Here is a 72089-nt window from a genome sequence, read left to right as displayed (position 1 = left end):
TATGTACATTGGATTTGATACTCAACTTGGAGTCAACCCCGGAGACGTTTCCGCCTTGGGTTTTCGGGGTGTGACATAAGCTGTTGTGAATGTAGCTGTTACTATAGCTTCAGCACAATTCGCCTCGACCGGTACTAGTGGCAGTGGAACTTATGTGCCTCCCACTGTTGTCAAAGATCTAGTGCGATCTAGAGAGTACTCGTACAAGGACTTCACCAACTGCAAACCCAGGACCTTCAATGGGAATGGCGGAATCATTTCTATCTCGCAATGGTTCAAGAAGACAAAATTGATCTTTAAGATCGATTCCTGTCTGGAAGGAAGCAAAGTTAAATTTGTTGTCTGTGCCTTCGCGAACCGAGCTCTGATATGGTGGAATTGCGATGTCAAGTCACAATTTCTTATAGTGACAAATGCTATCGGCTAGGAAGCTCTTATGGAGCGCATGATCGAAGAATATTGTCCGAGGGGCGAAGTACAGAAGTTGGAGCAGGAGCTCTGGAGCCTAACCATGAAGGGCTCCAACATAGTATCCTACGCTACCAGATTCATCGATCTAGTAGCGCTATGTCCGGTAATGGTCCCTTATGATGCAAAGAAGGTGGAAAGGTATATTTGGGGGGCTGGCGCCTCCATTTCAAGGGTCCATACCCCATCAACAACAACAGTCCTAGCCATCTCAGAACCCTCCAAAGCCGCTGATAGCAAGCAGAAGTTTTGGGATGACAAGAAGAAGCATAATGCTGCCAAAAAGCAGTAGGTCGTGGCGGTTCATGTTGCGATAGCATCTGCAGCTGCTGCTTCGGTAAAGCAGTATGCTAGAAACTTGTCGAAGTGCAAAAAATGAAACTTTCAACCTGTTGGAAAATACAGTGCTCTAATTGCAACAAGAAGGGCACATTGTCTGTTTATGCAAATATCCGGTATGGGCAATCAACCAAGTCCCCGGTGCTGGTTTCGGCCAGGCTTGCTACGGATGTGGCGAGGTGGGATACTACAAAAGGAACTGCGCTGAGGCAGGAAATGCTGGTGGAGTGGGAAGAGTTTCGGCAATATGCCTCAAGGAAGCAGTTGCCGACCCTACAGTCGCCACTTGTACGTTTCTCCTTGATAACACTTATGCATGCATATTGTTTGATAGTGGAGCGGAGAGGAGTTTCATGAACAAAAACAATTGCACACTTACTTAAGAAAAAATCACAAGCACTTAAAGAACCGTTCATGATAGAAATGGCTAACGGAAAACCTGAGAGCATTAGCAGTATATACATAGGATGTACTCTAACTCTAGATAGCCATTCCTTTCCAATCGACCTCGTTCCGGTCTCAATTAAAAGTTTCGACGTCATTATCGGCATGGATTGGTTGAGTCTTCAATGCGCCGACATCATGTGTTACGAAAAAGTTGTTCGTCTTAACCTTCCGTCTAACAAAACCCTTATTATCTATGACGACAAACCCGTCACGAGCCTTCGTATCATCTCAAGTATTCAAGCCCAGAAGTACTTACGTAAGGGATATCGTGCATTCCTTGCTAGCTGTTGTCGACACGAGCCAAGAAACAAAAGACCTGAAGAACATCCCAGTAGTACGCGACTTTCCTGACATATTTCAAGAAGAACTACCAGTATTACCTCCGCAACAACAAGTCGAGTTCAGAATCGACTTAGGGCCAAAGGCTACTCCCGTATCCAAATCGTGCTATTGTCTAGCACCAGCCGAGATGCAGGAGCTATTAGGTCAACTTAACGAACTGCTCAACAAGGGCTTTATTAGACCAAGCTTCTCACCATGGGGAGCACCGGTCTTATTCATAAAGAAGAAAGATGGGTCGTTTCGTATGTGCATCGACTACAGAGAACTCAACAAGCTTCTAGTCAAGAATCATTACCCTCTACCTCACATAGATGATTTGTTCAACTAATTGCAATAGGAGAACTACTTTTCGAAGATAAATGTAAGATCCGGGTATCCCCAATTACGAGTGCTTGAGGAGGATGTCCCGAAGACAACCTTCCGAACTCGTTACGGACACTACGAGTTTGTAGTGATTCCATTCGGATTGACCAATGCGCCCTCAGTATTCATAGACTTGATGAATAGGGTATGATGTCCTTAGTTGGATCAGTTCGCCATCCTCTTCAACAATGACTTACTTATATACTCTCAAAGTAAGGAGGGGCATAATGATCATCTACGTCAGATCCTAGGAACCCTACAATTAGAGAAACTCTACGCGAAGTTCTCTAATACGAATTTTGGATCCGAATAGTCAAATTATTAGTTCATGTGGTTAGCGAAGAAGGAATCCACATGGATCCTTCCAAAATTAAAGCCATTGAGAACTAGTCGGCACCGAACACACCTACAGAAATTCGTCAAGTTCTAGGCCTCACTGGCTACTATCGCATATTCATATAGAACATCTCGCAAATTGAGAAACCTCTTCCAATATTGACCCAGAAGGGCGTGTCCTTTGCCTGGGAGGAGAAGCAAGAAAAAGCGTTTCAAACACTGAAGTGAGCCTTATGCACCGCACCGATACTATCCCTTCCCGAAGGCATAGAAGTCTTCGTTGTATATTGCGATGCATCCAACCAGGAGCTTGGTTGTGTTCTGATGCAACGAGGTAAGGTTATCGCATATGCCTCTAGACAGCTGAAAGAGCACAAGGTAACCTACACCACACACGATCTTGAGCTTGGAGAAAATGTGTTTGCTCAGAAGATCTGGAGACACTATCTGTATGGTACGAAAAGCATTATCTTTACAGACCACAAAATATTACAACACATTTTCGACTAAAAGGAACTCAACATGACACAAAGATGGTGGGTCGAGCTACTCAATGACTATGAATGTTAAATTTGTTATCATCCAGGTAAAGCCAACGTAGTAGCCGACGCCCTAAGTCAAAAAGAATATTCTAGTCGAAGAGTCAAATCATTGACCATGTGTCACACCCCGAAAACCGAAGGTGGAAAACATTTCCGGGGTTGACTACCACGTTGAGTATCAAATCCAATGTACATAGTAAGTAAAGTAAAACAACCATTACATTACATAATAAAAGTTTTACAGTTGTTTCAAAAGTAAAGTTTGTATAGTTGTGATACATAGTATATATAGACAAAATGAAATAGGTCTTCATGTACACCGTCTTCAAGCAAAAGGATCTTCGGGTACCTGTTCTAACGTTGACCTGAGAACACAAGCGGTTTGAAAATCAGCATAAAGCTGGTGAGTTCATAAGCGGTTTTTGTTAGTGAAAATGTTTCGGTTTCCTTTCGGTTTTTGAAATGTTGTGTATACCAAGAAAATCCCGTATTTTCTTAAAATTTGGTTATTAATTTACAAATGTAAAGTATAGTAAGTTTGTACACTGAAAACATGTTTACTTATTATGTGTTACCAGGAAAGTCCCATACTTTCCTTATTGTATGTTTCACATTGTAAAAGATGTAATGTTATCCAGTTTGTTACTCTTTCTAGTTATGTAAGTGTTACCCAGGAAAGCCCCATGCTTTCCTGCATGTAGGATTCTAATGTAAACGATGTTAAAGATGTAAAAGATGTAAATGTAGTTAGGTTCCATGTTTTCCCCAGGAAAGTCCCGTACTTTCCTGAATGTTAGCTACAGTACGTGAAAGATGTAAAAGATGTAAAAGATGTAAACGATGTATAAAGTAATCCATTATTACTATAAGTAAATCTCTGTTATCCTAATTGCGAGTTCCATAACCATACAATAGACTGAAACCTGTGGCAATAAGTAGTCCACATGTCGCAATAAGTCGTCCACATACTTATGACTTTCGTCACCCTTGAACCATTTCGGTTCGGCTGTAGCTAGCAGCCAGGTGTGGGGTGGTCAGCCCCGTATAGATCTATACACTCAAGTCACGCTCTCTAAATACCAGAGATTCTGGTTATGGGTGTAGTCCTCCACTCGCGTAATCTGGGTGGAGTGTTCTCCGAGGACGTGTCTCCAATCATAAAGGAATAACAATTTACTATTAATAATATGAAAGTCCTCCGCTCGTATATGTGTGGGGAGTGTTACTGAGGACAAAACAGTGTATAGGTATTATGTTCAAATATTTTAATGTCATGCTTTTAACTGATAAAAAAATGGAAAACAATTTGTGAAATACATATAAAACATACTAGTTTAAAGACTTATTTCACAAATATGTGTTACGTGATTTGCATGTTCGATCTGTTATCGGTTGTGGTAATCAGTTATAAAAGCATACGAAATATGAAATACACATTTGAAAACATGTTTTGAGTACAATAATTTCCTTGTACTTTGCTTGTGTTCCCCCCTGAAAACAGTGAAAACAGTGAAAAAGGGTAGGGGTATGAACTCACCGGACTCGAAAACGTGTCGGTTTTGAATGCTAGGCGTCGGTTCGGGGTTTGATTACTCGCGATGACCCTATGTAAAATGATATAATGTCCATATATATACAATTAGAGATACATTCACTAATCATATGGAACATTACACTCCAATGAGGTTAAACACCTCAAAACGAGCGTTCGGAGTGACCCGGGTGACATCTTTGGATTTGTAATGACACTCGGGACTTGGGACTTGAGTTTACTCCCCATAAGTAAACATTTTAAGGAGTTTACAAAAATGGAACACCCACATACATAAGTTTACGACCGTAAACTCATGTGGGTGAGGTTTTGGTGTTTTAAGGGCTCAAATGGACTTAGGGATTGCTAGGAATGATTATCTAGACACCTTGGAACACTTGGAATGGATTTAAAACATTTAAAGCATGAGTTTACGGCCACACTCATAGAGTTTACGGCCGTAAACTCACCAAGGCTAAGAAAAATTGATTTGAGCTATTTAGGACAATCACATGTGATTCAAACTAATTTTCTAAGCATTGTTATGAATTTAGAACATCAATTAAGACATTTATTGGAGTTTACGGCCTAGAGGTATGTTCTAAGGCCGTAAACTCTCCTTTACTATTGAAAAAGGTAGTTTTTGGTGCTTAAAACAATCACATGTGATTCTAGAAATTTATACAAGGCATTTGAGTGTGTTTGATGCCTCTTAAACATTGTTTTATGAGTTTACGGCCAAGGATATGTTCCTAGGCCGTAAACTCCCATAAATCATACTTTTGTTGTGTTTTAATCCTTTAAACCATTTTTAGATGCATCTAGATTTTACCACAAAGCCATAGATTGAGTTTGGAAGCATTTGAACATGTTTAAAGGCCTTAAATCACCCTTTTAGAGGAGTTTACGGCCCAAGAGAGTGTCTTGGCCGTAAACTCTTCTTTGTTACACAAAAATCAAGTTTAAAGTGTTCCAAGTCTAGATTAGCAAGTCCAAGGTCCATGTCTAAGTCTCAACTAGGTTTTGGAAGGGTTAATTGGCTTAAATATCCCTTGTATATGAGTTTACGGCCCAAGAATGTTCCTTGGCCGTAAACTCACTTTTGTCCCTCTAAATCCATGTTCTACATGTTATAAGTTCTTCCCTTTAAGCCCTTAAGTCATATCTAGTGTCCAACTATGCAAAGGAAGGGTTTTAGGGCTTAAAAACCCTTGAAATATGAGTTTACGGCCCATGAATGTTCTATGGCCGTAAACTCATGAATGTTTGGCCTAATTCATGTCTTAAACTCGAAATTGGATGACAAATATGTTATAGATTAAGGCTAGGAAGGTACCTTAGAGATTAGAAGCCTTAATTTTGAGTTTTGATCCGTTAAACTTGGATTAGGAGAGAGGTGGGAAATGTTTAGTGATAATTTGGCCAAAGGCTTCAAATGAAGTCCTAAACACGTTTATATAGTGTTAAAATTTTGGACACTGTGGAATTCTACCCGATACCGGCGTTAGACGGGGTTTTTGGTCGTACCCGATTGAGTTACCGTAACCCGATACGGTAAATTCTAGAATTATTCCGATCACTAAAGTAGGGTGTTAAAATGATTTTCAAATGTATTAAGACACCCATTAAGTCATTTTAAATGCGTACTATATAATGACTCAATTAAACCGAAGATCGGAAATCGGAAATCGGAACGACGATCGGTTACGCGAAAGAGTTACATTAAAATGATGCGGAAATTTCGGGTTGTTACACCATGACTATCTATTCGCACCTTTCCAAGCGTATCAAAGAGGCTCGACTCGAAACCTTGAAACACGAAAACGTGAAGGGTGAATCCCTGAGAGGGATGGATAAGAACTTAGAATTCAATGGTGGTGGAGCCTCATATCTCATGGAACAGATCTAGACGCCGAGACACGGTGGCTTCAAAGACTTGGTCATAACCGAAACGCACAACTCTCAATATTCCGTCCTCCCATGTTCAGATAAGATGCATCTGGATCTTAAAAAGCTATATTGGTGCCGTAACATTATAGCAGAGATTGCTACCTTCGTAAGTAAACGCCTTACTTGCGCTAAGCTCAAGGTCGAATACCAGAAACCATAAGGTTTACTTTAGCAACCAAAAATACCGAAATAGAAGTAGGAATGGATCACAACGGACTTCATAAACAAGTCGACCATGACAACGGGTGGTATCGATACCATATGGATGATCGTTGACAGGTTGAGAAATTCCGTAAACTTCCTGCCCATCAAAGAAACTGACAAGATGGAGAAGCTCACAAGAAAATACATTTGGGGGATCGTATAACTAGATGGTGTTCCTATATCAATTATCTCTGATAGAGAGAGTACATTCACATCAAGGTTCTGGCAGTTGCTACAAGGTTTCTTAGGTATGAGGCTGGACATAGGTACATCCTACCATCCACAGCCCGACGGACAAAGTTTTCCTACGACGTGTCTTATGGACTTTCAGAAGGCACTGGGTACGCATTTACCCATTGTCGAGTTTTCCTACGACAATAGTTATCACAAAAGCATCAAGGCTTCTCCATTCAAAGCACTAATTGGCCGGAACAACAGATCCCCTCTTTGCTGGGTTGAGGTGGGTGACACACAGTTAGCTAAAGGACGAGTTCCTAACATCACTCTCAAAGGTCTGGATATTATTCGGCAAATAACAGAGATGATCATTCAGATTCGTGCACGATTAAAAGCCTCTAGAGGCCGACAGAAAAGCTACGCGGACAAGAGAAGGAAACCGTTGGAATTTCAGGTGGGATATCGCGTTCTATTGAAAGTCTCACCAATTAAGGGCTTGATACGCTTTGGAAAGCATGGGAAGCTCAATCCAAGATACATAGGGCCTTTTGAGATTCTCGCTAGAATCGGCCATGTAGCTTACAAACTCAATCTACCTCGTGAACTTAGTAATGTACATTCTACTTTCCACGTTTTGCTTCTAGATCGTCAAGTTGTAAATGTTTTCTTCCTTCTATTTGATGATTCTTTACACATCTAGTAAGTATCTACCATTTCATCCAAGAAATTACTTATTTTGTTTAGATCTTCAAGTGTTCACCAAGAACACCAAGCACATCTACTAAGTTTTTAGACCTGAAACACCCCTAAAGGCTTCTCTATTGTAAGTACTGTTGGGTTTCGATCATAAGAACATCCTATGTGCTCATACAAACCCTAATGCTTGGATCTAGGTTTCTCTATTGTACATGTAATTTACCCAAGACTATAAACTGTAGATCTAGCATATGATAATCAATACAACACATAATTAGGGTTTACATCATACCTTAATTGTTATGTAGCAATAACAATCTCAAATCCTCCTTGTTATAACTTTAGAAAGCTTAGAGTCACAAATGTCACTCCTCTAATGGTTCACAAACACCAAGAGTAAGAGTATGAAGAATACGACTAATGGAGGCTGCCCAAAATCATCCAAAACCCTAGAGGATCTCATCACCACGTTTTTGGGTCTTAAAGGTGCTATTTATACATGTAGGCTATTAGGGTTTTAAACTAGGAAACCCTAATCTGACTGCTTAAGCCCTAAGCAGCCCATGGATTCCTTTATTAAAGGCCTTGGACGATTGCTAATGGGTTTCTCCATAGAATTCGTCCAACCTTATATAATAAGGTAATCCATAGTCCAATTGTAATTATCATATAATTACAATTCTAGTCCCTTAAGTTTAATTGATCTCTTTTAGCCATAAACTTAATTCTTATTAATGCTTGACTAATACTAATTAAACAATATGATTTCTCCTTTAATATATTATTCTCATAATATATTAATAAATCATATTTAATCCTTTCTCTCCATAATTCATCCTATCAATTTGCTTTGGTGAAGGCAACCCAAAAGGACCATGCACCATCGGGTCAAGTACATACCAAAATAGTTATTGACTTAGACACTAATCCAACAGTCTCCCACTTGGATAAGTCTAATAAGTATTCGGCGTATGACTTCAGATCCTGATCTGCAATCGTAGCTTTCCAAAGCCGCTGTAAACTCTGATCTTATCAGATACGCGTCTCCTTTAAAAAAGGGATCATATATTCCTCCATTCTAGATATCGTACATCTATAAGACATGAATTCTAATCATTCTCTCTATACTATTCCGCGACTTCTGATTTATGAGGACTGACTAATTGAACAAATCAAATTAGCCCTAGCCCGGCCGAGCATTTACGTTTGTCATCACTAAATCATTGAGGGCCCAAAGATATCACTTTTATCCTACTTTGGATAAAAGGAACGGATAAACTTTGATTCAATGCTTACTTGCACTCACTCACCGAATCACACACAACAATATGTTTTATAACACCAAGTTACTGGTGCGTTTACATATTATCAATGTGCACCCGAATCGCAAGATACAACTCACACATCTTGGTTTAAAGAATATAAGATGTTATCATCTCACCAATCACTCGTGATGAAATCCATGATGTGGTCCAAGTGAGCGTGGGTTTAATCCAATGCTCAAATCATATTCATAAGCACTCATGAACGTTGCAGCAACCATTTTCTTATGTCTAATACTCTTTAGACAATCCACACACCAATTCACGACAGTCTTCATTCATACCAACTTCCAACATATGAACGACTGTGGTCCGTTCGAATAATTTGATTGTTCCGAACAAATTAAGTTATTCAGGAAGTCAAAACATGCAAAGTGAAACACAAGAATAATACTAATCCCATATGGCCTGAAACCTTTGAGTATAAATAAAACACCTTTTATTCATCACCATATCGATTACTAATTATTTGTTGTTTCGTGTAATCAACTTCTTACTTGAATTACAACACTTGTCCCATGCTTTCATCATGTACACAATGTTTACCTATGGTTCTTACTTTATGAAATAGATCAAATGAACACATTTCCAATCATACTCATTTCACAACTCCAAATCCTTTTTCATAAGTGAAAGAATATCAAATTCTTGGCATTTATACAATATGTCAGATTCTGACATTTTATGCAATGATCCTTTTCGTAATGTCATAGCACAAAAATCACAAAGACTATTCCCAACGATAGTACAAAGTCCTCTATCAGAGATTGTTACAATACAATTCCTTAGATATGATGTCTCTCACTCAAAGTATATTCCTTTGAACATCCTTTTGCATTAAAGTTTCTAATCTAGACATAGATTTTCGATATTCAATTCCCAATATGGACACGTTTCCATATTTTCCATATGACAACTCATTCTTAATAGAATTTTATCTATTCATAATAATGTCTATATCGTCCATTCAATACTATAGTTCCAACTACTCACAAGCGACCAATCCTCGGCGAACTTTGGATTGTCCTTTGATATTTGTTTAATTATCTTAGTCAAAATCAATTCTTGTCCTTCTTCCCTCTAAATGCGCTAGACATTTGGATAATTTTAGAATGGTCAAATATTATAGCAATTGCAATCGATCCCATACCCAAAACGTATTGGACACGATGCATAATGCCTTACATGAAGATTTAATACTTTATTAATCTTCTGCCATAATATTCTATGTGCTACGTTCTCAACATTCAAACTATGAAGAGGAATGCCGTAATCATAATCGAAATTTGAGAACACACTATGTATCCTTGACTAAGTTATTAACATTACACAAACTAAGCCTTTTGTCACACCCCAAAACCAAAAACGGCGGAAACGTTCTGGGGTGGAGGACGTCATGTATAGTATCACAACAATGTAAAGTAGTAAACAAGCAACAACATCATCCATTGCATTAATAATATAATTATTATAGAAATGTGTTTTGTCAAATTTTGATAAACACGAAACCATAAATCAAAATGAAAGATGGGTCTTCAACGAACTCCATCTTCCCAAATCCTAGCATCTGTACCTGTCTATGATGACCTGAGGATACAAGTAATTTTGAAAGTGAGTATCAGCTTTGAAGCTGGTGAGATCATAAGTATTTTACTGTCTTAATTTGTACGAAAATACTTGTATGTATTTGAAATGTACGTATTTGTACGTATACGAATTATAAATATTAAAAATGTAAATGAACTGTATACATGAAAATGTTTGTAAAACAACTGTAAACATTTGAAAAGCCCTAGAAATCCCTATGATTCCTATTAGTAACAAAAGGAGTCTTCTACAAAGACTTAACTGGTCTCAATGTAGTCTTCTACCAAGATCTAACTTCTCTAAATGTAGCCTTCTACCAAGGCATTTAGTGTCTGTGCGTGTGTCTCTTGTAAGAGTATGTATTTTCCCAGGTATGACTATCATTAACCAAAATATAGTTTCTACATTTTCGTGCATCGTGTGAATGTTCACGAAGTGAATGTAAATGGGAAAGCAAAATTGTACTATGGTGTAGTGTTGAACTACCACTGTACCAATTTCCTTAATTCTAAGGTAATCGTGTAAGTACTATAGTATTTGATATAAATAACTACATCGGTACTCAGCTGCCTTATTTGAGGGATAAGGTATAATGTGATGTCTAGATCCCAGGCTAAACACTCCCCTATAAAAGGGATTTTGGAACCTACCGACGACCCCTGCATATCTGCAAGTCGTGAGCATCCATATTACTATGATCATGTATACTTGATATAACTATCACAATTGCGTTGTGATTCATCGGTATAGTTAGATCCTGAACTGGATCCATGCTATAGCACCTAGTGAGATTTGTTTTATGTATATGTAAGTGTACTCGTGTAAGTGTGATCATGTAATTGTACTCATGTAAGTGTGACCATGTAATTATACTCATGCAAGTGTGACCATGTAATTGTACTCCTGCAAGTGTGACCATGTAATTGTACTCCTACAAGTGTGACCATGTAATTGTATAGTAATGTACTGTAATGTTCTAGCAAGTATTGACTCATGAATGAACTGACTCATAGTATGGTATCGCATTCTAGTAATAGCTCTAGTATCTTCCTAAACTACCCACATGGTAGTTTACTAGTAATCTAACTAGTACGTATGGACATGGATGTATACCCTTGCTACCCAAGGGCATGGGATGAACTGGAAGGACTTTTATGACTATATATGTACATGTGATATGCAACTAATGTTTAAACGACCTTCGGAAAAATACGTGATATCCCACCAGACCACATCTCAAGCGCAGAAAGGAAATAGGGTGAATAGCCTTCCTAGGTCTTTTAGACATTTCTTATATAACTATACATATAGAGGCATGCAATTTATAATTTAAAAGCATAAAATATGATTTGTAAAACCTTTGAACATAAATATTTTCTAAGAACAGATCGACTTGATGTCAATCTATAAAACGGTTTAGTATAAAGAAACATTTGTTTGAAACACAATTTTAAATAAGTTTGAAAAGTAATATACAGAGTAAAATGTACAGAGAAGTAAGGAATTTTAAACACATATGAAAAGCATTTGAAGAAACTATTTAGTAAAACGGCTAATGAGTAGCCAATCATTTGAATGCTGCTTATTAATCACATGTGATTGATATAATAATTAGCATAATTCTACTTGTATCCACCCCCCCCCCCCCATAAAACATTTAAAAACAGTTTGAAAGATTGATATAGAGGTATGAACTCACCTGTAGTGAGTGGTTCTGATGAAAACGTTGGATCAGTTGCTAAGTATCAAGTGGTGACTTGAGTACACACGCGAATCCTATTTAGCATATATTGACACATTTATGAATATAATTATTGTTATGAACAACTAACCAATGAATTTGGGACCACCTTAAAGACTAGTAAACACTTATATTGAAGTGTTACAACCATATATGATTGTATGACAGGATATAAGGCTTTACAAAGGAGTGTATGGCCAAAATACACACTATATGTGTGTGTTCGGCCAAGTGTGCGGCCTACTGTGCTGCCAGTACATGTGTGCGGCCCTGTGTGCAGCCATGTGTGCTGCCAGATGGTGTGTGCTGCCATGTGTGCGGCCAGATGGTGTTTCTTGGTGTTCTTGGTGTTCTTGGTACCTTGTATGAAGATCTTCAAGGAGAATGGATGATACTTGAGAGGATTTTCGAGTTCTATGCTTGAAGAAGTGAAAGAAGCATTCAAAGATGACTAAGTGTGGTTTATATAGGAGGGGTGTGTGGTTGGGAAGGGTGTGAGGCCGCAAACACATGTGTGTGGCAGCACACTCAAGTGTGTGGCCGCACACTCCATGTGTTGGAGTGTTTGGCCTCTTTTTGATTCCTACACTTTGAGTTAACCCATTTCCACACTCCAACCTTGATTAGAACACGTTTAGAATGCTCCAATAGACCCTAAATGGTACTACAAAACAGCAAAACGAGTCTATTATTGATAAGAAATGAAGATTGCAAGCTAGAAATTTTTCGGGTTGTCACTTCATCCCCCCGTTAAAGGGAATTTCATCCCGAAATTAGAATTTAGACAAGGAAGTAGGTACAAATGATCGAGTCATGAGGAAGAAACTTTCTACTCGATTGGTTCTAACGCTCCTAAGTGAAATCGGGTTCACGGTTGGTATCCCAACGAACCGGAACTAATGGGCGGTGTCGATGCTTCGTCCGCTTGACCTCTCGGTCGAGGGTCACTACGGTTCTAATATCAAGGCATGGATCTCGACGAGTGGACTTACAAGAGTCCTAACAGAAAGGTATGGTTTCATGATCGAGACGCTAGGAGTATAATGTACGTTACTGAGTTCGCGGAGTAGGTCTAGTTTGTGCAAGACACAAGACCGATTCTGATAAGAATCTCGGAGGTCCTAACTATACTGGATTTAGCTCTCCACGCGATCCGAAGCGCATTAAGTCATTCCCAGAGTGAGTTCTCCTAAGGAACTTGGTCACTCACTTGGAATTCCAATGGTTTCTTTTTCTTGTTTAACTTCCCAGACAAAGGCCACCCCTTGCTGGGTCAAAGACGTACGGTTTCCTATGATTTGTGAGGGTTTTTGGATGAACTATGACAGTAGGTTTGTACGACCTAGAATTTGGTGAAAGACTATCGGTGTCTCTGGTGTCGTCAAATACTCAACGGTTTTGACAAATTGAAAAAGTACACAAAATTTCCCACATCACTATCAGTGTGTCGTAGAAATTCGACTCTTCAATTTCAAAACTCGTGTCTAGAGAATTTCGCTAAAACTTCCTCTGTAGGAATTGTTTCCATGGGTTTTCTTCTTACTACGAGGGTGGATAAGTAACTCGTTACATGGAGAATGATGAACTGATCCAAGTAACCAAGACGGACCCTACTTGTTTAGCTCCTGAAAGCTATGGGCGTGTTGGTCCTATCCGAAGGGTATCACTACGGACTCGAAGTGTCCGCATCGAATTCGGAAGACAGTCTTCCGGACATCTTTCCCTGACACTCGAACTGGTGATATTCGGATCTCAGATCCATTCCTGGAAGTAATTCTTTCCTTGCGTTTGTTCAACCATTTCATTTATGCGAGATAGAAATAACGATTTTTATGAAAATCTTGACGGAGTCCTCGATATCCGAGGCACATACGATGCAATCCGTCGATCTCGGGGAGAATAATATTGGGGTTTCTCCAGGGTGAGAAGCCTAGTCTTCTTATTCTATCGCTTGTGTAGTTCGTTAACTTGTTTGTTCTGTTCTGGTATCTCCGTAGGTGTTTAGACTATTGGGCGATCTGTTTACAAGAGTCGTACTCGGTTCTAAGTTTGTTCACATGACGATGCGATTACTCGTAGGCTTAGGCAGTTCTCCGTCCTGAAGTTCATATTAGAATTCATACATGTTTTCACAATCAAAATCTCGTGTATACAAGTCGTATATAATTAAGTTTGAAAAGCTAGTCGAATAATTGATTCCTCTTTAAGCTCACATCCCATCGGGGAAAAAGAATTTAAAGTGGAATCATCAATTCTAAACCTGTAGAACCTTAATTATATATCACTCTTATATATACATTCCTCAGTGATAGATCAATCGTATGAATCCTTGGATTGAACTTGACGTACTGCACGAGTGGTACTTTGGGGATTTCTTCGGAGAGAAAATAACTAAGAGGTACTCCTGGCATGAGTACATCGGTGTTCTGATATGACGGCTTCACTGGAAAAGTAATCTAGAAGAAAGAGATGTACGTATGAAGCTGTTTTTGTGAGGATCAAATTGAATCGAGTCGTATGATAATGTCGGAATCATACTGAAACTTAAAGACATTATATTTGAACATAAGATGTTTATAGACAAAACAAAACCGTGCAACCATGAACAGAGTTACGGTACTTCAGATTTACCACTAGACTATTGCTGCGAATAAGATATACTAGAAAATACAAGTATACGCAGCACGAGCATCCCTATAAAGACAAGATCTCACGAAAGGTAAGACTCTAGTTGCACTAGTCCTGGATAGTTTATAAGTCAGTTACAACAACACGTCTAATCTACATTAACGAGGGTTCCGGAGTAGGCTCTCTTGTAGCTGTGATCCTGAGAATCCTCCCATCTGCGCCAAAGTTCTTTGCTATAGGGCAATCCTTCTTGAAGTGCCCTATCTCCCCGCATTGGTGACATAACTGGCTAGTACTAGCTTTGGTGGCAAGATTGCGGTGTTTAGCCAGTGTTATGTGGACACGAGTGCCTTCCTCGTTACTCCACTTTGAAAATTGCTTCCTAAAGCGTTCGGCGTTATAATTACTCTCGGGTGTAGGGTTAATCCCGATGAAAGGGACTCGAGCGATGGGTCGTGCCGGTGCTCCACAGCTACGAGCATGGTGCCCTATTTTTAGGCAATTGCAACATTGCATCTCATGGCAAGCCCCGTGATGATGAAAACTACACATGTCACACTTCGGGAGTTTTCCCTCGTATGGCCTATTCGGTATCGGTACGACAGGGGTTTCCACTTGCTGTTGTTGTATAGCCAGCTTTTGGGATCTCTTACGTTCTTTCCGGACTTGACGCTTTCGTTTCTTGTTCTCTACTTTTCGGTTTTACGAGCCTGTGACTGTTACTGTTCGGCGACTTCCTGGATCAATACCACAATTAGAAACTTCATTCCCATCAGCAGCATCGACGGTGCTGATAACGCTACGGTGCGCAAGGACTGCGGTTACGGCAGCCACCACGGTAGCTGTAACTGCTGTTTGAAAGGTAGCGGCATCCATAGGAAAGGCGGAGGTTTCATCGTTTGACTGATTGCTTCAGGGTGACGACATGATTTTGTAACACTAAAGATAAGGATTTTGTGAGCGATTTTTGTTTGACCCTTGATGTACTTAGATTGTTCATGAAAAGAGTACAACTATGTTCTCGAAAGTTTGACCTACATCCCTATGATGCAGTCCTAGTACGGAATGGAAGTATATTCGCGAAGGTTTGACCTGCATCTCTATGATGCAGTCTTAGTACTGAGTGGAGGTGTGTTTATGAAGGGTTGACCTACATCCCTATGATGCAATCCTAGTGATGAGTGAATGTAAGGTTGGACACTGGTCTCAAGACGTTTGTCGTTCACACCGAGGTATCGATGGTTGGCGAATAACAGGATCCAACCACTAAAAGAGACTTGTAATTGTCTCCGGAGCTAAATTACTATAGTCCAATGACTTGACTAAAGCATGTCTCAGATAGACTCCAATAAAAGTATGATAAGAGTACTTGAATAAAGAATGACACAGAAGTTAGCCGACTGTCAATATTTTTGATATTTATGACGTAAAAGTTTGGGAAAATGACCTTGTAAAGGTCTTACATCATATTCCGGAAAGATAGTTCTTGACAGCATAAGAACCTAACCTAAAGTACTTACAGTACAAGGTATCTTCATAGAAAATGCCACATTGGGCAAAGACAGAAAAATGATTACTTTCTAACGAGGAAGGTAAGGTGAGGAATCTACTACTGACGACGGTCATCCCTCAGGTGAACTCTCAGTTCAGCAAGTTGACGTTCTACATCGAGTAGGTGTCTTTCATACACCCTCTGTCGTACTCGGAGTTCTATGACTTCGGCTTGGGATTCAGCTAGTGCCTGTAGCAGGGTTTCATGGTTTCTCTCAAATCTCTCCCGAGCATCTTCTAGACGAATGGTGCGGAGGGTATGCATTCTCGCACTGGTGATAACTTCAGTGATCTGATGCAGGGCTGTCCTGCCTTGAATCTCATTTCAGGCCACTCTGCGGACCAGGATTGGCAAGCTTCTGTCTGCCGAGCCCCCATTGCTCAGGTCATAAAAGTTTCGATCGCCATCAAATGGCATGGGTTGATCTTGTCCTTGGCTCCATGTTTCCAAGCATTCCACCCATGGAGGCGTCGGGCCACGAAAAGTCGGACGAGGGTTAGGAATTTGAACGGGAGCTGCCTGGGGTAGATCTTCAACCTCCGGTTCGGAATTAGCATCATCTGAAAGGTCTTCATCATGGTGATCATTCACAGGGATAGGATGATCATTTTCTAGCTCTTCTTCAAACCATCCAGCAATAACTTTGTTCGGAAGGAACAGGTTGCCGTGGGGATGGAGTGCAGCCATGTTATCTACGCGAGACTTGGGGTAAGCAAATAATTATTAGACGGACTCTCTAGATAATTAGTTAGAAAATCTTCATCAGTTACATCGCTATTTGTGAAGTGCATACCAGTTATATGTAATCTAAACAGGATAGACCTTCGAATAAGTTACCTTAAATCCAAATTTACACAGAATAGGGGTAAGGCAAAATTTTCACAGATTCTAAGTCTATAACATCCTAATTACATATAGCCTTAGTGTATCCAGTTACCAACTATCAACTTATAGTAACACCAAATACTTCTATAGTATTTTAAATTTTTAATGTTATGTTCTATTGTTCTCATTGTGGTAGGGTTGGTAAGATTTTAGCATTGTTGCAACCACACAATTAAACTTAGGCACATGCTAGTCAACCCTCGGATAATATAGGTGATCAAGCTATATCTTCCCAGTTTTGACCATATGTCTCTAAGCCCACTTGTGTTGCCCAACAACCGTAATTCTTTTGTACTGTCCTAGTGACATTGATTTTAGTATGAATGCAGCACGTATACTTACTTAAATATTTTATTATTTAAAGTATAAACTCTGGGTTAGAGTATTTTTATCCTTTATATATTTATAGTTAGTATATCATTTATGGGTTGATATACTTAACTCACTATAAACAATGCTCTGATACCAATCTGTCACACCCCAAAACCAAAAACGACGGAAACGTTCTGGGGTGGAGGACGTCATGTACAGTATCACAACAATGTAAAGTAGTAAACAAGAAACAACATCATCCATTGCATTAATAATATAATTATTATACAAATGTGTTTTGTCAAATTTTGATAAACACTAAAGCATAAATCAAAATGAAAGATGGGTCTTCAACGAGCTCCATCTTCCCAAATCCTTGCATCTGTACCTGTCTATCATGACCAGAGGATACAAGTAATTTTGAAAGCGAGTATCATCTTTGAAGCTAGTGAGATCATAAGTATTTTAGTGACTTAATTTGTATGAAAATACTTGTATGTATTTGAAATGTACGTATTTGTATGTATACGAATTGTAAATATTAAAAATGTAAGTGAACTGTATAGATGAAAAAGTTTGTAAAACAACTGTAAACGTTTGAAAAGCCCTAGAAATCCCTATGATTCCTATTAGTAACAAAAGGAGTCTTCTACCAAGACTTAACTGTTCTCAATGTAGTCTTCTACCAAGACCTAACTACTCTAAATGTAGCCTTCTACCAAGGCATCTAGTATCTGTGTGTGTGTCTCTTATAAGAGTATGTATTTTCCCAGGTATGACTATCATTAGCCAAAATATAGTTTCTACATTTCCGTGCGTCGTGTGAATGTTCACGAAGTGAATGTAAGTGGGAAAGCAAAATTGTACTATGGTGTAGTGTTGTACTATGGTGTAAGTACTATAGTATTTGATATAAATAACTACATCGGTACTCAGCTGCCTTATTTGAGGGATAAGGTATAATGTGATGTCTAGATCCCAGGCTAAATGCTCCCCTATAAAAGGGATTTTGTAACCTACCGACGACCCCTGCATATCTGCAAGTCGTGAGCATCCACATTACTATGATCATGTATACTCGATATAACTATCACAATTGCGTTGTGATTCATCAGTATAGTTAGATCCTGAACTGGATCCATGCTATAGCACCTAGTGACATCTGTTCTATGTATATGTAAGTGTACTCGTGTAAGTGTGATCATGTAATTGTACTCATGTAAGTGTGACCATGTAATTGTACTCATGTAAGTGTGACCATGTAATTGTACTCCTGCAAGTGTGACCATGTAATTGTACTCCTGCAAGTGTGACCATGTAATTGTATAGTAATCTACTGTAATGTTCTAGCAAGTATTGACTCATGAATGAACTGACTCATAGTATGGTATCGCATTCAAGTAATAGCTCTAGTATCTTCCTAAGCTACCCACATGGTAGTTTACTAGTAAACTAACTGGTACGTATGGACATGGATGTATACCCTTGCTACCCAAGGGCATGGGATGAACTGGAAGGACCTTTATGACTATATATGTACATGTGATATATAACTAATGTTTAAACGACCTTCAGACGAATACCCGATATCCCACCAGACCACATCTCAAGCGCGAAAAGGAAATAGGGGGGATAGCCTTCCTAAGTCTTTTAGACATTTCTTATATAACTATACATATAAAGGCGTGCAACTTATAATTTAAAAGCATAAAATAAGATTTGTAAAACCCTTGAACATAAATATTTTCTAAGAACAGATCGACTTGATGTCAATCTATAAAACAGTTTAGTATAAAGAAACATTTGTTTGAAACGCAATTTTAAATAAGTTTGAAAAGTAATGTACGGAGTAAAATGTACAGAGAACTAAGGAATTTTAAACACATATAGTGTTTATGAAAAGCATTTGAAGAAACTGTTTAGTAAAACGGCTAATGAGTAGCCAATCATTTGAATGCTGCTTATTAATCACATGTGATTGATATAATAATTAGCATAATTCTACTTGTATCCCCCCCCCCATAAAACATTTAAAAACAGTTTAAAACATTGATTAAGGGGTATGAACTCACCTGTAGTGAATGGTTGTGATGAAAACGTTGGATCAGTTGCTAAGTATCAAGTGGTGACTTGAGTACACACGCGAATCCTATTTAGCATATATTGACACATATATGAATATAATTAGTGTTATGAACAACTAACCAATGAATTTGGGACCACCTTAGGGACTAGTAAACACTTATATTGAAGTGTTACAACCATATATGATTGTATGATAGGGTATAAGGCTTTACAAAGGAGTGTATGGCCAAAATACACACAATATGTGTGTGTGCGGCCAAGTGTGCGGCCTAGTGTGCTGCCAGTACATGTGGGCGGCCCTGTGTGCTGCCAGATGGTGTGTCCTGCCATGTGTGTGGCCAGATGGTGTTTCTTGGTGTTCTTGGTGTTCTTGGTGTTCTTGGTACCTTGTATGAAGATCTTCAAGGAAAATGGATGATACTTGAGAGGACTAAGTGTGGTTTATATAAGAGGGGTGTGAGGTTGGGAAGGGTGTGAGGCCGCAAACACATGTGTGTGGCCGCACACTCAAGTGTGTGGCCGCACACTCCATGTGTTGGAGTGTTTGGCCTCTTTTTGATTCCTACACTTTGAGTTAACCCATTTCCACACTCCAACCTTGATTATAACATGTTTAGAACGCTCCAATAGACCCTAAATGGTACTACAAAATAGCAAAACGAGTCTATTATTGATAAGAAATGAAGAATGCAAGCTAGAAATTTTTCGGGTTGTCACACCTTTAGATTTGAAATGAAGCATAATATTCTCTCCCTTAATTATTGCAAAACAACTTTTCAACTATCGCGACTTTGCAAAGTATAACTCTTGTTTTCTATAATTAATATTGCTAACTTGCAATACTTTCCATAATAATCATACTCTATCATAACATTTATGCTATCACTATTATGATGATTATTATAAACATAACACTTATGCTCCTACTAGCTTTGACATGTATTTAGAAACCAGCTAAACTTCCAAAAAAACAATACTTGTTGAATTTCTTAAGTTCATGTTTCTAATACCTAATGCTTTCATAATCATTAAGAATTATCGTAATAAGACTTATCATAATAAAAGGTACTCTCCCTTCTTCTTAGAATAGAGAAACTTTTATCTTTTTGCCTACTTGATTGTTCTTATTCATTCTGTTATTGATTTAAACTCTTACAATCAACTAAGAATTACACTTAATCTCACAAGTGTAATCATATTTACGAATATCTTTGTTACTTTTGTGTTGGACTTGATCAACACATAACCTTGTGTACTCGATCTCCTAGTCCTTCACTTGACACTTTGTCAACGAATTAGTCTTATTTCCAAATATGAAACTACTCATTCATCATGTAATACTTGTTGTATGATTCCAAGTCTCTATCCAATTGAAACTTGGGCGATGAGAAACTTTCCATATTTGGTAAATTCTTGACTTTTCCACAAATAACATAATCACGAATCACATCCATTTGTTGTAGAAATACGCAAACATCAATTTATCATAACGATTTCATTGCAAGTAAATCAATGAGTCAAAACAAAATTTATTTTATTCATAAAAACAGCAGAAAACATTTGTCCTTACAATGCAAAATCAACTGAAAAAACTATGCAACAAATATTCCTAACAACTCTATATATGCTCAAAATCTAATCTTCGAATCCTGTCTTCGTGATTAGATTCCTCTTGCTATTTCATTAAGCTTCCTCTCTTTTCATCGATCCTGCAAAACATTCAAATGTAATCTTATCACATTATGTATTAAGAATCAACGAATAGGAACTTAATCGAGTTAGATAGTGGATTTTACCTGAAGTACAGCCACTCCCATCTTCTGGACCCTTCAGGCTATTAGGGAAGACTTGTATCCAACGCCCTTTCTCTTGGCAGCACACGCATGTCGGTTCTCCTAGAACGCCCTCGGAAGCATGGTTGGTTGACTTTCCCAACAAATATGCCCCATTACTTTGCCAAACCATTTCTGATTCAGCAACAATGAGCATGTAAGGTAGGTCAATGAGGTTTGCGTCATGATCCATCATATAATAGTTTCTTTTGAACTCATTATATGATTCAGGGAGTGACTGTAGAATCCAGCCTGCAGCCAACTCATCAGGGAATGATGCACCCAACATTATCAACCTATCAATGTCTGATTTCATTCCTAGAATGTAAGCACATACGGGTTTACCATCTTCATGTTTCATTTCCAATAGGGCTTTAGTGACATTGAACCTTTCAATTCTTCGATCTTGTGGTTTAGGGAGAACAATGGGAGGAGGAGGAGTAAGTGAAGCATGATTTCTTGTTCCTTGATTGAATCGTGGAATATCATCTTCATGTGGAAAGCTTGTTCCACGGGATTTGGGAAGACCATAGTTATCGAACTTTGACATCTACAAAATGGGAGAAAACATACATTCAAGTTAGTTGATAGATTGAGTCCTTAATAAATCACCCAAATGATATATTAAGGCTAGGACCCAACACAATATGCTACAACCTAGAAAAGGGATGTCGTAATCTAGTTGCAGAATATTTGAAGGTAAGTGAATGACGATTAACTAATTTTCTACCATGAAAAACGAAAAAGAAATTTAAGTTTTAAATCTATGAAAACTCCTAGATCCTTTGAGATTCATTGCACTTTTCAATGTCGTGTTTAAATCTCGATATGCCCCTCTTGTTTGTGACTGGGATGCTGAGGATCACAAAGCAGGTGTGAATAACCATGCAAACTTACATGGTGCCCTCACACGTTACGGTCACCTATTCGATGTGCCGGTAAACCACACACGCTCCACCAAACTATGACAAACATTGAGTCACCCTTTGCTACCTTTTCTTAGAAACCATTTAGTGTGTCGGTAAACCACACACGCTCCACTAACGTCTTCGCAAGGGCACAAAGTGTAATTTCATGGAATTGCGTCAATTCACTTTTGCCTAAAGTAACTACGATTGGGAATTTGTAAAACATTTAGTTACTTTTGTACTTCATTATACTTATAATGGAAGGTTTTGTCCTATCCTACCCGTTCGGCTAACGACCCTCCACTAGTCAAGAGTGCGGTGGGTAAGAGTGGATACCTATTCAATCGCCATTTTATAGGCAATTTCCTTAAACACCCCTTATAGACCAACTTCGTGAATGAGGCCTACTAACAGTAAGACTGACTTTTACTCATACATATATATAATGTTAGACTTTTAATGTTATATATAATATAGGGTGTATTTTACACTTTTAAAATACTAGGTGGTCAAATTTAATAATTATAATTTTAATTTATTTAAATTGTAAACAAAACTTTATGGATTTAATAAATCTCCTTTAATTATACACTTTAATTAATTAATACAACCATAAGGGTGTGATTTGAACTTTTCAAAACAATACTAGGTTTTAAGAATTTAACATTTCTAAATTAACTTTTTAATCAAGATTTAAATTCAAAAACTTGAGGGCAAGTTTTGAAACATTTCAAAACATTAGGGTTTAGAATTTAAATATACATAAAAATTAAACTTTTAATCAAAATTGAAATTCCAAAACTTGAGGGCATGTTTTGAAACCCTTTCAAAACATTCTGGTTTCAACTATTTAAATTTCAAAACTAAACCTTTGAGTTCAAATTTAAACTATAAAACCTAAAGGGGAAAACTGAAACTTTTCATAACACAATGATCAAATAACAAATAATATAAATTAAACTATTAATTTCATCATTATCTATATTTGACCTAATTTCAATTTCTTGCAAAATAAGTTACCCAATTAATACAAATAATCCAATCTTTATCATATAAGGAAGTTATTATCTAATCAATTGGTAATTATCTTGTGTTTTGGCAAGGATATTCTTTATGAAACAATAAAATTCATATTTTATAGGTTTGAAATGAATATGGTAATTATCCTAAATCAAAACAAAAATAAAATATGAAATTTCCTCTGTCTGACGCTCCGACTCGCCGAGTCACACTCTGGAACTCGCCGAGTAGGGCTGACATGCCGAGTCCAAGTAGTAACTCGCCGAGTCAGGTCGAACAGTAAGCCAAATTTGGATTTTCAGCTACATAATGTATCAATTCAATAGAAACCAATCAAAGCTCTGATACCATTGTTGGGTTTTGATCATAAGAACATCCTATGTGTTCATGCAAACCCTAATGCTTGGATCTAGGTTTCTCTATTATACATGCAATTTATCCAAGACTATAAACCCTATATCTAGCATATGGTAATTAATACAACACATAATTAGGGCTTAGATCATACCTTAATTGTTATGTAGCAATAACAATCTCAAATCCTCCTTGTTATGACTTTAGAAAGCTTAGAGTCACAAATGTCACTCCTCTAATGGTTCACAAACACCAAGAGCAAGAGGATGAAGAATAAGAATAATGGAGGCTGCCCAAAATTATCCAAAACCCTAGAGGGTCTCATCACCACGTGTTTGGGTCTTAACGGTGCTATTTATACATGCAGGCTATAAGGGTTTTAAACTAGGAAACCCTAATCTGACTACATAAGCCCTAAGCGGCCCATGGATTCCTTTCTTAAAGGCCTTGGACGATTTCTAATGGGTTTCCCCATAGAATTCGTCCAACCTTATATAATAAGGTAATCCATAGCCCAATTGCAATTATCAAAAGGACCATGCACCATCGGGTAAAGTACATACCAAAATAGTTATGGACTTAGACACCAATCCAACATGATCAATAAGGAGTGTACGGCCGTACACACCCCATGTGGTCATACACCCCTATATTTGGTGCTTAATGGCCTTAAAACTCATGTTCTATGCTATCACTTGATCAAGGATGCTTAGGGGATACAAGATAGAGACTTGTAATATACTTTTGACCATATTTACATGATTATCAGGGGTATACGGCCGTACACTCCTTGTATGGCGTTACACACCGTTTTTAGGGTGTAAAATACCATTTAACTTTCAATAAGGTTAAGTATTGGTCAAGACACACTCCAGAGATGCTTAAGAGGACTGTAATCACTAAATGGCATATTTCACCATGAGTGTACACACGTACACTCACTTGAGTCATACACTATGGCCGAACACACACATGAAACACAACCTCTTGGTTGTAAACACTAATGTATGGCCATACACCCATTATATGCAACCCTTAGTACTTCTAGCACTTGACTCTAAGTGTTTTCTATGAACTAGGGTGTCTTTCCTTCCATAATTAGTTGTTTAAACACTAATTGTATACGTATATGTATCATTATATGATAAATAGGATCCGTGTGTGTGTGCTCAAGTCTTCACTTGGCACTTAGCATCCTATACCACTCGTTCATCCAAACCACTCACTATAGGTGAGTTCATACCCATTAATCTACCTTTTAAATGATTTTAAATTCGTTTATGGGGGAATACAAATTGAAACATTATAGTTATTATATCAATCACATGTGATTAATAACTATCAAACAAATGGATTTACTATACTTTTAACTGTTTTATCAATCAAACTACTTCAAAATGTTTATCAAACTCTTGTACAAACTAATTTCTTTATCAAACTTGTTCTTATATGCCAAACCTTTTCTTTTAACTCTTTCAAACTAATATATTGTCAAAACCATGTCTAATGCATATATAGTTACATAAGCAAGGTTGGAAGGACTTAGAACTGATAACTCATTTTATTTCTTGTTCCTTCTTTGGTTGTGGACTTAGACTACCATATTGTTTGTCCGAGTGTCATTTGATCTTTAGTTATATATTATGTATATATGTATATACATAAAAGCTTTTATCTCAGCTCAACACACTCAGTCATACAAACAACTCTACATGTAAAATATAATAGGTATAGTTTAGGAAGTCACTACTCACTATTTCTAGTACAATGAAACATACAAAGAGTCAATTCATACATGAGTCAATTCATACTATAAAGAGAAACATATAGAGAATACTATAACAAGAAAAAATACTCATTATAAAGAGAAACAGATAGAGAATACTATAATGAGAAACAAGACATCATATACATTATATAAGTGAACTTATTATAATGAGAAACAAAGAGAACATACTACATACTAGATACAGAGAACGTACAATACACTAGTACATATAATACATATACCAGAATACTATAACATAAATGTGAGCCACCACTTCGGGGCATGGCATCACTGTTATGGCTCATTTTGTAACCAACGTCTCTTGGAGGGAGAGCGTGAATTTGTCTATAGATCTATATAGGACGGACCATCCTACACCTTGCTACTAGCTACAGTGGGACCTGCGGGTCTACGGGTGACGAATGTTGTACCATTTCGACGTCTTCGAGCATCGTGTTTTACTAGTCGATCAAGTATGGTTACAATCGTCTCACATTATACGTTAATTAATAACCGATTTAAGGTAGTTAGTACAACAGTAGTTAGTAGCTACAACACTACAGTACTTTATTATTTTAACATTACATTCACCTTATGATCTTGTCATATAAACGGTAATGTAAATACTATATTTTGTTAATGATAGTCACACTTGGGAAAAATACACACTTTTACAAGAAAAAAAGCATACAAAACATTTGATGCCTTCGTAGAAGGCTACTTTTTAGTAGAAAATATAGGATTTTCTAGGAGATACAAACTTTTACAAACTTATAAATTAAAACACTTACAAACATTTTCATACAAACAATGACACTAAAATGTTTATGAACTCATCAGCTTTAAAGCTGATAAACTCTTTCAAAATAACACGTATTCTCAGGTCATCAGTAGACAAGTACCAATGCCAGGTTTTGTGAAGATGGAGCACGTTCAAGACTCATCTCTTATTTTAATTTATATTTTTGGTGTCTTATAAACTATACAAAACACACTCGTATTAAATTATAATACTAATGCAATGGATGATGTTGTTCCTTGTTTACTATTATGCTTTGTTGTGATACTATAAATGACGTCCTTCGCCCTAGAACGTTTCCACCGTTCCGTTTTAAGGGTGTGACAAAGTACTACAATATTTTTCCATACTATTCTAAGTGTATATGCAAACAATACATTTTTATGAGAGCAAACATGTAAAACAGTCAGGCCTCAGGTAGAAGGCTACTTTAATTATAAGCAAGAAATATAGGATTTTCAGGGAAAACTTTACAAACTTTTCAAGGTTTTAGTAAAAACATTTCGATGTTTTAATTAGTAAATGACACTAAACACTTATGAACTCACCAGCATTTTATGCTGATACTATATTTCAAAATAACTTGTATTCTCAGGGAGCCAGTAAGACAGGTACACCCATGCAGCTTTTAAAGGACAAAGCAGATTCAAGACTCATCTTTATTTTGATTATACATTTTTGGTGTCATTTAAACCTCACTAAAGAAAACACATGTATTTAACTATTTTGTTAATGCAATGGAGTTGTTGCTTGTTTTCTATTATGTATTGTTATGATACTGTACTTGACATCCTCCACCCCCGAATGTTTCCGCCAATTCGGTTTGGGGGTGTGACAGATCACTTGGCGTATACAACTCATTTATAAATAAGATTGATAAGACTGTCAACAGAGTGAGTTTTCCCTAATTCCACAACCAGACAAGGAACAGGAAATAAGGCAGAATCACTCACTCTAAGGCTGCAAAATCTTAGTTCTGAATAACTCTGATGTACACACTAAGCCATCTTAGCTCACCTGCAAGGATCCTTACTTCTTATATGAATGTCAAGATTTGTTTGGATGAATGAGTTGTTTATAACTACTTTTTCATTTCCTAAAATTTTATTATAAGTTTAAACTTTAAATATTATGGATTGGACAATACCAAAATTGTTGTAGGGTTCCTCGTTGCTTCTTCATGTACTATTGTTAAACTCCTCCCGCTCCTTCGTCATTCCTCTCTGTTGGGCAGTGTCTCTTGAAATGCCCCGCTCCACCGCATACAGGGCATATACTGGGCTCACACTATCATTGTTGGTCGAACCGATGCGTTGGACCGTGTCACACCTCCAAACCAAGACAACGTAATCGTTCGAGGGCGGATGACTTCATGTAGTATCGTAACAATTGAATACATAGTAAACAAAGTAATACAACCATCATCTATATAATTTAAAAGTTTACATTATTGAAAGGTACTTGTTTCAAAACAAATTACAATATGATGTCAAAATGAAACTAAACTGACGCCACAACGTCCCTTCTTCTAAAGCTGTTTGTTTACCAGTTTTACTGAATTCCTAAGAAATACAAGTAGTTTTGAAAGAGTAGATCAGCATTTAAGCTGGTGAGTTCATAAGTATTTAGTAACAATGTTTGTATGAAATAAAATGAAATGGTTTGTACATGTTTGAATGTTCCTATAAAATCCCATATTTTCTACTATAGTGGATGGTAGTTTAATTGTTCCAAAACATGTAATGCAATAGTGCTTTTCATGCCTAAAATAGTAAGTTTATGTATAAATCGCTAAGGCATTTGAAGAACCCCGTAAATCAATGTGTTTTTAATACTCCATGTGAGTCTTATAACCATGCTATTTGACCAGGATGCCTATAACAACGTTCTTCAAGCGTTGGAAAGTTATGACGTTTGTAACCCCAGGCCTGCCGGTCTAGCTGTAGCTAACAGCTTAGGTGTGGGATGGTCAATCCTGTATAGATCTATACACAAGTATCACGCTCCCCCTACAAGGGATTTTGGTATATAACACACGACTTAAAATGCATACTCGAAAGTACGTGAAATGTCTCACAAAACTTAGTATAAAACAGATCTACATACGAAAATGTCCATTTGTTCTTGTGTATGAAAATATTTGTTTGATATAGTGTTTCTAGTATGTAAATGCTCACGATTTTCTCGTAAACTATACCTATTATAGTTTTTCAAAATGGATGTTTCATTCGTATAGTAAACCCTAGTGTAATACTCACTTGTTATGTAAAGTATAACATTTATAGTGACATAAATAATCACATATACTTATAGTATAAATAAAGTGTTTGATTCGTGTATATATATAAACATGTTTATTTCCAAAAGACAAGATGTTATCAAGAATATGATTTACTTGATAAAAAGAGTATATAGTGAAACTTTATGTTACACGTGATAATAACCGTGTTTTTACTTGTATTCCACCCCCCCCCCTAAAAGCGTTTAAAAAAAATTCATAAAAAATTTGAAAGTGTAGTTTTTTGGGGTATGACCTCACTTGATTGATGGAAGAAAGCGAGATGATAATCGAGCAGAACTTCGACTTGGAGGAGTTGATTTTCTCAGGAATCTTGGGAATCTCACGAGTGTAGAACCTTCCTTCAGAACTTGAGTGTGAAGATCGAGGCTACGGGATGGCTTATCGAGGTAATTATGCAGAGTAACAGCACTTAGATGGAAGGAGATGAGGACCAAACCCAGCACCCTTAAGCTTCTATTTATAGGGAATTTCTGGTGTGTAACGTCATGGACAACTGTGCCATGTTGTGGTGAGAAAAATCTTATCCTCTTCCATTACTGGGATGCCCTCAGTCACTTGTCGGGTCGCGGAAAACTATACTACGTTGTGACAGACCTGACAGCCTCGGATTTCGAGCCTTCAACTTGTATAATCCGTAACTTTCACATACGAGCTTTGTTTTTGACGTTCTTTATATGCACGTGTTGGTCAGAATATAATCTACAACTCTCGTTTAGACTTCGTTGGCTAATTTTGAAGTTATTTTTAATTATTTATTTTTAACAGTCTGGGACTCGAAAAACCTGTTAAGAATCCATAACTTCTTCATCTGGCGTTAGTTTTTGCCAGAATTTTTACCGTTCTGCTACTTTGGTTGAGACCTTCAATTCTTATTTAGGTTGTTTTGGCCAAAAGTCTCTTGATATCTATTTCGAGTTTTTAGTTGTCTACTGCGATATCCGGATTTTGGAAAAATTATAACTTCCTCATACGAACTTAGATTTAGACGTTCTTTTTATGTACACTCACGTTTTAATGATATCTACAAATTTCATTTAGATACTTAATGCTAAAAACTATTGTATTGAAACTTCGCATTTTTCGTTAATCGGTGTTGTCGGTTTTGTCGGAAATCTTAGAATGGTCATAACTTATTCGTCATAACTCAGATTTTAGTGTTCTTAGTATTTCTGTAAACCTTGACACAATATCTAGCATAGTAGGTAACCCAATAGATACTTTTGTACATTTTATTTTCGAAGTTAATTTCATTATTTCAAAAGTGGTTACAATACTTGACTTTTTTGGTCATTACATAGAGTTGAAATATCGGGTTGTCACATCATCCCCTCGTTAGAGGGAATTTCATCCCAAAATTTAATGTAAGAAAAACACTTGTGGATTAGGGAAAAAGATGTGGGTACTTGTGTTTCATCTGATGTTCGTGTTCCCAGGTGTATTCAGGTCCTCGCTTTGCATTCCAGCGGACCTTCACGATGGGTATGCGACTTTGTTTTGTTCTTGTAATTTCCCTATCTACGATTTCAATTGGTTCTTCTATAAAGTGGAGACTCTCGTTGATTTCGATTTCATCTAGAGGTACGACGAGGGTCTCATCGGACAAACATTTTTTCATGTTTGACACATGAAAGGTAGGATGTAAGTTATCGAGTTCCTGCGGTAGGTGAAGTTTGTAGGCAACCAGGCTTATCCTTGCAAGGATCTTGAATGGTCCGATATACCTTGGGTTTATTTTCCCACGTTTTCCAAAACATATTAGTCCTTTACAGGCCGAGACCTTCAATAGCACTTGGTCCCCTACCTGAAATTGCAAGGGTTTCCGTCTTTTGTCTGCATAACTCTTTTGTCTGTCTCTTGAAGCCTTTAGTCGTTCCCCAATTTGTACAATCTTCTCGGTTGTTTCTCTTATGATTTTCGGGCCAGTGAGAGTGTTTTCGGGTACTTGTCCCTTGGGTAGTTGCGTGTCACCCACTTCAGCCCAGCATAGAGGTGATCTACACTTCCAGCTGTAGAGGGCTTCGAATGGAGCAACTTTAATGCTGGAGTAATAGCTATTTTTGTATGAAAATTCGACTAGTGGTAAATGGGTATCCCATGCTATAACAAAATCGATTACACAAGCTCTTAGCATATCTTCCATGGTTTGTATGGTCCTCTTACTTTGACCGTCGGTTTGTGGATGGTAAGCAGTACTCATGTCTAGTTTCATTCGAAGAGATTTTTGCAGTGACTGCCACAATCGCGAGGTGAATCTACTATCTCTGTCAGAGATAATTGATATTGGCACACCATCTAGTCATACAATCTCTCAGATGTATGTTCGAGCTAGCTTCTCCATCTTGTCAGTTTCGTTAATGGGTAGGAAGTGTGCGGATTTTGTTAATCTATCTACGATTACCCAGATGGTGTCTAGCCCACCTGCTTTCTTGGGTAATTTGGTTATGAAGTCCATGGTTATCCGTTCCCACTTCCACTCGGGTATTTCGGGTTGTTGTAGAAATCCCAATGGCTTTTGGTACTCTACCTTGACTTTGGCGCAAGTCAGACACTTGCCTACATAGGTAGCGATCTCTGCTTTAATGTTCGGCCACCAATACACTCTCTTGAGGTCCAGATACATCTTGTCCAAACCTAGGTACACGGAGAATCAAGTCTTATGAGCCTTATTCATGACCATGTCTATGAATTCCCTAAACTTCGGTGTCCAGATCCGATCCATGAAGTAACGAACTCCATCACTCTTGACTTCAAGATTCTTATCCGTTCCCCTTAAGGCTTCACCTGCCATGTTCTCTGTTCTCAAGGCTTCCCTCTAAGCTTCCTTGATTTGTGTGGACAGGTGTGAATGGATCAGCTACTTCATCGTTAATGATTTCACTCGGCGGTCCAAGTATTCCTTTCGACTAAGAGCATCAGCTACTTCATTCGGTTTCCCTGGATGATAGACAATCTTGCATTCATAGTCATTCAGTAGTTTAACCCATCGTCTTTGCCTCATGTTAAGTTCCTTCTGATTGAGAATGTGCTGAAGGCTCTTGTGATCGGTGAAAATCATGAATTTTGTGCCATAGAGATAGCGTATCCAGATCTTTAGTGCGAAAACGACTGCTCCTAGTTCAAGATCGTGTGTAGTGTAGTTGACCTCGTGCGTCTTGAGTTGTCTCGAGGTGTAAGCGATGACCTTTCCTCGTTGCATTAGAACACATCCAAGACCTTGATTAGATGCATCACAGTAGACCACGAAGTCTTCTGTTCCTTCTAGTAAGGTTAATATAGGCACACTGCATAGAGCTTGCTTCAGTGTTTGGAATGTAGTGTCTTGTCTTCCTTCCAAATTGAAAGTAACACCCTTCTGGGTCAGGTTGGTAAGTGGTTTCGCAATCTTCGAGAAGTTCTGTATAAACCTTCGATAGTAGCCAACAAGGCCCAAGAATTGTCGGGTTTCTATTGGGGTTTTGGGAACTAACCAGTTCTCGATTGCCCTGATTTTGGAGGGGTCCACGTGTATCACGTCTTTGCTAACCATGTGACCTACGAAATCTACTTTCTGAATCAAAAATTCTCACTTTGAGAATTTTGCATATAGCTTTTTGTTTCTTAGGGTTTCCAAGATTTGTCGGAGGTGTTGACCATGTTCCTCTTTACTCTTTGAATACATGAGTATATCGTCTATGAACACGATCACAATTTTTTCCAGGAATGAATGACACACTCAATTCATTAAGTCCATGAACACTGGCGGTGCATTTGTTAATCTAAAGGGCATCACTACAAACTCGTAGTAACCATAATGAGTTCGAAAGGTTGTTTTAGGAACATCTCCTTCCGAGACTCGCAACTGATGATACCCAGATCTCAAATCGATCTTCGAGAATTAACTCACTCCTTTGAGTTTGTCGAACAAGTCGTCAATGCGTGGTACGGTATATCAGTTTTTTATAGTGAGCTTGTTGAGTTCCCGGTAATCGATGCACATGCGAAATGATCCATCCTTCTTCTTTACGAATAGGACTAGTGCTCCCCAAGGTGAGAAGCTTGGCCTGATGAATCCTTTGTTGAGTAGTTCATGTAATTGGCTGGATAATTCTTCCATCTCATCTGGCACCAGACGATACGGCGACTTAGCTAATGGGGTAGCTCCGAGAATTAAATCGATCCTGAACTCGACTTGTCGTTCTGGTAGGACTCCTGGGAGATCTTTAGGGAAGATATCAGGAAAATCGCAGACTTCCGGAATGTCTTTGATGCCTTTCGTTTCTGTTTCCTTATCTACCATGTGGGCTAAGAAGGCATGGTACTCCTTACGTAGGTATTTATGGGATTTAACGCAAGAGATGATTTGCAAATTGGAACCGGGTTTGTCACCATAAATTACAAGAGTTTCACCTTTTGGTAGATTTAGGTGAACGACCCTTTCATGACAAACTATATCGGCATGGTGCATGCTTAACCAATCCATACCGATGATGAAATCAAAGCTTATTATGGTGATTGGCATTAAGTCTATTTGAAATGAATGTTTGTTTAGAGTTAGTGTGCAGCCTATGTACATATTGTTTGTGCTTTCTGTCCAATCGTTTGCCATTTCAGCTGTAATATCTTATTGAGTGATTGACGTTTCTGTTTTAGTATGTGTTTGAATTTATGACTCACGAAACTCCTTTCTGCACCACAATCAAATAGTATGCATGCAAAAGTGTTATTGAGGAGAAACGTACCCGTAACCACCATGGGATCAACTATTGCTTCGTTCTTCCCTATTCCCAGCACTCTTCCTATTCCGCCAGCATTCCATGCCTTAGAGCAGTCTCTCTTGTAGTGTCCATCCTCATCGCATCCATAACATGCCTGGCCCACCCCTACTCTACGGACTTGTGTGATTGGTCGTACCGGTGCCTTACAGAAACGGGTAGTGTGCCCTTTCTTGTTGCAATTGTTGCAATGCATCTCCCGACAATTTGCGTTGTGATGGAAATTACATTCGTTGCACTTTGGTAGGTTCCCCGCACATTTCTTCGCTGGTACAGGGGTAACCGGAGCAGCTGTGGGGGTAGTAGCGGCATGGACTACCACTATTTGTTGCCTCTTAGAAGGTTCCTGTGAAGACTGACCCTTCCTCTTGTTCCAAAACTTCTTCATGTTGTTTTTGTTGGTACTGATGTTGTTGTTGTTGTTTCCTATGGTTTGTTCCGAGACAGCAGTTGTGAAGCCTTGACAGATTCCATGGTCAACGAGAGCTTATGCAAACTGTTTGGCGCTATCGAAAGTGACTAGTTTGGAAGCGAGTACACTTCCTCGAATCTGGGGTAAGAGTCCCCAGATGTATCTTTCGATCTTCTTGCTCTCTAGAGAAACCATCCCTAGGCAACGGATTCCCATGTCACTAAACATATTGGTATAGGTCGTGATGTCTAAGCCTACCATAGTAAGGCCCCAAAGTTCCTGCTCTAGCTTTTGTACTTCGCCCCTTGGATAGTACTCGTGCATTAACATTTTCTTTAGATTCTCCCAGCGAATAGAATTTGCCACTATTAGAGTTAGTGAATTGACATGTCCATTCCACCATGTCAGGGATCTCTTGGAGAATTTACAAGCGGAAAATTTTACCTTACTTACTTCAAGACATGCACAGATCTCGAAAACCGCTTATGTTTTCTCTATCCATTGTGATAGAGCCATTATCCCTCCGGATCCGTTAAAAGTCATGGGCTTGCTATTGGTGAATTCCTTGAAGGTACAATCCCCTGAACGACTTGGACGTTGGTCATTCGTAGAGCTATTCACTCCTCCTCCTGACCCATTATTACTCATCTGTCCCATTACTGCTGTTACTGCAGCTGTTACAGCAGCTATAGATGTGGCATTTTCCATCGATGGAGGTGGTGGTGGTGGAGGTATCGTGCCCTGCCGGGGTCTTCGGTTTGGACGAGGAGGCATCGTGCTGCCAAGAAATAAAACTAAAAGATTATAAGTTTTGGTGGTTGAGAGTTGAATGATAATGAGTTAACAATCTTTAATAGTTCAAGAATTTGTTTTGGCCAACACAGGGCTTTGAGTTTGATTCACCAATGGAGATTGAATAACAATAAACAACTCATGACCCCAAATGAAATGCACATAATTAAGACACGAAACAGGTATGCCCTATATATATTAAACATATGGTTGCGTTACATCTGAAGTTAGAATATTTTGACCTTTCTAAAGGTCTCTGATCATAAAACATAAAAGAAGGTAAGCCTTTTAGCCGATGGTGCAATTCTATATCAAAATTTGGGAGTTAGGCGAGCACTACATGTTGCGCTGATTATGCTTGGAGCTTGACACCACATCCGAGTGCTTGGCTCCCATGAGATGCCTGTCAAAGGCAGCTTGTTGCTCCCTCAAATCTCTCATTTTGGAGAGAGTTGCAGTCATTTGTTCCTGGAGCGAGTTGGTGTGGATTTAAGCATTCTCTTGTAGCATGTCTAGGCAATGGATATTAGCTACTTTCTCTTCCATCCTTATGTCAACCTCGCGAATCCGGTTTGCTTGGACTCCGGATTGATATGCCTGATTGGAAAGTTTGTCTACCACAACTGGGAGTGCTCGATCAGCTGAACTTTGTCACACCCCAAAACCATGAATGGTGGAAACGTTCTGGGGTGGAGGACGTCATGTACGTATCACAACACAGTATAACAGTAAATAAGCAAACAACATCATCCATTGCATTAAATATATAATTTTAATACAAGTGTGTTCTTTACAGTTATAGACACCAAAAATAATGTAAGTCAAAATAATAAGATGAGTCTTGAATGCGCTCCATCTTCTCAAAAGCTGGTCTCGGTACCTGTCTACTAATGACCTGAGAATACAAGTTATTTTGAAAGAGTTTATCAGCATTAAGCTGGTGAGTTCATAAGTATTTTAGTGTCGGTGTTTGTTATCAAAATATTTGAATATGTCTCAAGTGTAAGTTTGTAAGATGTGCGTAAATGTTTGTAAGTGTTTGTAAAAGTCTAAATCTCTTAGAAAAACCTATATTTTCTATTAAAGTAGCCTTTTACCAAGGCTTAACTGTTTTGTACGCTCGTTTGTTGTAAAAGTGTGTAATTTCCCAAGTGTAACTATCATTAACAGAATATAGTTTATACATGAATATTTAAATGAATTAATCACTAAATGTATATAATGGGTAAATTAATGTAGTACTGTAGTGTTATGTTATGGGAACTACTGCCGTACTAACTACCTTAAACCGGATTTATATTAAGGTATCATGTGATTTAATTGTACCATACTATCAACTGAGTATCAACGACAAATGTAGGTCGTAATAAAGGTATGACGTTTGGCACCCATAGACCTTGCAGGTCCGGCTGTAGCTAGCACCAAGGTGTAGGATAGTCAATCCAGTATATATCTATACGCAAACTCATGCTCTCCCTCCAAGAGATTCTGGTTACAAATCGGGCCATGACAACTAAGGCATGCACCGATAAAGTGGATCACATTTATGACAGTATATGTATGCATACGTATATGTATTGTTCTTGTTCTACTATCGTTGTATATGCTCTCTTCCTTAGTATAGTCGTATATGTTCTCTTTCTAGTCTAGTTGTATATGTACTCATAGTAATGTAATGTATATGTTCTCGTAGTAATAAGTATTGACTCGTGAATGAACTAACTCATTGATCCAACAATAGTGTAAGAGTAATCCTGCGTTACCCCGATGGTAACTTACTAATGATGTAACTGATACGCATGAATATGGAAGTACTTTTTATGTCAATATATGCACATATGATATATAATTAATATTGAAATGACCCTCGGACGGATACCCGACATCCCACCAGACCACATTTAAATCGAGGAAAAGGAAATAGGGCGGATGGCCTTCCTAAGCCTTTTAAACATTTCTTATATATCTATGCATACATGGACATGTAACTTATAGAAGTAAAATAAGGTTTAAATAAAAGTATTTGATAAGTAAAAGAGTTTGTAAAACATTTTGAAGCGAACCAGTTTGATAACCAGTTTGAACAATGATAAAATCATTGGTTTGGTAGTTATTAATCACATGTGATTGATATAATAACTATAGGTATTCAACTTGTATTCCCCACCATAAAAGTAATTAAAACATTTAAAAGTATTTCAAATGTTAGTTTAAGGGGTATGAACTCACCTGTACTTGGCTCCCATGAGATGCCTGTCAAAGGCAGCTTGTTGCTCCCTCAAATCTCTCATTTTGGAGAGAGTTGCAGTCATTTGTTCCTGGAGCGAGTTGGTGTGGAGTTGAGCATTCTCTTGTAGCATGTCTAGGCAATGGATATTAGCTACTTTCTCTTCCATCCTTATGTCAACCTCGCGAATCCGGTTTGCTTGGACTCCGGATTGATATGCCTGATTGGAAAGTTTGTCTACCACAACTGGGAGTGCTCGATCAGCTGAACTTTGTCACACCCTAAAACCATGAATGGCGGAAACGTTCTGGGGTGGAGGACGTCATGTACGTATCACAACACAGTATAACAGTAAATAAGCAAACAACATCATCCATTGCATTAAATATATAATTTTAATACAAGTGTGTTCTTTATAGTTATAGACACCAAAAATAATGTAAGTCAAAATAATAAGATGAGTCTTGAATGCGCTCCATCTTCTCAAAAGCTGGTCTCGGTACCTGTCTACTAATGACCTGAGAATACAAGTTATTTTGAAAGAGTTTATCAGCATTAAGCTGGTGAGTTCATAAGTATTTTAGTGTCGGTGTTTGTTATCAAAACGTTTGAATATGTCTCAAGTGTAAGTTTGTAAAATGTGTGTAAATGTTTGTGAGTGTTTCTAAAAGTCTAAATCTCTCAGAAAAACCTATATTTTCTATTAAAGTAGCCTTTTACCAAGGCTTAACTTTTTTGTACGCTCGTTTGTTGTAAAAGTGTGTAATTTCCCAAGTGTAACTATCATTACCAGAATATAGTTTATACATGAATATTTAAGTGAATTAATCACTAAATGTATATAATGGGTAAATTAATGTAGTACTGTAGTGTTGTGTTATGGGAACTACTGCCGTACAAACTACCTTAAACCGGATTTATATTAAGGTATCATGTGATTTAATTGTAACATACTATCGACTGAGTATCAACGACAAATGTAGGTCGTAATAAAGGTATGACGTTTGGCACCCGCAGACCTGCAGGTCCGGCTGTAGCTAGCAGCAAGGTGTAGGATAGTCAATCCAGTATATATCTATACGCAAACTCACGCTCTCCCTCTAAGAGATTCTGGTTACAACTCGGGCCATGAAAATTAAGGCATGCACCGATACAGGGGATCACATTTATGAAAGTATATGTATGTATATGTATATGTATTGTTCTTGTTCTAGTATCATTGTATATGTTCTCTTCCTTAGTATAGTCGTATGTGTTCTCTTTCTAGTATAGTTGTATATGTACTCATAGTAATGTAATGTATATGTTCTCGTAGTAATAAGTATTGACTCGTGAATGAACTAAATCATTGATCCAACAATAGTGTAAGAGTAATCCTGCGTTACCCCGATGGTAACTTACTAATGATGTAACTGATACACATGAATATGGAAGTACTTTTATGTCAATATATGCACATATGATATATAATTAATATTTAAATGACCCTCGGACGGCTACCCGACATCCCACCAGACCACATCCAAATCGAGGAAAAGGAAATAGGGCGGATGGTCTTCCTAAGCCTTTTAAACGTTTCTTATATATCTATGCATACATGGACATGTAATTTATAAGAAATAAAATAATGTTTAAATAAAAGTATTTGATAAGTAAAAGAGTTTGTAAAACATTTTGAAGTGAAGCAGTTTGACAAATAGTTTGAACAGTGATAAAATCATTGGTTTGGTAGTTATTAATCACATGTGATTGATATAATAACTATAGGTATTCAACTTGTATCCCCCCCCCCATAAAAGTATTTAAAACATTTAAAAGTATTTCAAAGGTTAGTTTAAGGGGTATGAACTCACCTGTAGTGAGTGGTTCTGATGACAATGTTGGACTAGACGCTAGGTGTCAAGTGGTGACTTGAGAACACGCGCGAATCCTATTAAGCATATGTAGGCATATATATGGATTTAATTAGTGTTATGAACAACTAATTGATGATTTTGGGACCACCTTAGGTACTAGTAAACACTTATAATGAAGTGTTATAATCACATATGATTGTATAAGGGTTTATAAATCTATACAAGAGGGTGTATGGCCAAAATACACACTATATGTGTGTGTGCGGCCAGGTGTGCGGACTAGTGTGCTGTCAGCATATGTGTGCGGCCCTGTGTACGGCCAGCACATGTGTGCTGCCCTGTGTGCAGCCAGCACATGTGTGTTGCCCTGTGTGTGGCCAACACATGTGTGTTGCCCTGTGTGCGGCCATGTGTGCTGCCAGATGAAGATCTTGGTGTTCTTGGTGTTCTTGGTACCTTTTATGAAGATCTTCAAGGAGGATGCATGATACTTGAGAGGATTTTTGTCTTCTATGTTTGAAGAAGTGAAGGTAGTGTTGAAGAATGAACCAAGGGTGGTATATATATGTAGATTTTGTGGCCGCACACTCCATGTGTGGAGTGTTTGGCCCGGTTTTGATTCCTACACTTCGAGTTAATCCTTTTTAACACTCCTACCTTGATTATATCATATTTAGAACGCTTCATTAGACTCTAAAGGGTACTACTATATAGTAAAATAAGTCTAAAATTGGAAAGGATTGAAGAGTGCACGCGAGAAGTTTTTCGAGTTGGTCCTTGAAATCCCATCCTGAAAGGAGGTCAAACAGATGGAGGTCGGACGGCTGGCGGATTGATTACCTCGGGCTCTGAAGATGAGCTATTTGAATCTTCCTCTTCCTCGTCTTTCATGGGGTGATGAAATCCAGCCATTGAGTCTATACGTGAATAGGGTTAAGAGTTGACTATAAGCTAAAGCACCTAAAATTTACCCCTAAGTTTGACGGTTGAAGATACCCAAAAACTCCCATAGTATTCTTAATGATATGCTCTTGGTATGTTTTAAATTTGTTGTACAATGCAGACACTCCCTGGCATACGTTAGTCAGCTCTCGGACAAATATAGTTGATCAGACTATACTCATCGCAGTTCCGATTACATATCCCAAGGCACACCTTCACTGCACAATTTATTTATGATACTTCTATATTGCTCTAAGTATGAAAATAAATCTTTGTATGCATGTATTTGTGCTTTTACGACTCAAATAGTTTATGTTAAAATGAAACGCGGTTCAGGTGTAAAATCGTTTTGTCAGAGATTTTGAGTCCCTATGCATTTATAGTTTGTATATCTTATGTGGTTCGATATAATCAATGCTCTGATACCAATCTGTCACACCCCCAAACCAGAACGGCGGAATCGTTCGAGGGCGGATGACTTCATGTAGTATTGTAACAATTGAATACATAGTAAAGAAAGTAATACAACCATCATATATATAATTTAAAAGTTTACATTGTTGAAAGGTACTTGTTTCAAAGCAAATTACAATATGATGTCAAAATGACACTAAACTGACGCTGCAACGTCCCTTCTTCTTAAGCTATTTGTTTACCTGTTTTGCTGAATTCCTGAGAAATACAAGTAGTTTTGAAAGAGTGGATCAGCATTTAAGTTGGTGAGTTCATAAGTATTTAGTAACAATGTTTGTATGAAATAGAATGAAATGGTTTGTACATGTTTGAATGTTTCTAGAAAATCCCATGTTTTCTACTATAGTAGATGGTAGTTTAATTGTTCCAAAACATGTAATGCAATAGTGCTTTTCATGCCTAAAATAGTAGGTTTATGTATAAATCGATAAGGTATTTGAAGACCCCGCAAATCCATGTGTTTTTAATACTCCATGTGAGTCTTATAACCATGATATTTGACCAGGATGCCTATAACAACGTTCTGCAAGCGTTGGAAAGTTATGATGTTTGTCACCCCAGGCCTACCGGCCTAGCTATAGCTAATAGCTTAGGTGTGGGATGGTCAATCCCGTATAGATCTATACACAAGTATCACGCTCCCCCTACAAGGGATTTTGGTATATAACACACGACTTAAAATGCATACTCGAAAGTATGTGAAATGTCTCACAAAACTTAATATAAAACAGATTTACATACGAAAATGTCCATTTGTTCTTGTATATGAAAATATCTCTTTGCTATAGTCTTTCTAGTATGTAAATGTTCATGATTTTCTCGTAAACTATACCTATTATAGTTTTTGAAAATGGGTGTTTCATTCGTATAGTAAACCCTAGTGTAATACTCACTTGTTATGTAAAGTATAACAGTTATAGTGACATCAATAATCACATATACTTAAAGTATAAATAAAGTGTTTGATTCGTGTATATATAAACATGTTTTATTTTCAAAAGACAAGATGTTGTCGAGAATATATATTGCATACGAAAGTTCCCATGTAGTAGCTATTAGTCACATATGATTTACTTGATAAAAAGAGTATTTAGTGAAACTTTATGTTACACGCGATAATAACCGTGTGTTTACTTGTATTCCCCCCTTAAATGTCTATAAAAAAACATTGATAAAAAAATTGAAAGTGTAGTTTATAGGGGTATGAACTCACTTGATTGATGGGAGAAAGCGAGATGATAATCGAGCAGAACTTCGACTTGGAAGAGTTAATTTTCTCAGGATTCTCAGGAATCTCAGGAATCTTAGGAGTGTAGAACCTTCCTTCTGAACTTGAGTGTGAAAAACGGGGCTTCGGGATGGCTTATCGAGGTAATTATGCAGAGTAATAGCACTTAGATGGAAAGAGATGTGCACCAAACCCGACACCCTTAAGCTTCTATTTATAGGGACATTTCTGGTGTGTCATATTGTGGCAAACTGTGCCACATCGTGGTGAGCAAAATCTTATCCTATTCCATTAATAGGAAGCCCATAGTCAGTTGCTGGGTTGCGGCAAACTGTGCCACGTCGTGACAGACCTGACAACCTCGGATTTTGATCCTTAAACTTGTAATATCCATAACTTTAGCGTACCAGCTCCATTTTCAATATTCTTTATATGTATGATTAGGTGAGAATATAATCTACAACTCTCGTTTAGACTTCTTCACCTAATTTTGACTTTATTTTCAATTATTTATTTTTAACAGGTCGAGACTGGAAAAACCCGTTAAAAATCCATAACTTCTTCATCCGGCGTCCGTTTTGCCAGACTTTTTACCGTTGCGCTACTTTGGTTGAGACCTTCAATTCTTATTTAGGTTTTTTTGTCCAAAAGTCTCTTGATCTCTATTTCGAGTTTTTAGTTGTCTACTGTTATATCCGGATTTTGGAAAAATCATAACTTCCTCATACGAAGTCAGATTTGGATGTTCTTTTTTATGTACGCTCATGATTTAATGATATCTACAACTTTCATTTAGATACTTAAGGCTAAAAACTATAGAATTGAAACTTCACGTTATTCATTAATCGGTGTTGTCGGGTTTTGTCGGAAATCTTAGAATGGTCATAACTTGTTCGTTAGAACTCGGATTTTAGTGTTCTTAGTATTTCTGTAAACCTTGACACAATATCTACCATAGTAGGTAACCCAATAGAGACTTTTGTACATTTTATTTTCGAAGTTAATTTCATTATTTCAAAAGTGGTTACAATACTTAACTTTTTAGGTCATTACATAGAGTCGAAATATCGGGTTGTCACAGACCGAAGTCCTACCGAAATTGGTAGTGTGCCTCTTTCTATGAAAATTCTAGCAATTCAGCTCTCGGCAACCTCCAGTGTGATGGAAGTTGCATTTTGTTGCACTTTGGAAGATTTTCAGTATATCGGTTGACGGGGGTTGGAGGGGCAGATCATGTGGCCGATGTAGTGCTAGATGTTGTGATGGTTGTTGTGACTGCTAGGACAGCCATGAGTTATATTCTCTGGGTAGGACCTTGAGCCGAATTTTTCCCTTTCTTGTTCCAATACTCTCATTTCTTGTTATTTGGTTTGTGGTATGGGGTGTCCTCGTTAGCAGACACTCGCTAGTTCCCTTGATTGTTATTGTGATAGCATAACCGACACCACGTTCGCTTCCACTGGCATTATTATCATTGAGTTGTGCCATGATGGCTGTTATGCTAGCTGTGACCGCAGCTTGAAAAGTAGCAGAGTATACCTGTAGAATTTATGTCTAGCCAGTTGGTTGCTTAACTCCTTGTGAGGACATAATTCTATTGCATGTCGAGAAATGATCTCTTGAGTAATGATGGTCATTGGTAGTTTTATTTGACAAATTTATATATAGTTATAAATTTCATGCTTTGTTGGAGTATTCTCTATGTTTCCGACAACATTCTTGAGATGTATCTATGGTAGCGAGTAGAAGTAGGTAGTGTACGAGTGTTATTTAAACTAAGTTATCTCTGTTTTCTAGTGTATCACGTTCCAACTTTTATAGTGTTTTGAAATTAGATCATCACAAAGGTTTTTATAAAATTAAACTTATTGAATTTTTGGTGACTACCATAGAATGAATTTATGTGACCTGGGTTACTGTTACTAGTTGCAATGAAAGAGGTGATAAGTCTAACACATAGTGTGAATAGTTTAATCACTAACTCACTAGGTTATATTAGTTTATTAGTTATTAGTGCAACACATAATCTGATCGGTCTCTTCGCATGTCTCGCGAGTGGTTTCCTCTATTCACTATTCTTCCTAAGATTTCCCTAGTTTTAGCTATAATGATATGTTGTCTCAGGATGCCCATATGGTGTTCTAGTTCTCTGTAAGTGCGTTGAATATTAGCTTCTTCATGATTCGGGTTTCTTCACTGATTTCCGTTACTTCATGATGGAAAGTCTGACTTCGAATGTCCAAGCGGACCCCGCATGTCTATGTTAGATTAGGTGTCTAAGTTCATAACTATTTCCGGAATGGAGTTGACCCGGTTAATATATTATAAATTCTAATATATTAATGATATTATTTAATTATTATTGATAAAAGAATTAATCTGGAATTAATTATGTGATAAAAAAGAGACTAAATAAATATATGGGGTTGATTTTATAAATCATCCATTCTTTTAAAGTGGGCTAATGATCCATGGTTTATTGAATTGGGCTAAAACCTATAAGGCGCTCCATGGATACTCCATAGGGGTTATAAACACATGGATCATGGAATATGGAAAGCCATATCAAATAAGGTTTAGATGTTGTAATCCTACTTGTGACACAACTATAAAAGGACCCCATGACTACAAAAATCAGGACTACTAAGTAAAAAACAAGAGAGCTAGTGGATTTTGAGGTGTTCGTGAACTTCTCTCAAAGTTATTCCAAGGGATGTGGTGTTGTTTAAGACATTTGAGGCATCACACTTAAGGTGCTAGGCTCACAAGGTTCTCAAGGTATCCAAGAAACAAAAAGGTATGTTGTTCTACTAGCTTTTATTTTTCAAAGTTTACCATGTTTCAAAGTTCCCCATGCCATGCTAGTTAAGTTAAGTACCTTGGAAAATAAAATTTGTATGTATCTTAGTAAAACATAGATCCAAGGTTTTTAGGGTTGCATGTACACCTTAGGAGTGTTAGAATGTTCAAAACCCTTCAGTGGTATTAGAGCTTAGACTTGTTTTCTTGATACTTAATGCAAACTTGTTGAAAAGACTCAAAAAACTACTATCAGTTGAGTGAACTCGTCGAATCCATGGGGGGACTCGACGAGTCCATGTGTTAATTCATCCTACTCGTTGAGTAGGTACTTGCACTCGACGACTAGGAGGCCCTGGATGCAGTTTTTGGAGTTTTATTGCTGGAAATGGACTAGAAAATTACCCTAAACTGTTTTGGTCATATACAACTTGTTTTGGATTACGGCATCCCTCTTCTAAGTTATATAATATTGTGTTGGGTCCTAGACTTAATATTATATTTGGGTGTCTTATTAAGGACTATCTTTATATCTAATCTAAACTTGTCTTTCTTTTTCAGATGTCTTCCAACAATGTTGGTTCTAGCTCAAACCTTACCAGCTCTTTCTCTCTCATGAACATTGTGGGAGAGTCATCTTCGATAGTTCCAATTTTATGGATTGGATCCAGAACATCAATATGGTCACTCGTTACGAGGAAAAAGAATATGTCCTCAACAAGGAGCTTAAGGACCTTTATCAGTCATTTGCTACTCCTGAGGAGATCGTTGAATTCTTGACTCATGAGAGAGATGTCACTAAAGTGGCATGTATCTTGTTGGCCACAATGACAGTCGAGCTCCAAAAGTCATATGAGGAATATTACCATTTTGAGATGCACCAAGACTTGATGGACCGCTATCATCAAAGTGCTCATCAAGAGATGTATGACATCATCTCCTCCATGTTAACAACCCAAATAAAGGATGTTGAACCCATCACGGGCCACTTACAGTAAATGCAAAGGTATGTGGAACGTTTGTTGAAGCTAAATGTGAACTTCCCTGAGGAGTTTGAAATTGACATCGTTTTGCACTCCTTACCTTCTTGTTTTGATCAATTCTGAATGACATACCACATGAACATGGAGGAAGTTACTCTCAGCAAACTTCAAGGACTCTTGAAGACCGCCAAAAGTAGTCTAAAGGGTAAATCGCTTGTTACCACTCCAACTCCTACCGCGGCCCTATCTTGGCAATCGGGCAAGGCAAAGGGAAGAAGAGGAAAAGCCATTTGAAGGGTACTAAGGGAAATTCCCTTGATGGCTCCTCTTCAAGTGGAACCAAGAAAGGTTTTGTCACTCCTTCTGCCAATCCTAAATAGGTTGAATGCTTATATTGCCACGAAAAGTCGCACGGGAAGCGAAACTTGCCAAAGTACCTGCAAGATGATAAAGATGGGAAAGTGAAACGTAACCATGCAGGTATTTATAATATATTATCTAATAACTCACCTCATTCTAATTCTAAGGTCCTTCATACAAATTGTTGTATTCATATACGTTCTTATTTGCAGGGGCTAATAAGAATTTAGAATGTGGAGCATGGGAAGATAAACTTTATCATGTGGAATAGGAAAGCATCAACTGTCACCATGATTAGAGTTTATTCTTTGTTTCTAAGTAGTTGGTCGGTGTTAGATTCGAATAAATGTTGTTACTCGTCTGAAATGGTGAGAAATATTATTTCCTTTAATGGTTTGTACAAACAAGGGTTTACCTTTTCTTTCGATAATGATTGTGGTGGTATTAATGCTTTCCTTAATAATGTTCTATATTATAAAGCATTACCTTGTGATGGTGGATATGAAACTGTGACAGTTGTTGATAACCTAGGAAATAATGTTTTGTGTATTGATTCTTCCAATAGCTTGGATAAAGCATCACTATGGCACTGTCGTCTTGGATATGTAAGCAACAAACGCATAGGCCACCTCCAAAAGGAAGGTGTATTGGAGTCATTTGACCTAAAGTTAAATGATAGTTGTGAATCTTTTTTGCTTGGGAAAATTACAATGTTACCCTTCACTTGTACTTGTACTAAGGGTGAGGGTTTGCTGGATCTCATACATACTGATGAGTGTGGAACCTTTAGAACCGCCACAAAGGACGCAAACCGCTTGTATGTGACTTTTACTGATGATTATAGTACATATGGATATGTCTACTTAATCAAGCATAAGTCAAAAACCTTTGAAAAATTCAAAGAGTTTAAACATCAAGTAGAGAATCAGTTGCACAGGAACATTAAGATGCTTCGATCTGATCGAGGTGGTGAGCATCTTAGTACAAAGTTCCTTGACTATCATAAAGAATATGGGATTGTCTCACAATTGACACCTCTCAATACACCACAACTTAATGGTGTAGCTGAGAGGCGTTATCGAACCTTGTTGGACATGGTTCATTCGATGATGAGTCGAGCTTCGCTACCAATCTCATTTTAGGGGTACGCCTTAGAGACTGCTATCCATATTCTGAATCTAGTCCCTACTAAAAAGGTTGCCAAAACACCTCACGAGATGTGGACTGGTAAAGTTCCCAATCTGGACCACCTCAAGATTTGGGGTTGCGAGGCTTTCGTAAGATGCAAGACTCACGAAAAGCTCCAACCTCGAAGTGAGAGGTATATTTTCATCGGCTACACACAAAAATCCTTTGGTTACCTCTTCTACAAACCCAATGATAATGTGGTCTTTCTCGCAAGGATTGGAATCTTTCAAGAGAGAGAGTTCATAAGCCAAGGAAACAATGGGAGGAAAATTAACCTTTGTCACACCCCCAAACCGAATTGGCAGAAACAGTCGGGGGCGTAGGACGTCATGTACAGTATCACAACAATGCATAATAATAAACAACCAACAACATCATCCAATGCATTAATAGTATAATTCAATACAAGTGTGTTTTGTGCAATAATAGTAAGACACCAAAAATGAATAATCAAAATAAAGACAAGTCTGAAAGTGCTCCGTCTTCTCAAAACCTATCATCTGTACCTATCTAATGGTGACCTGAGAATACAAGTTATTTTGAAATAGAGGATCAACATTTAAGCTGGTGAGTTCATAAGTATTTATTGTCAAATGTTTGCATAAGTTTGAAGAAAGTGTTTAGAAATGTTGTGAATGTCTGTAAATGTTTGTAAAAATGTTTGAATCTCCTAGAAAATCCTTTATTTTCTACTAAAATGTAGCCTTCTACCAAGACCCAAATGTCCTAATCCTTTGTTTCTTTTTAAAAGTGAGTGTTTTTCCCAAGTGTGACTATCATTACCAAAATATAGTTTTACATTACCGTTTATGTGAGAAGATCACAAAGTGAATGCAATGGGAAAAATAATAAAGTACTGTAGTATTGTATATAGTAACTACTGTTGTAGTAACTATGTTAAACCAGTTGTTAATTAAGGTATAATGTGATTTGATTGTAACCATGGTTGATCGACTAGTAGAAAACACGATGCCCGAAGATGTCAAAATGTTATGACATTCATCAGACGTAGACCTGAAGGCCCCTCTAGATCTACACATAAATCCATGCTCTCCCTCTAGGAGACTCTGGTTACAAAACGAGAGAAAACAGTATGATTCCATGCCCTGAAGTAGTGGCTCACATTTATGTTATAGTATTCTTGTATTTCTATAGTATGCTCTATCTGTTCTAGTGTATTGTATGTTCTCTTTGTATAATATGTAGTATGTTCCTCCTTGTTTCTTGTTATAATATTATCTTTCTGTTTCTCATTATAGTATGTTTGAGCTGCCTCATGTATGAACTGACTCTTGAATCTTTCATTGTACTAGAAATAGTGAGTAGTAATTTCCTAAACTATACCTATTATAGTTTACTAGTAATGTTCTTTGAATGACAGAGTATTTTTGTACACCTTTGTTATCTAAAAGCATTGAACTAATGTAAGAACTTTTATATCTATTCATATATACATCATATATAACTAAGTCCTCTCAACCTTATTTATATAACTATATTGGATAGACATGATTTTGACAATATATAAGTTTAAAATAGTTTGATAAAGACTTTTAGCATATAAAAGAGATTGATAAGCTGTTTTAAATAGTTCTTTAATAACATAGTTTTGAAGTCTAAGAAATCCATCTTTTTGATAGTTATTAATCACATGTGATTGATATAATAACTAAAATATATCAATTTGTAAACAACCCCCTCCCATAAAAGCATTTAAAATCATTTAAAAGGTTAGTTAGGAGTATAAACTCACCTTAATTAAGTAGATCGAATTTATGTTCGGTAAAGGATGGTGAGTGCTAAGTAAAATCTTGGGCACAAACGAATCATATTAAGCATATAATAACACGGATATGTATATTATTAGTGTATATACAACTAATCATTTAAGGAACCCACCTTAAGGACTAGGAAACACTTATATTGAAGTATCACAACAACAAAGGATTGAATCTAAGAGGTTTACGGCCACACTAATGTGTGTATAGACGGGAGTTTACGGCCAAATAGGTATACGACCAATGGGAGTATACGACCCTTAGTGTATATAGTCTTAGAGTGTACGTTCAAGGAGTTTATGGATGTACACTCATTAGAGGACTTGCAAACGAGGAGTTTTATGGTCCTATCTAGCATTCAACAAGTGCTTTTGATTCTAGCCTCAAAAATAAGGCAGTTTAAGGGCCAAAACAACCACCAAAACATGAGTTTATGGCCATGCAAGGGTTTACGGCCGTAAACTCTTGGTGTTCATGCATAATATGATGTTTCAAGGCTAGGGTCTTTCTAATAAGCAAGCCTAACTAGAAGAAAGCAGTGGTACTCACGTTTTTGAAGCTTGTAAGGGGATTCACGGTCCAAGAACAAGCATGAGTTCTTGGTGAATGTGTTGAATACTTGAAGATCTAAACAAAATAATAATTCCATGGAAGTAATCTAAGGGTGATACAAGATCAAGATGCATAATCACTAATAAAATGGAAAGATTTCTTACATTTTGAAAGATCAAGGTGAAGCTTGATGAATGTTGAGATGAAATCTAAGTTCTTGAGTTACAGGTGGAAAAATGGTGAAGGAAGAAGGAATATCATACTTAAGGAGGTCATTTCGTGGCCAAGGAGGTGTCTATGGCTGTAAACTCTAGTTTACGGCCGTAAACTCCTTATAGTGTAGTTCTCAACTTGTATGTTGCACACAGAACTCTATACGATACTTCCTAACACTTTAACCTTTAAGGTACTAGGATTAAAACACTCAAATAGACCTTTAACAGAGCTAAAAGATAGCAAATGCAAGTCTGACTTTCATTGAGTTAAATGGTTTGTACAAGACAAAAAATTTGGTTGTCACAGCATCGCCCTGTTTGAGGGAATTTTATCCGACATTAGATTTAAGCAATTACAAATAACGAAGTAAAAAGATGAGGATGCTTTAATTTCATTTGATCCCCACGCTCCCAAGTGAATTTGGGTCCTCGCTTGGCATTCCAGCGAACCTTCACTATAAGGATACGACTTTCCTTCGTTTTCTTCACATCTCCATCCATAATCACTACTGGTTCTTCTACGAAATCGAGGCTCTCATTGTTCTAGATATCTTCGAGTGGGATTAAAAGAGTCTCATTGGATAGACACCTTTTCAAGTTCGAGACATGGAAGGTAAGGTGTACGTTACTAAGTATCTTGGATTTAGCTTTCCACGCTTTCCGAAACGTATCAAACCCTTCCAAGGAGAGACCTTCAAAAGAACATAGTCTCCCACCTGGAATTCCAAAGGTTTCCTTTGTTCGTATTCGTAGCTTTTCTGTTGGTCTCTAGAAGCTTTTAATCGTTCATGAATTTGAACGATCTTGTTTGTCGTTTCCCAAATTATCTCCGGACCTATGAGAGTGCTCTCATGAATTCGTCATTTAGGTAACTGAGGGTCACCCACCTCAACCCATCACAAAGGGATCTGCACTTTTAGCCATGGAGGGTGTCACACCCCAAAACCGAGAACGGCGGAAACGTTATGGGGCGGAGGGTCATGTATAATATCAACAACAATGTAAAGTAGTAAACAAGCAACAACATCATCCATTGCATTAATAAAATAATTATTATACAATTGTATTCTGTCAAATTTTGATAAACACTAAAGCCTAAATCAAAATGAAAGATAAGTCTTGAACAAGCTCGATCTTCCTTTCTCCTTGCATCGGTACCTGTCTATGATGACCTGAGGATACAAGTAATTTTCAAAGCGAGTATCAGCTTTGAAGCTGGTGAGATCATAAGTATTTAGTGTCTTAATTTGTATATAAGAATTTGTAAGTCTATGTATTGTAAGAATTTGAAAAAGTTTGAATCTCTCAGAAAAACCTATATTTTCTATTAAAGTAGCCTTCTACCAAGGCTTAACTGTTTTGTATGCTCGTTTGATGTAAAAGTGTGTAATTTCCCAAGTGTAACTATCATCATCCAAAAATATAGTTTGTACATTTAAAGTTTAAGTGAGGTTATCGCTAAAAATGTAATGGGTAAATCATTGTAGTACTTTAGTTTTGTATTATAGGAACTACTGCTGTACTAACTACCTTAAACCAGATTTATATTAAGGTATAATGTGATAATTGCACCATACTATCGACTGATAACAACGACATAAAGAACGGTCGTAATAACGGAATGACGTTTGGCACCCGCAGACGAGCAGGTCCGGCTGTAGCTAGCAGCGAGGTGTAGGATTGTCAAGAGAATTTTGGCTACAACTCGGGCCATGACATTTAAGGCATGATCCGATACAGTGGATCTCAATTGTTAACGTATCAATGTAAGGCTAATGTTTCTCGTTCTAGTATAGTTGTATATGTTCTCGTCCTAGTATAGTTGTATATGTAATGTTCTAGAAAGTATTGACTCATGAATGAACTGACTCATTGTATGATATCGCCTTCTAGTAACGGTTCTAGTGTCTTCCTAAACTACCCATATGGTAGTTTACTAGCAGTCTAACTGGTACGTATGGTCATGGATGTATACCCTTACTAACTAAGGGCATGGGATGAACTGGAAAGACCTTTTATGACTATATATGTACACATGATATATAACTAATATTTAAACGACTTTCGGATGAATACCCGATATCCCACCAGACCACATCTCAAGGCGCGAAAAGGAAATAGGGTGGATAGCCTTCCTATGTCTTTTAAACATTTCTTATATAACTATACATATAGAGGCATGCAACTTATAATATAAAAGCATAAATAAATTTTGTAAGACATTTCAAACAATAGTATTATTTTAAGAAAAAGATCGACTTGATGTCGATTTATAAAACAATTTGAAGGCATAAGTATGATAAAACAGTTTTGAGTATAAGGAAACATTTGATTGAAACACAGTTGTAAATAATTTTGAAAGGTAATGGACGGAGTAAGCTGTACAGTGTAAAAAAAAGAGTTTAAAACATATAAAATGTTTATAAAAAGTCATTTGAAGGAAACTGTTTGGTAAAACGGCTAATGAGTAGCCAAATCTTTTGAATGCTGTATATTAATCACATGTGATTGATGTAATAACTAGCGTAATTCTACTTATTAATCGCATGTGATTGATATAATACTAGCATGATTCTACTTGTATCCCCCCCCCCAATAAACATTTAAAAGTAGTTTAAAACATTAGATAAGGGGTATGAACTCACTTGATTGAAGTGGTCGATTTGAAGTAGTCGAGAGAAGAATCAAGCAGAACTTCGACAGGAAGAGTTGAAAACGTGGGAAAATCTTGGGATTCTCGGGAATCTCGGGAATCTCGGGAACACAAAACCTTCCATCGGGACTTGAAGGTGAAAAACCGGGGCTTTGGGAGGGTCTCGGGGGCTTAAACCCAGAGTTTCGGCGCGAGAAAGAGAAGAATGGAGCACCTAAACCCGGCACCCCAAGAGTTCTATTTATAGGGGGTATTTTTGAGTGCCACATCGTGGCTAGTGTTGGCCACGTCGTGGGGAGAAAGTATATCCTCTTCCATTGATTGGACTCCCTCAGTCACTTGCCGGGTCGCGGCAAAACAGTGCCACGTCGTGGAGAGGCCTGACAGCCTCGGATTTTGCGACCCCGAACTTGTAAAATCCATAACTTTCGCGTACGACCTCCGTCTTCGAAGTTCTTTATATGCACACGTAGCTAAAAACATGATCTACAACTCTCGTTTAGACTTCATTGGCTAATTTTGCCTTTATTTTTAATAATTTATTTTTAACGGGCCGGGACACGAAAATTTCGTTAAAAATCCATAACTTTTTCATCTGGTGTCCATTTTCGTCAGACTTTTCGCCGTTGCGCTACTAATGTTGAGACCTTAGATTCTCATTTAGGTTGTTTTGGTCAAAAGTATCTCGAGCTCTATTTCGAGTTTTTAGCTGTCCACTACTATACCCGAATCTTGAAAAAATCATAACTTTCTCATACGAAGTCAGATTTGGACGTTCTTTTCATGTACACTCACGGTTTGAGGTTAACTATGACTTTCATTTAGATACATAAGGCTAAAAACTATTGTATTGAAAATTTGCGTTTTTCGTTTAATCGGTGTTGCCGGTTTTGCCGAGAATCTTCGGTTGGTCATAACTTCTTCATTATAACTCGGATTTTAGGGTTCTTTATATGTACGAAAACCTTGATATGATTCCTACTACTTTATTTAACCCAAATAAGATTTTAGGAAAGTTATATTTTGACCTAAATTTGATTGGTTTTACATTACATTGTCTCGAAATATCGGGTTGTCACATTATCCCCCCATTAGAAGGAATTTCATCCCGAAATTAGAATTTAAGCAAGGAAGTATGCCCGAATGATCGATTCCTGAGGAGGAAACTTCCTAATCGATTGGTTCTAGTGCACCTAAGTGATAACGGGTTCTCGGTTGGCATTCGAACGAACCTTCACTAACTGGCGATGGCGTTTCTTCGTCTACTTGACCTCTCGGTCGAGGGTCACTACGGTTCAAATACGAAGGCGAGGATCTCGAAGAGTGGACTTGCAAGAGCCCTAACGGAAAGGTATGGTTTGACGATCGAGATGCGAAGAGTAGAAAGTACGTTACTGAGTTCGCGGAGTAGGTCTAGTTTGTGTGAGGCACAGGACCGATTCTGATAAGAATCTCGGAGGTCCTGTCTACCTTGGATTTAGCTTTCCACGCTTTACGAAGCGTATTAATCCATTCTCAGAGTGAGTTATCCTAAAGAACTTGGTCACTCACTTGGAATATCAAAGTTTCCTTTTCTTGCGTAACCTCCCAGTCAAAGGCCATCCCTTGCTGGGTCAAAGTCGTACGAGTTTCTGTAGCTTGCGAGGAGTTCTGAATGAACTAAGGCGGTAGGTCGGTAAGACCTAGAATCTGGCGAAAGACTGTCGGCGTCTCTGATGTCGATAAATGCTCAACGGTTTTGACAAATTGCAAGAGTGCTCATAATTTCTCACATTACTAACAGTGTGTCTTTGGAAATTTGACTCTTCAATTTCAAAACTCGTGCTCTAAGAACATCGCTAAAAGTTCCTCTGAAGGAAATGTTTTCCCATGGGTTCCTTCTTACTACAAGGGTAGATAAGTAAGTCATTACATGTAGAAATAACGAACTGATCCAGGTAAGAAAAGCGTACCCTACTCGTTTAGCCATAAAATCTATGGGCGTATTGGTCCTATCCGAAGGGTATCACTACGGACTCGAAGTGTCCGCATCGAGTTCAGGAGATAGTCTTCCAGACATCTTTCCCTAACACTCGAACTAGTGATATTCGGATACCGGATCCATTCCTGGAAGTAGTTTCTTTCTTTGCGTTTGCTCAAGCATTTTGTCTACGCGCGGCAGATATAACGATTTCTAATGAAAAATGTCGACGGAGTCTTCGATAACCCAGGTACATGCAATGTGATCCGTCGATCTATGGAAGAATATGACCAAGGTTCTCTAGGGTGAGAAACCTAGTCTTCTAATTCTATTTATGTGTAGTTCGCTAAGTTGTCCAAACTGTTCTTGTATCTCCGTGGGTGTTTAAACTATAAGGTGATCTGTTTACGGGAGTCGTACTGGGTTCTATGCTTGTTCTCATGACGATGTGATTACTCGTACTTAGGTAGTTCTCCGTCCTGAAGTTCATATTAGAATTCATACCTAGTTTCATAATCACCCTTTCGTGTATACGAGTCATATATAATTAAGGTTGAAAAGGTAGTCGAATAACTGGTTCTTCTTTAAGTTCATATCCCATCGGGGAAAAGGAATTTAAAGTGGAATCATCAATTCTAAACCTGTAGAACCTTGAATATATATCACTCGTATGCATACGTTCTTCAGTGATAGATCAACCGCATGAATCCCTGGATTAAACTTGACGTACTGCACGAGTGGTACTTCAGGGATTTCTTCGGAAAGAAAATAACTAATAGGTACTTCTGGAATGAGTACTTCGGTGTTCTGATGTGACGGTTTCGCTGGAAAAGTGATCCAGAAGAAAGAGATGTATGTATGAAGCTGTTTTCGTGAGGATCAAACTGAATCAATTCGTATGATAATGTCGAAATCATACTGAAACTTAAAGACATTGGATTTGAACATAAGACGTTTACAGACAAAGCACAACCGTGCAACCATGAAAAGAGTTACAGTACTTTAGATTTACCATAAGAGTATTGCTGCGAATAAGATATACTACAAAAGACAAGTATATGCAGCACGAGAATTCATATACAGACAGGATCTCGCAAAAGGTAAGACTCTAGTTGCACTAGTTTTAGATATTTTATAAGTATGTTACAACAAAACGCCTAAATTACATTTAACGTGGTTCCGGAGCAGGCTCTCCTGCGGCTGTGATCCTGAGAATCTTCCCGTCTGCGCCAGAGTTTTGTGTTATCGGTCAATCCTTCAGGAGGTGTCCAATTTCACCGCATTGGTAACATATATGGACAACACCCACCTTGGTGGTGGAAGTGAAACGTCGAGTAGGAGTTATGGGGACGCGGGTTCTTTCCTTTTTCGGGCAATCTCTCTTATAGTGCCCAAACTCTCCACAATGATAGCAAGTCTGGTTCCCATCGGCGTTGGGTGAATTGTTGATCGGTTTTGATAGGCTCTTGCAGTAACGTTTGGTGTGCCCCTTTTTGTTGCAATTTTTGCATTGCAAGGCTCGGCAGATTCCCTTGTGGTGGTAATTGCACCGGTCGCACTTCGGGAGTGTTCCTTTGTATGGTCTGCTTGGTACTGGGATGGCAGAGGTTTCCGCTTGCTGTTGTTGCATGGAAAGTTTTCGGGGTTTCTCGCGTTCTTTTTGAGTTTGACGCTTCCGTTTCTTGTTCTTTGGTTTTTGGCTTTGCGAGCCTGAGGCCGTTACCGTTTGGTGACTTCCTGGATGGATACCACGATTGGAAACATCATTCCCATCAGTAGCATTGACTGTGCTGTTAGCGCTACGGTGTGCAAGAACCACGGTTACGGCAGCCACTGCGGCAGCTGTAACTGCCATTTGAAAGGTAGCGGCATCCATAGGAAAAGTAGAGGTCTCGTTGCTTGGCTGGTTGTTTCCGGATGACGACATGATTTTGTTAATACGAAAGAATAAAGGTTTTGTGAGTGATTCTGGTTGACCCTTGATGTAATTAGATTGTTCTTGAAAAGAGTAAGAGTATGATCTCGAAAGTTTGACCTACATCCCTATGATGCAGTCCTAGTAAAGAATGAAAATATGTTCGCGAAGGTTTGACCTACATCCTTATGATGCAGTCCTAGTACGGAATGGGAGTATGTTCGTAGAATGGTCGTAAGACGTTTGTCGTTCGAGCTGAGGTATCATGGGTTGGTGAATAACAAGATCCAACCATGGAAAGAGGCTTGGAAGTGTCTCCGGAGATAAATCGCTATAGTCCAATGACTTGACTAAAGCATGTTTCATATAGACTCCAATGAAAGTATGATAAGAGTACTAGAATGAAGAATGGCACAGAAGTTAGCCGGCTGTCAATATCTTTGATATTCACGATGTAAGGATACTGGAAAATGACCTTGTAAAGGTCTTACATCATATTTGCAGAAGATAGTTCCTGACAGCCTAAAGACCTAGCTAAAGTACTTACGGAAGAAGAAAATTTCCTAGAAAATGCCACATTAGGTATAGACAGAAAATTACGATTCTTCTTTATAAGGAAATAAAGCAAAGCGTCTACTACTGGCGACGGTCATCACTTTGGTGAACTCTTAGTTCAGCCAATTGACGTTCCATGTCAAGTAGGTGTCTTTCGTACACCATCTAGCGTACTCGGAGCCCTATGACTTCAGCTCGTCATTCAGGCAGTGCTTGCAGCAGGGTTTCATGGTTTCTCTCTGACCTCTCGTGAGCATCTTCTAGACGAACAGCGCGGAGGGTATGCATTCTAGAATAGGCGACTACTTCTGTAATCCGACTTAGGGTTGTCCTTCCTTGAATCTCCTTTCGGGCCATTCTGCGGACCAAGATTGGCAAGACTCTATCTGCTGAGCCCCCATTGCTCAAGTCGGAAAAGCTTCGGTTGCCATCAAATAGCATAGATTGATCTTGTCCTTGGCTCCATATTTCCAAGCATTCCACTCACTCAGGGTCGGGCCATGAAAAAGCCAGATGAGGGTTAGGAATTGGAAAGGGAGCTGCTCGGGGGTAGGTTTTCAACCTTTGCTTCGGAGTTAGCATCATACGAAATGTCTTCATCATGGTGATCATTCAAGAGGAAAAGGATGATCATTCTCTGGTTATTCTCCAAACCAATCAGCTATGACTTCGCTTGGAAGGTACTGGTTGTCGAGGGGATGGAGTCCAATTATGTGTTGTATGCGAGAATTTAAGGGTAAGAGAATAATTATTAGACGAGCTATCTAGATAATTATTTAGAAAACCTTCATTAGTTACATCGCTATTTGTGAAGTGCATACCAGCTATGTGTAATCTAAACAAGATAGACCTTCGAATAAGTGACCTTAATTTCCAAATTCACACAAAGTAGGGGTAAGGCAAACTTATCACAGATTCTAAGTCTATAACATTATAATTACATATAGCCTTAGTGTATCCAATTAGCAACTATCAACTTAGAAATGAAGATCCCATTTTAGTTCTCAAGTATAAAGTACTTCTAGTAACACCAAATACTCCTATAGTATTTTAAAATTTAATGTTATGTTCTGTTGTTCTCATTGTGGTAGGGTTGGTAAGATTTTAGTATTGTTACAACCACACACTTAAGCTTAGGCACATGCTAGTCAACCCTCGGATAATATAGGTGATCAGGCTATATCTTCCCAGTCTTGACCATATGTCTCTAAGCCCACTTGTGTTGTCCAACAATCGTAATTCTTTTGTACTGTCCTAGTGACACTGATTTTAGTATGAATGCAGCACGTATACTTACTTAAATAATTTACTATTTAAAGTATAAACTCTTGGTCAGAGTATTTTTAATCCCTTATGTATTTATAGTTAGTATATCTATTATGGGTTGATATACTTAATTCACTATAAACAATGCTCTGATAGCAATCTATCACACCCCAAAACTGAGAACGGCGGAAACGTTCTGGGGCGGAGGACGTCATGTATAATATCAACAACAATGTAAAGTAGTAAACAAGCAACAACATCATCCATTGCATTAATAAAATAATTATTATACAATTGTATTCTGTCAAATTTTGATAAACACTAAAGCCTAAATCAAAATGAAAGATAAGTCTTGAACAAGCTCCATCTTCCTTTCTCCTTGCATCGGTACCTGTCTATGATGACCTGAGGATACAAGTAATTTTGAAAGCGAGTATCAGCTTTGAAACTGGTGAGATCATAAGTATTTAGTGTCTTAATTTGTATGTAAGAATTTGTAAGTCTATGTATTGTAAGAATTTGAAAAAGTTTGAATCTCTCAGAAAAACCTATATTTTCTATTAAAGTAGCCTTCTACCAAGGCTTAACTGTTTTGTATGCTCATTTGATGTAAAAGTGTGTAATTTCCCAAGTGTAACTATCATCATCCAAAAATATAGTTTGTACATTTAAAGTTTAAGTGAGGTTATCGCTAAAAATGTAATGGGTAAATCATTGTTGTACTTTAGTTTTGTCTTATAGGAACTACTGTTGTACTAACTACCTTAAACCGGATTTATATTAAGGTATAATGTCATAATTGCACCATACTATCGACTGATAACAACGACATAAAGAACGGTCGTAATAATGGAATGACGTTTGGCACCCGCAGACCTGCAGGTCCGGCTGTAGCTAGCAGCGAGGTGTAGGATTGTCAATCCAGTATAGATCTATACGCAAACTCAACGCTCTCCGTCCAAGAGAGTTCTGGCTACAACTCGAGCCATGACATTTAAGGCATGCTCCGATACAGTGGATCACAATTGTTAACGTATTAATGTAAGGGTAATGTTTCTCGTTCTAGTATAGTTGTATATGTTATCGTCCTAGTATAGTTGTATATGTAATGTTCTAGAAAGTATTGACTCATGAATGAACTGACTCATTATATGATATCGCGTTCTAGTAACGGTTCTAGTATCTTCCTAAACTACCCATATGGTAGTTTACTAGCAGTCTAACTGGTACGTATGGTCATGGATGTATACCCTTACTAACTAAGGTCATGGGATGAACTGGAAAGACCTTTTATGACTATATATGTACACATGATATATAAGTAATATTTAAACGACTTTCGGACGAATACCCAATATCCCACGAGACCACATCTCAAGGCGCGAAAAGGAAATAGGGTGGATAGCCTTCCTAAGTCTTTTAAACATTTCTTATATAACTATACATATAGAGGCATGCAACTTATAATATAAAATCATAAATAAATTTTGTAAGGCATTTGAACCAATAATATTATTTTAAGAAAAGATCGACTTGATGTCGATTTATAAAACAATTTGAAGGCATAAGTATGATAAAACAGTTTTGAGTATAAGGAAACATTTGATTGAAACACAGTTGTAAATAAGTTTGAAAGGTAATGTACGGAGTAAGTTGTACAGTGTAAAAAAAAGATTTTAAAATATATAAAATGTTTATAAAAAGTCATTTGAAGGAAACTGTTTGGTAAAACGGCTAATGAGTAGCCAAATCTTTTGAATGTTGTATATTAATCACATTTGATTGATGTAATAACTAGCGTAATTCTACTTATTAATCACATGTGATTGATATAATACTAGCATGATTCTACTTGTATCCCCCCCCAATAAACATTTAAAAGTAGTTTAAAACATTAGTTAAGGGGTATGAACTCACTTGATTGAAGTGGTCGATTTGAAGTAGTCGAGAGAAGAATCGAGCAGAACTTCGACAGGAAGAGTTGAAAACGCGGGAAAATCTCGGGATTCTTGGGAATCTCGGGAATCTCGGGAACACAAAACCTTCCTTCGGGACTTGAAGGTGAAAAACCGGGGCTTTGGGAGGGTCTCGGGGGCTTAAACGCAGAGTTTCAGCGCGAGAAAGAGAAGAATGGAGCACCTAAACCCGGCACCCCAAGAGTTCTATTTATAGGGGGTATTTTTGAGTGCCACATCGTGGCTAGGGTTGGACACGTCGTGGGGAGCAAGTCTATCCTCTTCCATTGATTGGATGCCCTCAGTCACTTGTCGGGTCGCGGCAAAACAGTGCCACGTCGTGGAGAGGCCTAACAGCCTCGGATTTTGGACCCCGAACTTCTAAAATCCATAACTTTCGCGTACGACCTCTGTTTTCAAAGTTCTTTATATGCACGCGTAGCTAAAAACATGATCTACAACTCTCGTTTAGACTTCATTGGCTAATTTTGAATTTATTTTTAATTATTTATTTTTAACGGGCCGGGACACAAAAATTTCGTTAAAAATCCATAACTTCATCATCCGGTGTCCATTTTCGTCAGACTTTTTGCCATTGCGCTACTAATGTTGAGACCTTAGATTCTCATTTAGGTTGTTTTCTTCAAAAGTATCTCGAGGTCTATTTCGAGTTTTTAGCTGTCTACTGCTATACCCGAATCTTGGAAAAATCATAACTTTCTCATACGAAGTCACATTTGGACGTTCTTTTTATTTACGCTCATGGTTTGAGGTTATCTATAACTTTCATTTAGATACTTAAGGCTAAAAAATATTGTATTGAAACTTCGCATTTTTCGTTTAATCGGTGGTGCCGGTTTTGCCGAGAATCTTCGGTTGGTTATAACTTCTTCGTTATAACTCGGATTTTAGGGTTCTTTATATGTACGAAAACCTTGATACGATTCCTACTACTTTTTTTTTAACCCAAATAAGATGTTAGGAAAGTTATATTTTGACCTAAATTTAATTGGTTTTACATTACATTGTCTCGAAATATCAGGTTGTCACAGAGGGCTTTAAAAGGAGCAACTTTTAGGCTCATGTGATAATTATTATTGTAGAAAAACTCGACAAGCGGTATATGTCTTCCAAAGGCTCTCAACATGTCTTCCATAGTTTGGATATTCCTCTCACTTTGTCCTTCAGTCTGTGTATGGTAGGTTGTACTCATATCAGACCTAGTTCATAGGGAACTTTGTAGCGACTGCCAGAACATTGAAGTGAATCTACTATCTCTATCAGATATAATGGATATAGGAACACCATGAAGTCCTGCAATCTCCCTTATATATGTTTTTGTGAGTTTCTTTGATAAGCAAGAAGCGTGCGGAGTTTGTTACCTCTCTACGATAATCCGAATGGTATCAAGACAACCCTTCATCTTGGAAACTTGGTTATGAAGTCCATCGTAATCCGCTCCCACTTCAATTCTAGTACCTTCGCTTGTTGTAGTATTCCTGAGGGTTTTTGGTATTCGACCTTAACCTTGGGGAAAGTAAGACATTTACTCACGAAGGTAGCAATCTCTTCTTTCATGTTAGGCCACCAGTATAGCTTTTTGAGGTCAAGATACATTTTATCTGAACCTACGTGGATGAAATATCGAGTGTTGTATGCTTCAGTCGTGACCAAGTCTCTAAAACCACCGTGCTTCGGTGTCCAGATACGTTCCATGAGAGATAAAGCTCTGCCACCATTTATTTGCAAATTTTTGTACATCCCTCTCAAGGATTTCCCACATTTTCAGGTTTCAAGGATTTAAGTTGAGCCTCCTTAATTTGTGTGGACGAATCCGAATGGATAGTCACAATCAATGATTTGACTCGGCGACCAAAATATTATCTGACTTAGGGCATCAGCTACTACATTGGCCTTACCAAGATGATAACGAATTTTGGATTCGTAGTAATTGAGTAGCTCGGCATTGAGCTACACAATTACTACTACATTGAGCTTCTTCTGGTTGAATATATGTTGCAGGCTTTTGTGGTCTGTCAGGATAGTGATTTTGGTACCATACAGGTAGTGTGTCCACATCTTTAAAGAATATACAACTACTCCTAAATCAAGATCATGTGTGGTGTAGTTGACCCCATGCGTATTTAGTTGTCTTGAGTCATAGGTGATAACCTTACCTCATTGCATTAGGACACAGCGAGCCCCTGATTGGATGTATCGCAATAAACCACGAAGTCTTCTATCCCGTCTGGGAGGGATAGTATCGGAGTGCTGCATAAGGCTCATTTTTGCATTTGGAACGCTTTTTCTTGTTTCTCCCCCCAGTCACAGGCCACACCTTTTTGGGTGAATGTTGTAAGCAATTTCGTGATCCTAGAGAAGTTCTGTATGAACCAGCGGTAGTAGAGATTGATGAATTTCTGTAGGCATCTTCGGTACTAACCAGTTGTCGATGGCTTTAATTTTGGAAGGGTCTACAATGAATTCCTTCTTCACTGACAATGTGACCAAAGAATTCGACTCTTCGGATCCAAAATTTGCATTTACAGAACTTCGTGTAAAGCTTCTCTAACCGTAGTGTTTCTTGGATTTGTCACATATGTTTACTACGCTCCTCCTTACTACAAGAGTAGATAAGTATGTCATCAATGAATACAATGAAGAAATGATCCAGGTAAGGACGGAAAACCCTATTCATTAAGTCCATGTATATTGCATGTGCATTAGTCAATCCGAATGGCATTACTACGAACTCATAGTGTCCGTAACGAGTTCGCAAGGTTGTCTTCGGAATATCCTCCTCTAGCACCCATAACTAGTAATACTTGGATCTCAGATCAATCTTTGAAAAGTTTCACCCCTTTCAGTTAGTCAAATAAATTGTCTATGCGATGTAGAGGGTAATGATTGTTGACAGTAGGCTTGTTGAGTTCTCTTTAGTCGATACATATACGGAACGATACGTCCTTCTTCTTTACGAATAAGATCGGTGCTCCCCAGGGTGAGAAGAAGGGTCTAATAAAGCCCTTGTTAAGCAGTTCATTAAGTTGATCGGATAGCTCCTGCATCTCTATTGGTGCTAGAGGATAAGGAGATTTGGCTACCAGGGTAGCCGCTGGAACTAAGTCGATTCTGAAGTCGACTTGTCGTTCTAGGGGCAATCCCGTTACTTCTTCTAGAAAGATGTCCGGAAAGTCACACACTTATAGGATGCCCTTTAGATCTTTTGTCTCTTGGCTTGTATCGACAACATTTGCAATGAATGCATGGCATTCCATTCGCAAAATCTTTTGGGCTTGAATACTTAAGATGATACGAAGGTTCGTGCAGGGTTTGTCGCCATAGATAACTAGAGTTTTGTTGGATGGAAGATTAAGACAAACGGATTTTTCATAACACATGATGTGTAACACTAGTCAAAAGTAGGTCAATAACAATCACATGTGATTATACCAATCATACAATGTGATTTTGTTAAACTAGTAATGTAGTAAACTCACGATGTATTTCATGATAATTCTAATATAAATATGAACTTTCATACATACTTTATGGTATAGCTCAAAGTATACGTCCATACGATTCCAAAAGTATAGAGAACATCTAAATATGACATCGCATGAAGAAGTTATGACAAACCTAACACTATAAATCTCTATAATAAGAGGAATTTAAAATAGACTTAGAGTTAGCTATTTATTTCTAAAAGAGAGTTTTAGTACTCATAAATACCTACACGTGCATATAAAGAACGTCAAAAATGGAGTTCGTATGCACACGTTATGGCATTCTGAAGATTTAGCTTTTAAAAACCCTAAACAAGCTAATTCACGACGGGAGTTTTATGACGATCAAGACATTTGGTCATAATTCGGAATCTAGAAGCTACGACAAGATAAGATCCAATTCACGACATGAGTTTTTTGACACTCACGACGTGAGGAGTAATTCTATCATAAATCCGAATCTAGAAGCTGTGAGAGGATGAGATCCAAAATTCACGACGTGAGTTTTATGACACTCACGACGTGAGGAGTCACATGGCCACCTTTCGAAGCTAGGGACGCAAATGGCAAGTCTACGGAGTGAGTTATGAGACTCACGACGTGAGTTTTATGACACTCACATCTTCACTGTCATAAAAGCTTACTATAAATAGAGGCTTCGACCCATTCACTTCCTTACACCATTTCCTTTCTTCCTCTCTTACTTGCTGAAGCCCTCTTGCATCCCGAGCCCCGACGAACTCGCACGCTGAGTGTTTCTCTTAGATATCATAAAAATCACGCTACTAAGCTGAGTTTCACGGCCCCACTTTCTAATATTTCAGGGGGAAACGCATGCTAGTCATTGTATATATGTTATTATTATGTCTATATGATAATATATAGTTATAATAGTCGGGGTAGAGTTGTTCTAAATATAATATTTTGAATATATACAACTATTATAAACTTATCGGTATGTTAATATATTAATGTAGATCTTGAGTTATACATAGGATTCTACATATATTTTGTGTGCGATATAGTTACGAAGTTATATTCGGAACTTTTATATGCTAAGTTACATAGTACGTTGCAATTAATAGTTTTATGTCAAGATAAAACTAGATATGTTATATGTTGTTATTATCAGTTTTATGTCAAGATAAAACTAGATATGTTATATGTTGTTATTATTAGTTTTATGTCAAGATAAAACTGGATATGTTGTTATTGTTTGTTTTATGTCAAGATAAAACTATAAACATTATATGTTGTTATTATTGGTTTTATGTCAAGATAAAACCTGGTTTTAATTCTAATTATAGTTGTTGTACTACCTAAGTATTATAAATATTAGGAGTAATGTTAAAAGCATACTCTAATAACTTAGGGTTTTAGACACGAATATGATTTTACTATTAGAACTAACAGAACTCGACAAGTCTACATGAGCTATTGTATTCATCAACTAAGATTGGAAATCTTAGGGAAATCCTCTGACCTATAACTGTTAATCCCGTGTGAGCAAGGAAGTCGTGTATCAATAAGATACAGGTTGACAACCCCACTCGTGGTTGTTAGCTACAACAAAACAGTGTGCGAATGTCGAACTATCATTTTGTTTGTTTATTGTTCCGATGTTGATGAAGCGTGTGGAACCTATCTCAAGATGCGAAACTTGTAGCATCAAGCAGAGGTCTGAAACTAGTCATATAACCGCGGTTACGGAATCATGGTAGGAAATTGTTAGAAGAATTATACTTTTTCGTTATACAAGTATTATTGTTAAGTAGAAGTTTCCCAAACACTTATACTCTAGGTACAAGAAACTGGTAGGTATACTACTTGTATATTAAGTAGATAATTATACCTAACACAAATACTCGTATAGAATTGATATAGATTTATATGTAGGGGTTTTACTTGTATAGAATTGAAATAAGAATTATACGTACCAAGTTTCATTTGTATGGAATTTCAAACACTTATAGTCATAGTATATGAGACTTATAGGTAAACTACTGATTTGGTAAGTAAACTTTTATACCTAGGCTATATATGCTAGACGTTGGAGAGTCAAAATGATACTTTCAAAACTATACTTTTGAACTTGAGAAAAACTGTTATTTTTATACGGAGTCAAAACCTGTGAACTCACCAACTTTATGTTGACGTATTTTAAACTGCATGTGTTTTCAGGAAGTTGATAACTATGATACGAGAAATGACGTTACATTGCTCAGTGTATCCGTCGATGGTTGGGGTGTGACAACATGGTATCAGAGCTATTAACTATAGTGAATTAGTACGTTCTTAGGAAAGCACGACTATAGTTTAGGGCTTACTTTGTTAGGGTTAGGTAATATCCCTTAGCCTATAATAAAAAGTATTATTATTTTTTCTACTGAAGGACTACTTACGAGAGCGGTGACAAGGATAGACATGTCGATTTGGGTTGCTGGATATCAGAACGGTTATATGCTAAAATAATCCTGCCTTTCGACTGCCTGACTGGCCGGTGCCTTATCAGCTAGACCTGAAGTAACAAACAATAATTAATAGAGCATGAATACAACAAATAATAAACATAGAGTCGTATATGAAGACTCAGACCCACGATGTGAATACACCTAAATACCCAGAATGCTTTTGATCTCAAGGATTTAGATCAGATATTCCAACTAAAGTTCATATGTGCATAGATCTTATCACAACTAGGTGTAGGTGTACAACTATATTTTATTATGATGAGATCATATGAACTATTTAAATTGGGAGTAATATTTGATAGACTAAACACTTGGTGATCTAAAATGTATAGGAACTAAACAAAATGCCTATAAGAAGTAGCGCTCGTCTAAACATGAACCAATGACCAGAACCAGAACAACAACAACTGCAACCATGACCATGAGAAACAAACCCTCTAATAAGTTTAGCAGGACTTGAAGAAATCATAGCTCAAAGAATCGATGCAGCTCTTGCTAATTTCACAAGAGGAGTAGTTAGAAATGAAGGCAATGTAAGGACCGCCAGAATGTGTACCTACAAGGATTTTATGAATTGCAAACCTAAGAGCTTCGATGGAACGGAAGGGGTCGTTAGCTTGACCCGATAGATTGAAAAGATAGAATCAGTATGTAACACCGTAAATTTCAAAACAAAATTTTCCAAATTTTTTTAAAACAAATTCATTTAATATTCATAAAACAACCATATTAATTATCCAATTCATGTAAACACAAAATCCCAAGATCACAAATGTATAGACTCCATGTGTGTGTGTGTACGGATCAAGCCAGCGCCTTCCCGCGGTCGTCACTAGTACCAGAAACAATAACATCAAACACTGTAAGCACAAAGCTTAGTGAGTTCCCCAAAATACCATATATAACACATATTAGCCACTCGAGGCTATAACTCTGTGGGTCCGTGCACCCAAACTCTTTGAACCCTCAGGTTCTAACTCTGTAAACATGCACAGCATAAATCACATAGTAATAATGCAGTACAACACATAACATACATACCATACAAACACTCTATCACATAACTATGGTTACTTACTGAAGGTAAAGTATAGTGAGAAGACTCACCTCGCATCTCGGTAAGTCGTGAATCCTGAAATCACTAGTGCTCGATCCCCCAAGCTAAAGTCCTCCTATATCACAATACATCTCTAATTAACACTTTCCCAACTAAGGTTGACTACTCTTTAACAAGTCAGCCTAGGTCAACGGTCAACGGTCAACTTTGATCGGACTCGGTGAGTGCACAATAGCGACTCGGCGAGTTTGAGCGTATACACTGATTTCCCTGAAATCCTCCCTTGACACGTTGAGTATCCTCCTAACTCGACGAGCTCCACTTGGCATGAGTTGTGGGGCCACCACGACTCAACTCGCCGAGTCTCAAGAACAACTCGGCGAGTCCAGCTTGACTCAGTCCACCTGTCCACTCATACTTCCCCCTGACTCACTGAGTCAACCCTCCCCAACTCGGCAAGACCACTCGCTGTGTGGTCGGGCAACATTCATACTACTTGCCGAGTCTGTTCTTTGGACTCGACGAGTCCGTGCCATGCAATGACTCAAACTTGCTCATAAGGTCAGATCCAATCCATTAACCCATATATCCAATCCTTCAAAGCATATTTAGCACGTAAAGCCACAATCTTGATGCACATACAATCTCTATATGACCATAAATGATGTTTTTGTCTCAAATACTACAACCCAAGGTCATGAACTCCATTGCTATACATAAAGCTTGAAGAATAAGGCGCTCTGGACCTCTATGGATCCAGATCCAGAGCCTCAACACAAGAAGGGAACTATTTGGCATCAAATCATCCCATAAATGTCCATAAGAAACCCTAGATCCCATTATTCATCACAAAACAGAAAGTAATCCGAAATCATACCTCTAGATTGATGATCTAAGCTTCAAAATCCACAGAATAGCAACCTCCTTTGCTTCCTCTTGCTTAGAATCTTCTCCTTCTTTGCTAAATGACACACACAAGGGTCAAGAATGCTTCCTATCTCTCTCAAAACGTTCAAGCACATAAGGGTTTCTCTCTAAGTGTTGGGTGAGCACAAATGACGACCATAAGGCCCATTAAATAGGCCGCAAACCCCGGAAATTAGGGTTTCACCACACAGTGTGGACTCGCTGAGTCTACTCTTGGACTCGTCGAGTCCGGACGCGAACCCGTGTCCAAAACCGCGATCCTACTCGGCGAGTCTGGGCTCCAACTCGCCGAGTCCACTCACAATATTCATAAATAATTCCAAAATAAATACCTGAAAATTCCGAGCTGTTACAATTATCCCCCACTAGAACTAGACTTCGCCCTCGAAGTCTCACTCTGCAAATAACTTTGGATGCTGTTCTCGCATCTCACGCTCTGGTTCCCACGTCATCTCGGACCCCTTCCGATCCCGCCACTGAACCAAGACCAAAGGTACCTCCTTGTTCCTCAGAACCTTGATTTTCCGATCTCTAATGGCCACTGGTCTCTCAGCATTATTCAGGCTTGCATCCACCTGAATATCGTCTAATGGAAGCACTGCCGACTCATCGGCTATACACTTCCGCAATTGCGACACATGGAAAGTGTCGTGAATCAGCCCCAATTCTACCGGCAAATCCAAGCGATAGGCTACCCTGCCTACCCTCGTGATTACCCGAAATGGTCTGATATATCGGGGCCCCAACTTGCCCCTCTTCCTGAATTAGATCACTCCTTTCCAAGGAGAGACCTTCAGGAGCCAAAATCACCGACCTGGAACTCAAGCTCGGACTGGCGTCTGTCCGCATAACTCTTCTGTCGACTCTCAGTAGTCAGTAACCTCTGTCTGACCTGCTGGATTTGCTCTGTCATCTGAAGCACTATCTCCGTATTACCCACAACACGCTGCCCGACTTCTCCCCAACAAATGAGGGTTTGACACTTCCTCCCATACAACAGCTCAAAGGGTGGCATACCGATGCTCGAATGATGACTGTTGTTGTAAGAAAACTCGGCCAACGACAAATACGTATCCCAACTTCCCCCAAAATCCAATACACATGCTCGGAGCATCTCCTCGAGGGTTTGAATCGTCCGCTCACTCTGTCCGTCTGTGTGGGGGTGATATGCGATACTAAAATGCAGCCTAGTACCCAACTCCTCGTGGAACTTCTTCTAGAACCTGGAAGTGAAACGCACATCCCGGTCGGAGACAATCGAGATCGGCACCCCATGCCGGGATACCACTTCCCTCACATATATCTCTGCTAACTTCTCTGCGGAAGAACTCTCACTGATGGCAAGGAAGTGAGCGCTCTTCGTCAACCTATCCACAATCACCCAAATTGCATCAACTCCCCGAGCAGTCCTTGGCAGTGTGCTGATAAAATCCATGGTGATCTATTCCCACTTCTATCCGGGAACCTCCAATGGCTGCAACTTACGATGCGGCCTCTGATGCTCGACCTTAAACTTACGGCAAGTTAAGCACCTCTCCACGAACCACACAACGTCTCTCTTCATACAGGACCACCAATACTCCTTCCTCAAATCCAAATACATCTTAGTGGCCCCGGGATGGATTGAGAATTTCGACCGATGAGCCTCTTCCATCAAAATGGTACGCGTACCTCCCACGAACGGTACCCAAATACGCCCCTGAAAAGTCATAAGCCCCCGACCATCAGTAACGAACTCCGATACCAATCCAACAACTCGCTCTCTCTTCTTTTTTTCCGACCTCACTGCCTCAGGCTGTGCTCCTCGAATGGTGTGCAACACCGGAGTCATCACGATCAAACACAAACACACACCTCCCAACGGGGCACTCTCCGCCCGACGACTCAGGGCGTCGGCTACCACATTAGCCTTGCCCGGATGGTACAGGATCTCACAATCATAATCCTTAACCACATCCAACCACCTCCTCTGCCGCATATTTAGGTTGGGTTGATCCATCAAATACTTCAGACTCTTATGATCTGTGTATATCGTACACCGAACCCCATACAAATAATGGCGCCATATCTTGAGGGCGAACACCACTACCCCCAACTCTAGCTCATGAGTGGGATACCTCGACTCGTGAGGCTTCAACTGCCTCGATGCATACGCTATCACATGCCCTCTCTGCATCAATACAGCTCCCAATCCCAAAATCGTTGCATCGCAGTATACAACAAAATCCTCCATTCCCTCCGGGAGGGATAACACTGGGGCCTTGCATAACCTTTGGCGAAGCGTGTCAAAGGAAGCCTGCTGCTCGGGACCCCATGAAAAAGCAACACCCTTCCGGGTCAACTTAGTGAGTGGTACAACGACCTTGGAGAAATCTCTGATAAATCTCCGATAATAACCGGCCAACCCTAGAAAACTCCTAATCTCGGAGGGTGACCTTGGCACTTCCCAACTCATAACTGCCTCCACTTTGGCCGGATCGACCAATATCCCATCCTGCTTAACAAGATGTCCAAGGAACTGGACCTCTCGCAACCAGAAGTCACACTTGGATAATTTGGCATAAAGCCTCTCCGATCTCAGAACTCCAAGGATCTCCCTCAAATGCTCCTCATGCTGCTCCCTAGATCTCGAATATACCAAAATGTCATCAATAAATACGATCATCGACCGATCCAACATCGGCCTGCATACCCGGTTCATCAGATCCATAAACACTACCAGAGCATTGGCGAGCCCAAAAGGCATCACCACAAATTCATAATGCCCATAACGCGTCCTAAACGCTGTCTTCTGGACATCCTCATCTCGTACCTTCACCTGATGGTATCCAGACCTCAAATCGATCTTGGAGAACCAAGATGCTCCCTGCAATTGGTCGAACAGATCGTCGATCCTCGGCAATGGGTAACGGTTCTTGACCGTCAGCTTGTTCAACTCTCGATAATCAATACAAATCCGATGTAAACCATCCTTTTCTTTACAAACAGAATGGGCGCTCCCCACGGCGAGCTACTCGGCCGAATAAACCCTTTTCCCAGCAGCTCCTGAAGCTGCGAGGATAGCTCTTGCATCTCTGGAGGTGCAAGACGATAAGGCACCTTAGCAATAGGCACGGCCCCCGAGACTAAATCAATACCAAACTCTACTTGCCTCACGGGAGGCACCCCCGGTAACTCCTCCGGAAAAACATCTGGAAACTCACGCACTATAGGAACCTCCTCCACCGACCTCGGCATCCCGGAATCAACCCGTATATCTAACACGTACGCCACAAAACCCTTACGGCCCTGCTGTAAACACTGCCTCACCCTAGCGGCCGAACAAAATGTTGATCCAGAACGACTACCCTCACCGTACACTGTAAGAACTCCCCCACTAGGGTCTCGTATGGTCACTAGCTATCTCTCGCAGTCGATAACCGCACCGAACTTGCTCAACCAGTCCATGCCCACGATGACACAAACATCCCCCATGGCAATAGGAACCAAATCAATCGGGAACTCAACACCGAAAACCTCGAGTACGCACCCACGGATAACCCCCGTGGCATATATCACCTTCTCGTCAGCTATGAAAACTCTTAGAGGCTGACTCAGCGCCTCGCGACTAATACTGATGTGCTGACTAAAAGCCAATGATATGAAGGACCGACTCGCACCTGAGTCAAATAATACCAAGGCAGGTACAAAATTCACAAGAAAGGTACCTACGCATAACATAATATAAGCATAATATTTCAACATTATAATAAATACACGAAAAAATACATACCATCCACGACATTGGGCACTGCGCGGACCTCCTCCGCGGTCAACTGAAATGCTCTCCCACGAGCCCTTGGCGCCTCGGCCTTCACTAGCCCACTCCCGGTAGCTCTGATGGCGGAAGGGGCAGATCCCTGAGGTGCTCCCTGAGCTGATCCCCGCAACTGCGGACACTCCACCTTCCGGTGTCCGGTCTAGTTGCAGTGACAACATACTGCAAACCCCTTGGGGCAGTCCTTGGCCATATGCCCCTCCTTTCCACATTTATAGCAAGATCCCGCTCTACACACTCCATCATGACCCTTGCCGCACTTTCCACAAGTGCGGCCCTTCTGGCTCCCTGATTTGGGATCAGCGGGCTTGGCCTGCTTGACTGCCGGCTGGAATTGTACCGGTCGTCGATCCCTCCCCTGAGACTCAGCCTCCTCCCTAGCCCGGGTGTCCAGCTCAATCTCCCTCTTCCGGGCATTTTCCTGAAGCTCGGCAAATGTCCGGTATGAGGAGTTTGCCATGAACTCCCGAATGTCCCATCTCAAAATACTCAAATATCGACTCATATGTGCCTGCTCAGTGGACACGTGCTCAAGGCAAAACATCGCCCTCTCGTGAAACATCCTGGTGATCACTGTAACACACTCAGTACCCCGCTTGAGGGTCAGAAACTCCTGGGCCAACCGCTCCCGCTCCACCTGGGGAACATACTCATCTCGGAACATGGCAGTGAACCTCTCCCAAGTCACTACTGCAAGCTCAGCAGGCGAAAAGTGTGCTATGACAAACTTCCACCAGTCCTTCGCTCCCAAGCGAAGCTGGTTCAACGCGAACCGTACTCTCAGATTCTCAGGAGATGAGCAAGTGAAGAAACACCCCTCTATATCAGAAATCCATCTCATGGCCGCCACCGGGTCCTGGGTCCCATCAAACTCCGGTGGTTTCGTGTTGCTGAACTCCCGGAACAACAACGCGTCACCACCATATGGCCTAGCAGCAACAACAGCTGCAATGGCCACCG

Source organism: Lactuca saligna, chromosome 5 (genome assembly GCF_052625555.1).
Source record: "Lactuca saligna cultivar CGN05327 chromosome 5, ASM5262555v1, whole genome shotgun sequence".
NCBI lineage: Eukaryota > Viridiplantae > Streptophyta > Magnoliopsida > Asterales > Asteraceae > Lactuca > Lactuca saligna.
The sequence above is the reverse complement of the archived record's forward strand: the minus strand, read 5'-3'. Positions refer to the sequence as shown.